This window comes from Hyaena hyaena, unplaced genomic scaffold (assembly GCF_003009895.1).
Source record: "Hyaena hyaena isolate Hyena2069 unplaced genomic scaffold, ASM300989v1 scaffold_589, whole genome shotgun sequence".
Classification (NCBI taxonomy): domain Eukaryota; kingdom Metazoa; phylum Chordata; class Mammalia; order Carnivora; family Hyaenidae; genus Hyaena; species Hyaena hyaena.
In genome coordinates this window covers 52,720-110,000 of record NW_024081220.1, presented here as the reverse complement: position 1 = coordinate 110,000, position 57,281 = coordinate 52,720, and the positions used below count along the sequence as shown (strand labels likewise).

Genomic DNA, 57,281 nt, shown 5'->3' with positions numbered 1-57,281 from the left:
CCATCTTAAAGGTACTAAATCTTCTAATCCACAAACTCAGGAGGTCTTCCCATTTATTTGTATCATCTTTAATTTCTTTTGGTAATGTTTTGTAGTTTTCAGCATACAAGTCTTTTGCCTGCTTTGTTACATTTATTCCTAAGTATTTTATTCTTGTTGATATTATTGTAATTAAAAAAATATGTCACTCCCAGTGAGAGTAAAACTTTGATTTTAGACCCATGTTAGACTTTTGACCTATTGAACTTTAAGATAATATATTTCTATTGGTTTAAACTACTAAATTTGTGGTGATTTGTGATGGTAGCAATAGGGAACTAATATGGCTCACATCTTTTGAATATCAGCTATGGGTTAGGCAAAATACTAGGAACTTATCTATCTTTATAAAATGCTTCAAATTAAACCCATTTTAACAGATGAGGAAACTGAACCTTAGAGATTTGCTCAAATCACAGGTGGTTATTAGCAGTTATGAGGTTTGAACCAGGTTCTATTTATAGGTGCACATGACACTACTATAGGATATGTAGAATGATTTAAAAATCATAACAGAATGAATACATCCAGGTCAATGACAGTCTTCAAAATTGTTCCCTACATAAAGATTCCAGCTTAATTTTGGCAAGTCTCTTTAAGAATTGGCTTTCGAGGATGCCTGGTGGCTCAGTCACTTGAGCCTCTGACTTGTTTTTGGCTTAAGTCATGATCCCAGGGTCATGGGATCAAGCCCCATGTTGGGCTCTACATTGAACATGGAGCCTGCTTGGGATTCTCTCTTTTCCTCTGCCCCTCCCTCACCTTGCACATTCTCTTAAAAAAAAAAAAAAAAAAAAAAAGAATTGGCGTTTGAATCAATTATAGGCCACATGTGGGGGTATTTTTTAAAAATCTTTATTCATTCATTTTTGAGAGAGAGATAGAGAGATAGAAAGCATAAGCAGGGGAAAGGCAGAAAGGGAGGGAGAGAGAGAATCCCAAGTAGGCTATGCACTGTCAGCACAGAGACCTACGCAGGGCTCTACCCCACGAACTGCAAGATCATGACCTGAGCTGAAATTAAGAGTTGGACACTTAATGCACTGGGTCACCTAGGTGCCCTGGTGTTGTTGTTTTAATTATCTAACTTGATTGTTTATCTTATTCACAAGGTTTCTTGTTGAATGGCTTCCAAAAAATCAAATCATCCTTAAAAGGCAAAGGTTTGCTATCAACAAACTGGATGTTAACAAGATATATACACTGCCAAAACGTAAAGCTCCAAACATGCTTTGAACAGAGAGGCTATCATTAGAACAAGGGAAGATTCTGGCCAAAGGCAAAGCTTTTTGGATCTTCAAATTCTGTCATGTTCTTTCAAAACAGAAATCTCAATCCTTATAGTTAAACCTTAATTTAAATATAAATGTGTTTCACATCACCTTAAACACTTCCATGTGGCTTTTAAATTATTGGCAGGTACTCTTTCATCATCATCACACATGAGGACAGTGGTTCTAAACCTTGGTGGTGCTTTGGAATCACCTGAGGAACTTAAAAAAAAAAAAAAGCCAAAGACCGAGTTTGCCTTTAGAGAGCCTGATTTAATTGGTCTGGGACATAGCTTGGCCACTGGGAGTTTTAGAATCTCTTCTGGGGGTTCTAATGAGCCAGGCCTAGACCCTAGTCTGGAAAGGGTATTGGTATTGGTTCTCACTTATCCTCTCATCTACTCTGTGTCCTTGGACAAGTCACATAACTTCTCTGAGCCTCAGTTTCCACAAAGTGGAAGTAATAATCTCTTCTCTACCTGCTTTACACACCTGCCAAGAGGATCATGGAAGATGGTGTTCATGGAAACACTTGCAAGCCAGATATTTTTATCAGGGTTATTATTCTGATTATTGATGACAACACGTAGCTAATTTTCTTAAGAATAGAGAAGCTAGTCATTTTTGTTGGTTGTTTCCTGTCCAACAGTAGAAATTGTATAGTATCCTGTTGTCTTTCACACCATTGATTCTTTCTTTAAGTCCCCCACCTAGCTCTGCACCTGGAGAACATGCTCAATTCAGCATTATTTGATACTCTTTGGCTCCAGGCCCATCTTCTGATGGGGCCCCAGGCCCTTCTCAGTTGGCATGCCCAGTGCTCTTTGGTGACCCGTTTTATTGGCTCTTGGCTATCCTGGTATGAACCCTTAGCCAACTGGGAATAGCATCCTCAAACACTTGATCCATCCCCAAACTTGTGTCCGAAATATTTTTGCTAAATCTTTTCCTGTTATCCTGAAATGTTTGTATGTACTATAGATACAGCTAAAGTACTTTTTTGAATCCTTATATCTGGGGTCAAAGTCGTTGTTTGAGTTCTTTGAGGTCTGACGCTACTGTCAGTGTCTACAGGAAGAGCAGGATGGTCCAGGAATGCGTAGCATTTTTCTCTGTAAAAGCCCATTTCATTACTTCCAGGAGGCATGCATCATCACAAGCTTGTGGGATTTGTCACTTTTGAACCTCTAGTTTACTAAGGAACAAAGCAACATGCAGGAAGCCTAGGTGTGTCTTCCTGTCCATACTCAGAGCTGGCCTTGGAATTCATGAGCTCACCTCTGTGTTTCTTCCAATTCTTGTGTTTTGTCACACCCTGGCCTATGCCAGTGTCTCATCTCTCTACCTCACAGTAAGGTAGAGATGGGCCCAGCAGACTTGAGTCTACTTAGTTGTGTCATTTTGGACAAGTTAACTTTCTTCTCAGATTGTTTATCTCTGATACATGGTGACAATAATGACATTGAAACATCCAGAGTTTGGGGTGAGGATGGAATATTATACGTGAAGGGTCCTCATAGACTACCTGATGAGGAAATGACATATTGATATTCATTTCTTTCCTGCTTCACCATCTGGACCTCAGTTTTCTTCTTCATAAATTCAAGTCTTTCTGGCTTTAGAATTCTTTGATTCTTAGCAAATAGATCTTACTTCTGAGAGGTGAACTTTTACAGGGCTAAATGTTCAGGGTGAGGCAAGTAGGCTGTCTCTCAGATTCTAAATCACCTTAGGCCATGCCATTTTGCATTTTGATTTCTTTAGATGCTAAGAAAAGGCAATCCAACTTCCAATCTGTACATATCAATCTGTCATGCAAAAGGACAGGCATTTCCCTGTGGAGAAAAGTAAATAAGTATAACTTGGTTTTGGCTGAAGAGGTACCATAAAGAGTAGTTGAGGGAGAGGGTTGCTTGGATAGAGAAGGCTTTGGAGGACTGATGGGGTTGGAAGGGGTTGGGAATGGGGCCCCAGAAAGAATCAGAAGCAAAAAGGGTAAAGAGGGGCAATGGGAAGAAAAGAATCTAAGATTTTCTTCCCCTTAAAAAATCAGAGAAATTTCTGTGTCAAATTTTTACATTGTATTTAGGTATTCAGGCTCAAGAGTTAGACAATGAATTGTTCAAATCCTAGCTCTGCCATTTACTATCTGTGTCTTTGGAAAATTCAGAGCCTTCTCCAAACTGTTAATTTATCTGTAAAATGGGAATAATTTTATAGGCCAATCTTACAGGGTTATTGAGAGGGTCAATAAGAAATGTGACATAGCACTTAGCATCTACCTTGTTTGGCACAGAGAAAGTATTCATGAAGTGGAAAGTAACATCACCAGCATCACCAAAACCATCATCATTATTATGGATGCTAGCACAGAAATGCAAGGCTGGAGGAATCTCAGAAAATCAGTAGAGCCCATTTCAATGCCAATACAAGAAAAGAGGTTTTGGTGGCAATACAACCCCACGTAGAGAACTTGTCTTCCTCAAGAACCACCCCAAAGAAGATAATCAAATTCACAAGATCAGTAACTTAGAAGAGAATGTAGGCACAGTGTGCCCTCTGCCAACTTTCTATTCTGGCTACCAAGTTAATGTTAAAATTTGTATTTTTGTTGATTAATTCATGAATATAGTTCTATGCCCCTACTGTTTGCAAGTAGGTGAATGAGTGTTATCACCATTGGATTTGCCTTGGCAATGTACCTACATGTCTGCTCAACAGAATTGAATTTTCAGAAAATTCTATTTCTGGGCCATCTGGCCAAAAATAGGAAGGAGGAAGATTAAAGAAACAATAATCAGTTCCACCCCCAACCATATTCACACACAATATATTACTTAAATTTATGACAGAACTATGAGGTGGGCAGCATAATTATTACTTAAATTTAAGTGATGAAGAAAACAAGAGTCAAAAAGGAGAACTCACTTCTCTGAGCTCATATCATCAGTAAAAATCTGAACTCAGGTAGTTTAGCTTCAAATGGATGTTTTTCTGTTACCTTGATGTTGCCTTTGAAATCTGGACACATCCTTCATAAATTACTTATATTATGTTCCACAAATAATTTTTTGGGACTTCTGTCTGAACCATGATTTTGTTTTTGTGTGGAATAAAGGACAGATAGAGTGACAAGAAGCAGAAAGTGGGATGAGGAAGACTACTTCATTAAGATTCTTTATTGGGTAATAGGGAGACTCTCAGGAATTTGGAAGGGTCCAAGGGTATCTGAACTCACAGGTGATAGAGAGGTACCCCCTCATCAGGGATGGTGTCCACTTCTTAGGGATGACAGAGTGAAGGTGCATTCTCATGGGTGTTGTGACTGGTTTTGGGAGCATCTCAGGCTGGCAGAGTCACAACTCTAAGGATGTATGATGCTCTTAGAAAGAGGATTAAGTCTAGGAACAAGGTGAGGGAAATTTACAGGACTCTGAGATAAGGTCACCATGGATACAAAGATAGCTCTGAGCTCCTCATTCTGGTTTTTCCATTCTTGTTGAGTCTGAAATATTATGCTTCATATTTATACTTCAACACTGCCACTTGAACTCTCTCCATGTTCAGGCACAATTTTCTTTCTAGATATTTCTTCTTCTCATATTTAGGGAGATTGTTGCTTCAGTACAGTTTGGTAAACTTTTTCTATTAAGGGCCAGAGACTAAATATTTTAGGCTTTGCAAACCATATGGTCTTTGTTACAACTATTTAGCTCTGCCATTGTAGAAAAAAAGCTAAATACCTAAATAATAGACATAGACAATACATAAATAAATGAATATGGCTATGTGCCAATAAAACTATATTTAGTAAAAAAGGCAGGAGGCTGAACTTGGCCTTTGGGCTCCGGTTCACTGATCTTTGCTTCAGGGCTATTCCCAACCATCCAGCCAGTTTTACTTCCTAGCCATGAACACTCCATTATCTTCAATCTCCATGTATTGGTAAATTCCCACAGCTCCAATTAATACTATCATAAGTAGGGCCCAGGTTTCTTGTAACTAGTATAGGACAAATTTCTACTATGAAGTCAAGTTACATCAAACACTGAAACATGGGAAGGACTGGGAAAAGAGAGCCAACTGGAAGACTGTTCACTCTAGAGTCTCTTTCCAGGGAATCTAGTGGCAGAACCTCATGGGTGAGAAGTCCCAAACGACTCCACCCTGTGTCCCTGGCTGTCCTCCCCTCTGAGTAATGGAGAGAGACATTTGGGGTTGTGATGATTCTGTCTCCTTTGAAGCCATCTGATGAAACTCTGATTTCACCAACCACTAGCACCCAAGGAGGAACCTAGTGTGACACAAGCTAAATGGAATAATTTTATGGGTTGAGGAGACTCTTTGCAGGCATCTAACTAGCATATTTTGGAAAAAAATTAGCTGAACCATTAGGAAAAGAAATTACGCTTTATGCCAACCCCCACCCACCATTAAGGGTATAAAAGGACTATGGAGGAATGAGAAACTCAAACCTCACCACATCCACCTAGATCAGCTTACCTGCTCTCCATCACCTCTCCCTGCACCATGCCTTACAACTGCTGCCTTCCCAACCTGAGCTGCCGCTCCACCTGCTGCTCCCGGCCCTGCGTGCCCCCCAGCTGCCACACCTGCACCCTGCCTGGGGCCTGCAACATCCCCGCCAATGTGGGCAACTGCGGTTGGTTCTGCGAGGGCTCCTTCAATGGCAGCGAGAAGGAGACCATGCAGTTCCTGAACGACCGCCTGGCCAGCTACCTGGAGAAGGTGCGCCAGCTGGAGCGGGAGAACGCGGAGCTGGAGAGCCGCATCCGGGAGTGGTGCCAGCAGCAGGTGCCCTTCGTGTGCCCCAGCTACCAGTCCTACTTCCGGACGATCGAGGAGCTCCAGCAGAAGGTGAGGGGGTGCCATGTGGGGGCACAGCAGCAGCTGACTGTCTTTGAACAATAAGATATTCCCAAGTTTAAGTGGCCCTCACAGTAGAATCTTGTTTTCAGATTCTGTGTGCCAAGTCTGAGAACTCCAGGCTGGTGGTGCAGATCGACAATGCCAAGTTGGCCTCTGATGACTTCAGAACCAAGTAGGTTGAGACTTTTAGGCTAGGTGACCCCGAAAGCCCCTATGACTCTCTCATGGCCCTGTGGGACTAACATTTCCTGGAAATGGAGAGGCAGCTCTTTCTCCCTTTTGAGTTCTCTTCTCAAGCCTGGCTTTATATAAAACCAGTTTCAAACAGAGATCCAGACTCATATGCTGTGTGCACTTCAGCCTATATTGGCATCTCTGGAAGACCTTCTTAAATCCCAAAATTCAGAGATTGACATAGACTGTTCTATGGGGAGTGGTGGTATATTAACCAACAAAATTAAGAGGAGAGTGAGAGACTCCATCTCATGAGTCCTTGTGGGTACCTTCTGGTGTTAGGGTGAATCAGGGACCTCTCCAATCTATTTCTGCAGAGCTTGGGGGAAACATGGAAGAAAAGAGGCAGAAAACTGTATTAGCTCAAAGAGATGGAGGCCAGTCCATCCACACAAGATATAGAACAGGGGAACCAGTTTCTTTCCTGCCTTATCTTCTCTCATCTGTGTGTGCAGGTATGAGACAGAGCTGGGCTTGAGGCAGCTGGTGGAATCAGACATCAACGGCCTGCGCAGGATCCTGGATGAGCTGACTCTGTGCAAGTCTGACCTGGAGGCCCAGGTGGAGTCCCTGAGGGAGGAGCTGCTGAGCCTCAAGAAGAACCACGAGGAGGTGAGAGGAAAAGGAAAAAAACATAGTAGGTTTCAGATCCAAGCCTTTAGCATCAGCAACAGGGAGGCAATTGCCATCAGACTTCTTGAGCTGGGACTCAGAAGAACCTTGAGTTCTTCAGAGAATGATGATAGTATATCCATAGCATGTAAGGAGGTGAGTTGCTTATTTTCCAGCAACTGGGTAAGGATTGGGCAGGTGTTGGAGATGCTGAGAAAAGGCATCCATTTATTGAGCCCTGCTCTCTACTGCTCACTGTTAGCTTCTAAATTTACTGGTAGAGATGGAGGGAAAAAAGGAAAGAAGATATTTCACCTCTCTTCAATGGGCTCCCAATAGTCTGGGAGATGGCTATGTAAAAAAAAAATGATATAATACAGGCAGAGGAAAGAAGTACTATATGAGAAATATGAGCAGCATGTGCAGGAAATAATCCAGTCTACTTGGAAGGAGATAGAGAATTTTCTCAGAGGCATGTCATGGGAAAGAGGAGGACACACTTGGATGTTCAATCTGGGAGAAGAGGCTGAACAAAGACACAGAAGTAGAAGAGCAGGTATATTTGAGTCTGGCCCATGGATTGATATAGCTGGATATGCATTACCTATAAGGATGTTATGGGAAATGAAGTAGGATTTGCATAGGCCAGGGAGTTTGGACTTAGTCTTATTGGAAATGTGAGCTTCTTTCAGTTTTTTTGGGGAAATAAATTGATGTGATCCCTATTTGGGTCTATTCCTACATTGCATCTGTGTCAGTCTTGGGGAATGATCAGGATATTCCCTTCAGTACATTTTTGGCAGGGTTGTGCTCACTTTCCTACAGTAGGAAGATATACAGCAGATCCATTTCTGTGGTTCATTCCTTCCTCTTTTTCCCTCAGGAAGTCAACACCCTGCGCTCCCAGCTTGGAGACCACCTCAACGTGGAGGTGGATGCGGCCCCCACCGTGGACCTGAACCGTGTGCTCAATGAGACCAGGAGTCAGTATGAGGCTCTGGTGGAGACCAACCGCAGGGACGTGGAGGAATGGTTCACCACCCAGGTGGGCATCTCAGCACGTGGCTTCCCAGGACCTTCAGCCCCTTGGGGTTCTTGAGGCAGGGTGTGACCCTGTCTTGTCCCCTGTGCTGTTTCAGACCGAGGAGCTGAACAAGCAGGTGGTGTCCAGCGCAGAGCAGCTGCAGTCCTGCCAGGCAGAGATCATCGAGCTGAGACGCACGGTCAACGCCCTGGAGATTGAGCTGCAGGCCCAGCACAACCTGGTGGGTGTTGTTCAGGGTATTGCCCACCCTCTCCTTACCTCGTGAAGCCTGTGACTTCTCTGGAACCCCATGGAGATGTCCCCTGAGAAGCAGCTCTGTGACATTCTGTATGTTCCCCACACAGAGGGACTCCCTGGAGAACACGCTGATGGAGACCGAGGCGCGCTACAGCTCCCAGCTGGCCCAGGTGCAGTGCATGATCACCAACGTGGAGTCCCAGCTGTCTGAGATCAGGAGTGACCTGGAGCGGCAGAACCAGGAGTACCAGGTGCTGCTGGACGTCAAGGCCCGGCTGGAGTGCGAGATCAACACGTACCGGGGCCTGCTGGAGGGCGAGGATTGCAAGTGAGTGCAAGGCAAAGAGCTCTGGAAGCCATGTGGTGGACTACAAGATATTGTGGGCATACACATGTGGGCCACATTCTCAACTCACAGAACAACACACATTTATAGAGAGTCCATGATGTGACAGTTAAGCACAAAAGGAAGTTCAGAAGTGAAGGGCATACATCCCCTGCCTCAGGGAGCTAATGATAGAGAAATGGTGGTGGACAGATTGTTGCAACACTAAGTGTTGGGTAAGGAAGTGTGTGTTGGTTCCAGGAGAGCTCAAGAGCATAGCATGTTTTTCAAAAGGACAATTTTCCACCCCAGCACATGGCACTCTGGGATGGGGAGAAGGATTCAATAATAATCAAATTTGATTCCAAAAGTCTCCAACCACTGAGAATTCATGGGTTGTCTCATTAAGCGCCTTTGGGCGCTCTCCACAGCCACCCCCAATCCATTCTAGACCTCTGTGTCCTCCCAGGCTTCCCTGCAACCCATGTGCTACCACCAACGCTTGCGGCAATTCCTGCGGGTCCCTTGGCACCTGTCAAACGCGTTGCTCTTAATTTAAGAACTTGCATCCTCTTTGAAGACAACATTGAAGCTACTCAGATGAAGCAAAGGAAAAGTCCTCAGGTCCTGCCGTCTTTGGAGCCTAGCCATGCCACATGTGTAATTTCTAGACAGGAAATGCTTTCCAGATTCAGCAGCAAAGACACACATGGTTAACTTCCCATGTCTGGAAAATCCATTTCTGTTGAAGTTTGCATTTCTTTGTTTCTGAAGATGTCCAGCTCCCTGCTATCTGAGCTCCAGGTATTACTTTTAGGGCATTTCCTGTATGTATTGTGTTTCCTGTTTTTCTTGCTTCTTTGGTATTCTCTGGAATGCAAGGAAGCTTCTTCATTTACTTCCCAATAAACTTTATTTCTCTGGCATAGTAAATGTGTTTCTCATTCATATTTATGCACTGTAAAGTACCTGTTGTGGCTATTTCATAAAAATGTTAGGACGAAATGGCTTAAATGACTAACCCCAGCCATTATGTTCCACTGGTAAATACTGCTGGAGGGGGGAGGGGCTGTTCTCTTGGGAGGCTCCGCCAAGGGGAGACCATGAAGGAAATCTGGCCTCCAAAACTCATGCCTATCTTTCCTTGCCTGAAGGGTCCTGGCAATACTGAGAATCCTCCCCAGACCTGACTGCTATTTCCCACTGTCATCCTCGTTACTCAGGGGTTGATTTCTGTTCCCCTTTTCCTAAATTGCCTACAGACCAGCTTCTGTAGAAACTGCTCAAAGAGCAGCTACCCTCTCCTTTCGACCTGTCAACTGTACCTGCATCACCAGTGTAGATACCTGCCTTTCTCTCGAGATGTGCCTTCAATGACTTCCATAAACCAGCACACTCTGGGTCCTCTTGTATCTCCTACTACCCATTTTTTCAGCTCCTGATTAGCCTGCCTTCCCTTTTCTGTCCCAACTGGAGGAAATGCCTAGATCCTCAGCTGTGTGTGCATGTTTTTTCCCTCCATCCTTGTTCAGGAACAGCTAGCACCTCTACGCTGACAAGTCCCAAATATTGCTCTCATTTTAGTTCAAGTCCCAGGTCTTCAGTTGCCCATAGGACAGTTTCACTTGGTACTAGGCTGTCACATCACATTTAATTGGACTGAAACTTACCTTAGTCAAACTGGTTCCTTGTTACCCACTTGTTATACCCAACACTTTGTGATCTAAAGACCCTTTAAATGCAGGTAAGCACATCTCCCTACCTCTCTCTTTTCAAGTTCCCTCTTTTCTCTAGGTCTTCACTCTTATCTACAATGTTTTTCTGTAACTTCGATATCATTTTATTTCCTATAATATCAAGAAGGACCAGTGTTCATTGTCTCCTCCAACAGACATGAATCCTATCCCCCACTTGACTCATCTCTGAATTATTAGAGCTCTCAATTCTATTGGTCACAGTGTCAAGGCTTCATTCAATTTGATCCTGTCTAACCTATACAACTGCAACCAACCATCTGTTGTGTATGCTCCATATGGAGCACTGTGAATACACAAATAAATGAGCCCTGGTTCTGGCCCACAGCATGTTCACAGTCTAGAATGGACAAGACAAACAGACAGCCCTTATACAGACAAACATAAATGTGGCTCGAGAAAGGTTTAAGTGAAAAATGATAAATTTCTGAACTGTGAGAGAAAAACTATGCTTTCAGAAATCATTTCTATAGTTTAAGTGTGAGAGAGTGGTAAAAACAGGCTCAAAGAGGTGGTAGCGCTCAATCAGGGCTTTGAAAACCCATATAGGGGTGCCTAGGTGGCTTAGTCGGTTAAACATCTGGCTTCGGCTCAGGTCATGATCTCACAGTTCGTGTGTTTGAGCCCCATGTCGGGCTCTGTGCTGACTGCCAGCTCAGAGCCTGGAGCCTGTTTCAGAGTCTGTGTCTCCCTTTCTCTCTGACCCTCCCCCGCTCACACTGTCTCTCTCTCTCTCAGAAATAAATAAAAAACATAAAAAAAAGAAAACCCAAATATTCTGTTCATATAAATACTGTCTGCCTATCCTTCAAAAGAGACAGTATCTTCGCCCAGTTAAAGCCCAGTGTAAACCGTAGAATACTGTAAGTGGAATAAAGGAACACTTAACACTAATGAGGATTCATGAGAAGGTTATTAAAACTTTATATACTTCCCTTGTTCCAACTTCAATCAATGATTACTGTATGATATTAGCATAATTCTGAAATGAAGTATGATGGGATATGTTTGGACAGATGGGTGTGTGCAGGTCTGACAAGAGGGAAAGTTTTTCCAAACATGAACTTTGCCAGGTAAGAAGAGGAAGCAGGAAGTCTGTCTAGAGCTTGGCAGACCAATTTCTAGCTGAAGCAAAGCATAAATATAGTGGCATGAAACTGCAAAGTAGTCATGGAGCACCATATCTGACAGTGCTTTTCATGGTTATCTGTGAGATTTATTTGTAATTTGGTATATGATCTATCGAGCAGCTATGTATGAGGTGGGTTGTGACGGGTCCTAGAAGTTGGTGGGATTGGGTGAGAAAGAAGGAAACATAATTGGGAGACTGGTGAGAGACAACAGGACTGAGATGGGGGGTGTTGGGGAGCCAAGGGTGGGGGGATTTCAGAGGCACGGTCTGGGATATGAAAGCTGATTGGAGGTAGACGAACAATGGAAAGGGATTGAATACCTGCTTTGGGTCAACATGAGGGACGTTTTTTGAGCCCAAGAAAATGAAACACCAGTGGGGTTCCAGCGGAGAAACCTGGAAGAAAATGACTGTATTTGGGAGAGACATTGGAGAGTTACCTAAACAGAGATGATCAGTTAATGCCATAGGAGTTGTTAAGACTGTCAAGGGGATGATGTTAAACTATGGATAACCTTGGGAACTACTGGTAGAAATGACAGAGTGGACTCAGGCTCTCCAAAATCCCTGACATGAGGTTCCTCCTTGATGTGGCCCAGTCCCCAAGGAGAGAGGTGATATCTGGTTAAAAGCAGTTGGAGTGGGAAGCAGTTGAAGCAATGCAGAAGTTAAAAGAGGGGCTCCTGGGTGGTTCAGTTGGTTAAGCATCTGACTTTGGCTCAGACCATGGTCTCACTGCTCATGAGTTTGAGTCCCACATCGGACTCTGTACTGACAGCTCAGAGCCTGGATCCTGACTGAGATTCTGTGTCTTCCTCCCTCTCTGCCTCCCCCCTACCCCCCGCTACCATTCATGTTCTGTTTCTCTCTTTTAAAAAATAAATAAACATTAAAAATTAAAAAAAAAAAAGAAGTCAAAAGAAATTGAGGTTTTGATGACCTGCCATTGGTGTCAATGGCATCCTTCTCATGAATCTTCATTAGTGTTATGTTCCTTATTTATTCCACTTAAAGTATTCTATGTTTTACACTAGGTTTTAATTAGGTGAAGATTCTGTCTCTCTGGAAGGTCCAGGAAGATGAGGATTCAGACAAGTCAGTGGACATAGCAATAGGAAGATCACTGGTGACCATAAAGAGAGCAGGGTCTATGGGATACTGGGAGAAGAAGTCATATTTCAGTGGCTTTTTCACATCTGTTTCAAATTACCAACTTAATAGTGAACTTAATGCAAATGTTCAACACAATGTATTCATACTAGACATGTAGCTTACTCTGCTTTATCCTCCTTTAAACTCTTTTAAGTGTTTATTTATTTTTGAGAGAGAGAGAGAGAGAGAGAGAGAGAGGGAGGGGGGAGAGACAGAGAACAAATGGGGGAGGAGCAGAAAGAGAGAGAGAGAGAATCTGATGCAGGTTCCAGGCTCTGAGCTATCAGTGTTGAGCCCAGCACAACATGGGTTCAAATCCATGAATAGTGAGATTATGACCTGAGCTGATGTTGGACACTTAACCGACTGAGCCACCCAGGTGCCCCTGCTCTGTGTAACTCTTAAAATGTTTTAGTACCTGCTCTTCCATCTGATATGCAGGACAGTCACATAAACTGGTGTTCATCCCTTCTCTGAGTGATTCCTGAATCCAGCTTTCACAGAAGATTAGGATTTTTCCTAATCTTGGATTTTTCCACATTCTTCTTGATTTCTCTATTCCAGACTGGATAGAGTTAAAAACATACTGATGAGCTTTGTATTTTTATGATTTGGCTTGGTCTTTTAAGACCTCCACACACCATTCCCACTGGGAGTTGAAGACTGAATGTAAGGGAAACAACAGCAGCTCTGGAGAGGATTTGAGTAATGGACCCTGAATCCTCTTTTGGGGTGCTGTACCTCTCTTTGCTCAGCCCATATTACTATTGACCTAGCTCATTCTCCATGTCCTCCTCTGCTTGTTCCTCATTGAAAACGTTGTTTGAACACCCTCCCAAAGTCAAACCTATTGGTTTAATTCCTGGATCACCATCACAATTGCTCCCCTCAGTGTGGTATAGCTGAGTGACTGATAAACTGGCAACAGACACTTTTACGGAATAGTCTGTGGAAGCCCTATATCTTGTTCTTATAAGCAGCTCTAATTGGGGCTGGCCCAGCAGGGCGGGCTGGTGTTGATATTGAACAGTGTTTCTGCTTTTCTAATTCTCCAATGAGTAACTCTTCATCTCTTTTAGGCAAACATCAGTATCTCAGTCTGTGTGTGCCCAGTGATAACACTCTTGGTCTCTTCTTGCCATTTGTCTACATTAAAATAGAATTAATCTGTAAGTGGCTCAGTATGTTACTTTGCATTTCTCAAATAATGCAATTTATATTTCTTGGGGTGAAAATTTCAAGTGCCAGTACCTGGCCATCAGAGAAGACAGTTTGGGGAAGGAGGAGGGAGACTTCCTAATGCCTTTAAAGTTCTGCCATGGGGAGGATGGTCTCAGCAGATTTGCCCTGAATCCACTCCGTGGTTAAGTGCCACTGGTGGGTTTGCATGTGATCTCTCCCACGGATATAGCCTTGGCTTCCATAATAAATAGTATCTTTTAACCTCAAGTGCAATTTTCTCACATCTGGAGACCAGAAGCCTTACCATGGCGTCTGCCACAATTATACAGGCAAGTATAAAACCAATTTGTTTGTTAGGATTTGATTTGCTCATCATGTTTATTGAAGGGTCATTAACTAGCATTGCTTATGTAAAGCTAATGTAAAGGAATTTATTCCACACAGTAAGTGGAATAAATAAAAAGCAACTGCCTTCCAGAAATCTTGGGAAATAAAACTTGGCTCTTTTCTCAATACATCCAAGTCCTCTCAGTTAGTATAATCTAATGACCATGTAGCTATGCGTCAATCATGGTTATTTTTACTCAAAAGGTGGAAGTAGTCATGTTTTCTAAACACTGCCCTCTGCTTTTGAAGATACAAGGATACTTATCTCTGGGTCATTTTGTTCTGAGGTAGAAGCTGCCATAATAGTTTAGGAATCCTTGTGGACATATTTATCAATCTACAACACAGCATTTCTCCTATTCTTTAAAAAGTGCCATTGTCTCAATTTTTCTCTTTTGAAGGTTGGGACATAGAAGAAAGAGGGGAAACAGAAAAGCTGATGAATCTGGCTGTTTGCTTTATGTTATTGGTTTTGATCCAGTAGGGCTTCAATCACTTTGGTACCGATTTTAAACTAGCACATCCATCCCATCTCTCTCTAAATGTAGAGATTCAGGCAGGAGGGGCAGAGAGTTGTGGATTGTCAACATGGGTAAGGATGTCAGTGTCTTCAAAGCATTACACTCTGGAAGACCACATATTTACTCCAAATTTGCTGTCCTTTATGGAAGCAGATCTGAAGCTCCATATTGGCAATGACTTTCAGAATCACCCAAGAAAAAGTACATTATTATTTTACAGTCTCACTGGGTTTCTGACCCGTTAAAGATGTTACCACATTTCATTGTTTATCCCACTTACTAAGCTTGGTTCCAAATGATATCTGGTTGGTCTCAAAAATAGACACACCCTCAGAAGATGAAGATTTGCCTTCAGTGAGGATAACCAGAAGAAAATGTCCTAGACTGTGAGGTCAGCTTTGTAGAAAAGGTGAGGTGAGCGTTGGCTATAACAGTAAGAATTAGCACATAGCTCCAAAAGGAACTGCTTCAAGGAGTATTTGTCCTACTTTGAGCACTGATAGATTAAACATAAAATCCTCATAGTTCATATTTCCATCTGGAATAGCATGAGGGCAGAAATGTAGTGATGGTCGACGATGCAATTAAGCATGTCATGGTGTGGTGGTTTTTCAGAATCACATCCTTTGGAGAACTGGATTCAGACATTTCTCCATCAAATCAACCAAGGGTTTCCTTTTTTTCAAGCTTTTAGCAGGTATTACACTTTCTCACTTAGTAGACTTGCTTCCATTAGAATAGAAAGGACCTTTGGTTCTTTGATAGAGAACAGGCTTTTGTTTCTTGGCCCACTCTAATTTAGGAAGGGATATTGTCTAGTTCAGCTTTGGTGAACTCAATCCACTTGTGCATTATTCCATCTCAGTAGTGAGGACATTGGACAAAACAGAGGTTTGGGTTTGAATGCTGGCTAACGATGTGGGAGCCCTGGGGCCATAGGCAATCTCTCAGAGGCCTGGGGTCCTTATCTGCAAACCTGCAGGGTTTTTTGAGGCCTGAAGGAAAAAATGCATTTGAGGGGTTTCTCGAATAGTGGTGTTCAGGAAGCAGGTGCCATTCAGATTAACACTCCTATTGTGTGTAAGCACGCAATACATTCTTCATGCAGGGCAGGTACTCCCAATTCTTTGTTTCCTTAGCGTTCTGTGAACAAGGAACAATACTAGAAATGAAGCCTGGGGGGCTTAATTCAGCCCCTCTAAGGAGAGCAGGAGAATTCCCTCCATCTGGCCTGGATGCAAGGGCAAAGGGCTGTTGAACAGGATGTCCCCATAGGTCTGTTCTGATCTCAGCTTCTAGGATTCTCTACCTAACACTCTAGTTTCTAGGCAGCCTTCCTTGAATGGCTCTTCTCACAGAGTCCTCACTGAATGGGAGCTGGATGAGGCACAGATGTTTCCTCCTTTAGGAGAAAGAGGCATAGAAGTGCCCCCATCTCTGGGGGACAGGGGACAGCTGTCACTCTTAACTCAATACACTGTAAATAAGCACTACTGTTGGCAAGGTCATGGGTTGGTCACTTTGAAGGTCTTACTTAACCAACCAAGCATAATTGGTGAGGAGTCCTGACTTAGCAGGAAGCCAAAGTAAAACATTTTATGAGGTGAAGGACTCGCATGAGGTGGCTAAATAACAAATGGAAAAATTGGTAAATAAGGTAAAAGGCAGGTAATGCTGCGTGTGGTCACCACACCCACTGCTGACAGAATATAAAGCTCTGGAAAGGACCAGGGCTTACAACAGAGAGAAGAATCAGCCTTTGGAACTGACCTTCAGAGCTCCACTGAAGAGACCTCCAGCACCATGCCTTACAACTGCTGCCTTCCCAACCTGAGCTGCCGCTCCACCTGCTGCTCCCGGCCCTGCGTGCCCCCCAGCTGCCACACCTGCACCCTGCCTGGGGCCTGCAACATCCCCGCCAATGTGGGCAGCTGTGGGTGGTTCTGCGAGGGCTCCTTCAATGGCAGTGAGAAGGAGACCATGCAGTTCCTGAACGACCGCCTGGCCAGCTACCTGGAGAAGGTGCGCCAGCTGGAGCGGGAGAACGCGGAGCTGGAGAGCCGCATCCGGGAGTGGTGCCAGCAGCAGGTGCCCTTCGTGTGCCCCAGCTACCAGTCCTACTTCCGGACGATTGAGGAGCTCCAGCAGAAGGTGAGGGGGTGGACGCCACACTGCCGATTTAGTTAACTATTTAATTTAAAAAAGATTTTTTTTTTTTAATTTGTGAGAGACAGGGAGAGAGAGTGCAAGTGGAGAGGAGCAGAGAGACAGAGAGGGAGATACAGAATTCGAAGCGGACTCCAGGCTCTGAGCTGTCAGCACAGAGCCTGACATGGGGCTGGAACTCACGAATCGTGAGATCATGACCTAAGCCGAAGTCAGATGCTCAACTGACTGAGCCACCCAGATGCCCCTCATTAAACTATTTATTTAAATTTAACACATCAACTTCTTAATGGATCCAACACTATTGAAAGCTACACTAATAAAGACACTGACTTCATTGGCTTAGGTAGGACGTCTTAAGAAATCTGTTTGGGAAATCCTATAGGGAAGGATGTGGACTGGGTAGAATAAGGCATGCTTCTTACCTAAAACCAGAGCATCTGATTTTTTAGTTCTATTATGATATCCTGGTATTGTTTTAAGCCTACAGGCCTTGTAGGCTTTAAAAAGCATGCTCCTAAATTATTTCTTGGAGCTAGGAATTCCCTGAGTAGATACTCAAATATCTAAAGACTTCCAAGCTGTAGCAAGAGACTGTTCATAGCAAAGCAAAAGAGCTGTTGACCCCATAAGCCTCACTAATATACACAGACACTGTACCATCCACTAGAGCAAGCATGCATGTGAGAATTCAGGGTCAGAAATGCAGAAGTAGAAGTGGGAATAAGTATAGAGTCAGCATAGAGATAGAGACTTAATACATGGTGTAGTCAGGGAGGGCTTCCCAGAAGAGGAATATGTGAGTAGGGTTTGATGGATGAACAGTTTATATCCAATGGCACGAGCCTTTGATTCTCTGAGGAGATTGACTGTTCACTGCTCTGTAGTGCTGGCAAAGTGAATGCCAGAAAGGGGCCATGCAATTTGAAGATCATTCATTCATTTGCCCATATTTACTGAATACAAGGCACATTACATGGAGGATGTGACTCCCTGCAGGAGCTGGAGGGGTGGAGGGGGAATGTGGGTCATCAAGGGGTCTTGCTAGGTGGGCAAGGACATATCAGGGCATTCTTAGATAGAGGGAGAAGCTTTGTACAAAAGCATGGACGAGGGTAATACGAGGGGAAGTGGAAAGAGGTTAGTAGGGCTAGAGGAGAGGGGTGTGAGGGTAGGAAAACCAACCTGTCCTGGTTTGGCTGGGATTCTTCTGGGTTTAGCATTCCAAGAGCCCTCTATTTCTAAGCAAACTGGGACACAGGTCACTCTAAGTGAGGCTTGTTAGCCAGTCTACTCAATTCCTTCAAGAAGCCAGAGGCAGACCAAGGAGAGAAGAATTCATGACTAAGGGCACACTTCCCCTTGACTGCTTTAGTTTTGAAATGAACAGTGCTATTAATTGATTCATCTTCCTTTTATTCTCAAACTGAAACTCTGAGAAGACTCAAAGCTATTTCAAAAGAATGTGTATTTCGGGAAAAAAAAAGCTTTTCACTTTAAGGCAAGGTGTTCCTTCTCAGTATAACTCATCTCATAATGAATCCTGTACCCAGATCCTGTGCAGCAAGTCCGAGAACGCCAGGCTGGTGGTGCAGATCGATAATGCCAAGCTGGCTGCAGACGACTTCAGAACCAAGTAAGATTTTTTCTGATGATCAGAGCACTCTAGTAACACACAGGCTGACCTGTGACATAATGAATTCTGTCCTGGGCTAGTGCAAGCAGATGTCTGGGGGGACACTGAGGGGATTCTTGCATTGGGTTAGTCACATTAAATGTCACTTCCTCACTAAATGCAAGAATGCTGCATTTTAAGGAGTGCAAGAAACCACCCATTCGTTCTCTTTTTCAACTTAATATATGAGTCAAGTTTAAAAGTGAATTTCACACCTGTTTCTTAGTATAGGTTCGTCAGTGTCAGCCCATCAGAATAAAAAGTTCTTAAATCACAAAAATAGGAAGCAAATCCATTGCAGTGAATCACTTTTTTCTAGGTATGACCATTACAATCATAAGAATGCTTTGCATGTGTAAGGGACCTTATAGTTTACAATGTATTTGTAATTACCATGCCATTTCTTTATCTTCGGACCAACCCCATGAAGTGTTAGTTTGGTTTCCATCCTATAGATGAAGAAGTCAAGGCCCAGAGACATTAAGGAATTTATCCAAGGTCCTAAATGATTTCTAATTCCATGCTTTCATCATATCAGGTTGCTTTCAAGCTGGTTGGAAAGGATGGTACAGATAATCTATGTAATAGGTTTGTAAAGTTCACCAACTCACTTAAAGAGGCAAGATGACAAGGCTTAGTCCATAGTAGCCCCTTCATGGCATTCTTAGAACAAATGCAGTTGATATCTGATTAAGACTGTACATAGGTCCCCCACCAATACCTTCTCTGTGGGTCTCAGGGAAGAAATAGGTCTTTTTTTTTATTCAGCATGGTGGTATTTTTTTTCCCCTTCCAAAAAAATTTTTAAAAATTCAGAAACTTTCAACATGTAATGAATTTGACTTGGCCAGCCAAGTAAAGCCCTGGGAAAAGTCTTTTTTTTTTTTTTTTAACTTCCTTTGACCTTCTGCTGTGTGTGCAGGTATGAGAAGGAGATGGGCTTGCGGCAGCTGGTGGAGTCAGACATCAACGGCCTGCGCAGGATCCTGGACGAGCTGACCCTGTGCAAGGCTGACCTGGAGGCCCAGGTGGAGTCCCTGAAGGAGGAGCTTCTGAGCCTCAAGCAGAACCATGAGCAGGTGAGGGAGTCCCAACTGCCATCATCCCAGATGGAATGCTCCATATCTCTCCTGAGCAGGATAAGGTTGGACTTTGCTAAGTGCCTTAGAGCTAACACAACATTTTGCTGCTTGCTCACAACCCACTTGGGGGATTTTCAGGGACTGGGTCATTGGCTTACCTCTTTTACCTAAAAGAATGTGGTTAGCTCACTTATTTTCCCTTGGGGCCAGATATATTGCCAAAATCCACACAAAATTCTTTAAAGTTCTTTCTACTGTTTGACAAGATTTATTAGCTTTTGAAGGTGACAAATGAAGGACTTAGACTGGAAAGAGACAGCAAACTTCCTCATATTATATGTTACCTAGATAGAACCCAATGGATGGATGGATGGATGGATGGGTGGATGGATAGGAGGATGGGTGGATGGATGGAGGGATGGATGAATGGGAAAAATGAGAGAGATGAAGGAACTGAATAATGGTTGATTCAGACCTCATGGTTGAATATAATAGTAGGATGTCACATGCATGTATCAAACATTAAATGTTTCTCTTAATATAATTTATTGTCAAGTTAGCTAACATAGAAGAGGAGACTATATATACAGCATATAATGGCAGAAGAGCATGAAATAAATGGGAGGAGTTATACCTGGATTCCCTGTATTGAAGTAGCAATAATTATAAACCAGTTACCATGCCAGGCTTATCACCGAGCAAAGGGAAAATCAGAAAGAAATGATAGAATTCTGGATTGGGAAGAAACATTAGCAATCACTTATTCAAGCAGCCTCATCATACAGATGAGAAGACACTCAGACAGGAGGCCTGAATCACACAGAGGTAACTCAGCTAGGTTCTACATCAACTGGGCTTCAACTCATATTTCCTAAATTCCATTGCAATCATCTTCCCATCATACTGAACTTACTCATAAAGAGTCCATTCCTGGATTTGTTCCTGTCCCTTCCTCCCTCAGGAAGTCAACACCCTGCGCTGCCAGCTTGGAGACCGCCTCAATGTGGAGGTGGATGCGGCCCCCACCGTGGACCTGAACCGTGTGCTCAATGAGACCAGGAGTCAGTATGAGGCTCTGGTGGAGACCAACCGCAGGGACGTGGAGGAATGGTTCACCACCCAGGTGGGCATCTCAGCACACAGCCGCCCGGGACCCTCGGCCTCTTGGGGCCCTTGAGGTAGGGTCTGACCCTGTCTTGTCCCCTGTGCTGTTTCAGACCGAGGAGCTGAACAAGCAGGTGGTGTCCAGCGCAGAGCAGCTGCAGTCCTGCCAGGCAGAGATCATCGAGCTGAGACGCACGGTCAACGCCCTGGAGATTGAGCTGCAGGCCCAGCACAACCTGGTGGGTGTTGTTCAGGGTTGCCCACCCTCTCCTTACCTCGTGAAGCCTGTGACTTCTCTGGAACTCCATGGAGATGTCCCTTGAGAAGCAGCTCTGTGACATTCTGTATGTTCCCCACACAGAGGGACTCCCTGGAGAACACGCTGATGGAGACCGAGGCGCGCTACAGCTCCCAGCTGGCCCAGTTGCAGTGCATGATCATCAACGTGGAGTCCCAGCTTGCTGAGATCTGTAGTGACCTGGAGCGGCAGAACCAGGAGTACCAGGTGCTGCTGGACTTCAAGGCCCGGCTGGAGTGTGAGATCAACACGTACCGGGGCCTGCTGGAGAGCGAGGATTGCAAGTGAGTGGCCAGCAGGCATCACTCCTGCAAGGCACATGTATGGTTCTACTCAAGGACAAAACAGAGACTTTTCAGGTTAAGTTTCAGAGGCCAATATGTCTGTAGAGACTAGAGGTTTCTGTTGCAACAGTGTACTGTAGAGGGAATTTTTTGCTGTCATTACCTGGCCAAAAGGTATTTTCTGTTCCAAAAGATACTCAGGAGACTTGACTGTTTTCTCCAAATGGTGAGCTTTTGGAGGCTGATAGGTAAAGAAAGCCTTGTACCTTCATGATTGGCCTGCCATAGCAAAAGGGAAAAAAAAAAACTCAACCACCTTCACATGTATTTGAACAGCACTTTCAGATTTAAACCACTTTCAAATCCACTATTTCATTGATTCTTATTGAAATCATTTGAGGCAGGCAGAGTGGGGACAGTATAACCAACTTACTGATGAGCATTTGGATACTGAATGAGATGACAATTCATTAGTTCTTGGGGTAGAGCACTTGTCACCTGACATAGTATTTTGATGAACACATTCTGTGTGGTAGGTATTACCAATCCCATCTTACAGGCAGGGAGGCTGAAGGTCAGAGGGGTGAAGGGACTTCCCCATGGCTCCAGGGTTATAGAATGAGGGCTGGAATTCCACCTCCAGTCCTCTTTGCTCTTCTCTGACACTGTCTGGGAGCTTTGTAGAAAGAGGAGTCTGAACAAGGCTTGGATTCCTAAGGTGTCAAAGAATGGTTTCTGCTTATTCTGTCTCCTTGGGTTGACCTCCCTCCTTTTTAAAAATGATCCCTCTCATGCTGATGAGCTATTAATTCTGTATCCCAGGCTGCCATGCAACCCCTGCGCCACGACCAACGCATGTGACAAGTCCATCGGGCCCTGCGTCACCAACCCCTGCACCCCGTGTGGCCCACGCTCCCGCTGCGGGCCCTGCAATACCTTTGGGTGCTAGATATCCTGGGGCCAGCAAGAGGATTGCATGAAGACAGAAGGGCCATCGATGGACCAGCCCTGTTTCTCTGATGAGCATCAGCCCCAGGAGTCAGCCCCAGGCATCCCTATAAATCATGATCTGGATGGCGAGAAAATGCCCAGGTGTGGCCTGGCTCTGAGCCCAGCCCACCTGACCTTCATCATTCAAGACTGCTCTCTTGTAGTTAGTTATTCTGTGACCTGATGGTCTGCCAGGTCTGGGCTGGGGAGGTATCATACGAGGTGTGTTGTGGTCCTCTCTGTTGCTTTGACCTTCCTTGCAGGTCCCCAAATCCCTTTGTAAAGCCAATAAACTTTCCTCTTGCAAAGCAGTGATAATTCTCATTTGTATTCATTCTTTCCAAAGTGTTCACTCTGTTTGTATGTGCTTCTTATAAAACCACTTGAAAGCACAGGGGAACTGTGTCATTAATCCTCTCCCTAAAGGCCTTCATCACCATTAATTAACATTCATTAGGTGCAGTGAGCCCAGCGTCCACTTGGGCCAGCTGGAAACCAGTAGGACCACTAAGGCAAGAAGATTCATCTGAATATGGTGAATATTCACTATGCGAGCTGATTCAGTAACGCACAATCGTTAACATTTCTAGAATGTTCCACTTTTTCTTTTCTTGTAAAAAAATTTTTTTTAATGTTTTATTTATTTCTGAGAGAGAGAGACAGAGAGACCATGTGAACAGGGGAGGGTCAGAGAGAGAGGGAGACACAGAATCTGAAACAGGCTCCAGGCTCTGAGCTGGCTGTCAGCACAGAGCCTGATGTGGGGCTTGAACCCACGGATGGTGAGATCATGACCTGAGTTGAAGTCGGATGCTTAGCAGACTGAGCCACCCAGGCACCCCCCACTTTTTCTTTTCTAAGTGCCTACAAGAAGAGAGGCAGGAGCTAACATTTATTGGACAGCAATCAAGGACCAGGAACTGCACAACTCATTTTCTTTCTTATTCACCCAGTAAGGAGCTTAGGGTTCATTTTCTGAATGTCAGTTACATGTGAGGTGTGACCGTAAGGGAATGACCCAGTCCCAATCAAGCACCCAAATCTTACACATTCTTCAATACTGTCATGAGGGGGAGAGATGACGCTCTTAATACCCCAAACAAACTCTCCTCTGGGAAATACTAAAGAAGTTGTAACCGTAAAAAAGGGCATCTCTTGTATCTGGGTAACACACAGATTTGTAGTGTTTCTCTTCTCATTTGAATTTTGTAACCTCTAGGACTAAACTTGGATTTTGGGACCAGCTCCCCTCCCCACCCCAAAAGAAGTTCTTGAGAGTCAAACTAGGATATTAAGTCTTTGGTCTTTGCCAGTATTAAAAGTGATAGTTATGCTGGTGCCCTGCCCCTGATGTCTGGCCACGGTTGATGACTCCCACAGCTGTGCATGCTGGGTCTGTACAAGGTGACTGTCCCATCTTGGGCTAAAGTGATAGTTACGTCTTTTCTCCTTGAGATGCAGCTGACACTATGTCCCGCTACTATGATGATGGCTTCTCTAATGTTGGTCATAAACTCTTGTCTCAACACACTTATGTCGAAGGCTGATTCCGGCAGGTCCAGGGGTCCCTGAAGGATGGACAGTGTTGGCGAGAGAGAGAGTGAGAGAGCCCCGAGATTCTTTCTGATCAGCAGGCAGGCATCTCTGACCTGTCGGTTTTGGTGTCTTTATATAAAGGTTTGGGGCACCTGGGTGGCTTAGTCGGTTAGGCGTCCGACTTTCGCTTAGGTCATGATCTCGCGGTTCGTGGGTTCGAGCCCCGCGTCGGGCTCTGTGCTGACTGCCAGCTCAGAGCCTGGAGCCTGTTTCAGTCTGTGAGTCCCTCTCTCTCTGACCCTCCCCTGCTCATGCTGTCTCTCTCTCTCTCTCTCCTAGAAATAAATAAAAACATTTAAAGAAATTAAAAAAAAATAAAGGTTCAACCACAATATGAGGTCAATGAAAGGAGTTTCTTTACAACAGAAGATCTTTTGAGATAACAATTGCTGAATTATTCCAATCATAGTGACCTTATAATAGAATGCTCTTAGTGGAAAATAGGATAACACATATGCTAAGTTGTATATAGATAGGCTAACAGGATGCCCTCATTGAGAAACAAGATATAGTTTAAGTTGCATATAGATAAGCCACGACCAAGAAAATAATAACACGGTGCTCTTACTGAAAAACAAGATAACATATAGGTTTAAGTTGTGTATAGATATTTCCAACATGAGCCAGCAGTGGCAGAAAGAGATATCAGTTGCCGCTCTTACTGAGAAACAGGATAACATGAGTGAGCAGTGCAGAAAGAGACATCAGCCTTCTTTCCCCATGGCAGGAGCTGCGCAAATATTGCCGCTCTTTGGTGTGACTGCCATCCAGAGAGGCTGGTGCGGCTCCCGGCATACTTAGTTTCCTTAGCATCTGCTTGAGTGTTGTCAATTTTGCTGGTGCTGCTGGAGCTCCCTTATCCGGACCTCAGGCATGGCCCTGGACAATGACAAAGTGACTCTCCGTGCTGTGCTCAGAATGTCCCAGATCCAGCTGGTGTACTTTAGCCTCTCAGCCTTCCTTCCCAGGAGCCACTTGTATGTGTCTTATGAATACACTTCTGCATTCTATGCAATCAGTTCTCCATTTGTGCTGCGGCCACCGTCCACCCACAGGTACCAGTAGCTGCCTTTATCAGGGACAGATGCCTCCCAAACACCCAGTCCTCTGCCTTGTGAGTGAGAGCTCCGATGTGTCAGCACAGTAAATACACTTTTTCTTATTGATCAGTGTGTAAAGCATCAAACAAAACATTGTCTCTATGTTAGACAAGGCTGTCAATGGGAGAACGAGGTCTGGGGGAGGCTGTCCTGAATCTCGATCTCTGCCACAGTGATTTCTTTGGTGAAGAAGAGAAAGGAGTTCAAGGAAATCACTCTGCCCCAGGACAAAGCCAGATAGATTTCTGAGATGTCTGGGTGGGTTTCAGTATTACTCACCTCACTTATGGGGCAAGACACATGTGCTGAAGTCTGCTGCCAGTGAGCTGTGATTCACCACCTGGTGGAACAAGGCACTGCTGCTATTTCTTTTTTTTAATTGCTAATTATGAAATATTTCACACATCTGAAAATACAAAAAAAACAATAAGATACCTATAAATCTACAACCAAGATTTAAGAGATGTAACCTTGTGCTAACACCATTGCTACATGTTTGTGTGTATGTTTGTTTGGTTTGGTTTTTGGAACTAAAAGATTACAAGTTGACCTCGAACTCATCCTTTCCCCATTCTTCTCTCCCTCTGTCCCCCTAGAGATAATTGCTATTCTAAATTTGGTGGTGTATCAACCTCCAATTAAAACATTTCTAAAAATTATACATGGTGTATCCATGTATAGCGTGTGTGTGTGTGTGTGTGTGTGTGTGTGTGTATGTGAATTAGCAGTTTAAGTTAGAAAATACAAGTGGTATAAAGTTTGCCATTAATTTTTTCCATTCAACATTATGTGTCTGAGATTTATCTGTGTTAATACACATTATTCTTACAAGTTATTTTGACTTCTCTGTAGTATTTCATAATGAAACAAGATCATATTTTTATTTACTTAATCCACTGCTAAGGGAGGGTTAGGGTGTTTCTTTCTTTCTTTAATCATTATAAACAGTGTTGCAAGAGCATCTTTGTCAACATCTCTCTTTGTGTATCTGTGTGAGTCGTTTTCTAGAGCCGTGGTTCTCAAAGTGTGGTTCTAGGAACCTGGGAAGCTATTAGAAATGCAAAATCTTCAGTCCTACCCGACTTACTAACTCCAAAACTCTGGGGCTAGGGCCCAGCAATCTATTTTGTTTTGTTTATTTATTTGTTTCTTTTTACAACTTCGTAACAAAGTTTTGGGTATATATCCAAAGTAAATGAAATCACGGTCTCAAGGAGATATCTGCATCTCCATGTTCAATACAACATTGCTCATAAGAGCCATAGCTGGAAACAAATGTCTGCAGACGCAGGTAACTATAATATAGTTACACAGATTATACACACAAATACACACACAATGGAAGGGGAGAAAAAAAACAGAAGGCAAGCTTGTCATTTGTGACAACGTTAAGAACTTGGAGGACATTATGCTAAGTGAAATTTCAAAGCCAGACACAGAAAGTCAAATACTGCATGGTCTATTTTTGTTAACATTTGAAATTAAAAATAAAAAAAAACCCCACCTTTGTCTAAGTAAGTATAGCTGACACACAGTGTTGCATTAATTTCTGCATTCTCTCTCTTACATGTGAAATCTAAAGAAGCTGAACTCATAAAAGTAGAGAATAGAAAGATGGTTGTCAGAGACTAGGGGTATGTGAGAAATGGGGAGCTATTGGTCAAAGGATACAAAGTTTCAGTTATAGGGGATGAGTACATTTTGGAGATCTAATGTACAGTGTGGTGATGATAGTTAATAATACTGTATTGTATTTTTGGGAAATTTTCTAAGAGGATAAATCTTAAATTAAATCTCCCCAGCATATGGAAACCAACTTGACAATAAACTATATTAAAAAAAATATTCCCAGCATGCATGCATGCACATGCATCACCCCTCACATCTCCAAAAACACATCTCAAAGGTAACTCAGTAGAGGTGATGAATATGTCATTTAGCTGGATTGTGGTGATCCTTCCACAATGTATGTGTATGTATATAAAAGCATCAGGTTGTATGCCCAGCAGTCTGTTTTCACGTTCAAATTTGTGCAGTGCCAACCAAATACTGCCAATAAATGTGTATGATGTGCAGATTGACCAAATACTGCCAATAAATGTGTATGATGACATCTTGCTATTGTAGCTTGCAGTTTTCTTATTCCTAGTGAAATTAAGCCTTTAAAGAACATTTTGATTGGTCATTTGGGTTTCTTATCTGTAAACTCAAGTCAATAATTATGGAATGCCCATGATGACTTAAAACTGTCCTTGGATGTCAGGAGAGGGGAGTGAAAGAAACTAAGATCTGCCCTTAGGGAGCTTACTTTGCGATGGGGAGACAAGCAGTAAAAAGAGTCAGACAAACATGACTATGTCAAGTGGTAAGTGCTAAGAAGCAAAATAAAGCTGGGTGCTGTAGCCCGTGTCCCCCAAATCCTATGTTGAAATCCTAGCTCACATTGTGATAGTATTGGGAAGTGGGGCCTTTGGGAACTGATTAGTCCTGAGGCTAGAGCCCTCGTGAATGGGGTTGGAGCTCTTATAAACAGAGACCTCAGAGGGCTCCCTCACCACTCCTGCCACGAGAATACAGCTGTCTGTGAAGCAAGGAGCAGGCCCTCATTAAACACTGAATGTGCAGGAGCCTTGATCTTGGGCTTCGCAGCCTCTCAACTGTGGCAGATAGATTTCTATTGTTTATAAGCTGCCCAGTCTTTGGCAACCTGCTATAGCGGCCTGGATGGACTAAGACACTGGACAAGGGGACAGAGAGGGATGGAGGATGAAGCCTGTCAGATAGGGTGGTCAGGGCACTGAATGTCGGAGGAAGAAAAACAGGGTTTAGTCTATTACATTGAAATTTACTACTGACTCACTTGGATTTATTTTTAAAATCTTATTTTGTGCTTGTTATTAATCATGATTTATTTCTTAGCTTATTGTTTTCCCCTTTCCTGAGATCTATCAGATTGATCTTGTTTTCTTTGTTGATGCTTATCAACTTTTAAATGTGCAGACATGGTGCTAATTTTAACTAATCTCTCTCTTCTTGAATATAAAACAAGGTGCAAAGAAGTTTTGAGTTATGTTTTTTATTTTTTAAGTTCTGCCTTGTTTTTTAAAAAAATTTTTTAGGGGCGCCTGGGTGGCTCAGTCAGTTAAGTGTCTGACTTCGGCTCAGGTCGTGATCTCGCGGTTTGTGGGTTTGAGCCCCGTGTGTTGGGCTCTGTGCTGACAGCTAGCTCAGAGCCTGGAGCCTGTTTCAGATTCTGTGTCTTCCTTTCTCTCTGACCCTCCCCTGCTCACACGGTCTCTCTCTCTCTCAGAAATAAATAAAACATTAAAAAAATAAAAATAAATACACAGATAAAATTTAACGTTTATTTATTTTTGAGAGAGAGAGACAGACAGACAGACAATGAGTGGGGAGGGGCAGAGAAGGAGACACAGAATCTGAAGCAGGATCCAGGCTCTGAGCTGTCAGCACAGAGCCTGATGCGGGGCCCAAACCCACGAACCATGAAATTATGACCTGAGCCAAAGTCAGATGCTTAACTGACTGAGCCACCCAGGCACTACTAATTTTGCCTTGTTTTTGCACTCTGAAATTTGGTCATTGTTACTATTATTTTTAGATTTTCCTGTATGTTTACTGGTTTCTTTGCTTCCAATACTCTTTGCACTTTCTTCCTTCTTTCTGGTTTTAATTTCTTGTTTTCTGAAATACATTCTTTAGTACTTCTTACGGAACTTGTAAATGATTAAGTTCTCTCAGTTTCTGTCTGAGAATGTCTCTTCTTAGTGGTCCCTCCTGAATGATGGTTTAGGTCAGTGTGGAGTTCCAGATGGGTGGCTATTTTCCTTTGGCGTTTTCAAGATGTTATACCACTGTCCTTTGGATTTTGTTGCTGACGCTGAAAAGCATATTGCCAATCTAAGTGTGGTTCATGTTGGTAATCCTCTTATTCCCTCCCCCTTCTTTGTTTCTAAGATTGCTTCTTGTCTTGAAGTGTTGTGTGGCTAAACTATATTATGTCTAGGATGGGTCTGGTTTTGTTTCCCTAATTAGGATTGATGTGCTTTTTGAATTGATTTGTGCTTTTCAATACCAGAGGATTATTCTCAGCCATTGGTATTGTTTGAGTATTTCTTCTGTCCTATTCAATTTTCCACTTCTGAATTCCTTTTTAAAAGATACCTTTACTGAGTATAATTCATATTATGTAAGACATAATTCATATGCCACAAAATTCCCCTATATGAAGTTTACAATTCAATGGTTTTCAGTGTAGTTATAGAGATGTATAACCATTATTACAATTTAAGAACATTTCATTACCTCAAACAGACATCATGTATCCATTACCCAGTGGTCATTCCCTAGGACCCCCCACCTCAAATTAGGCAACTACGATGGCATCTATAGTTGCCAAGCTTAGGTATTGCATATGAAAGGAATCATACAATCTGTGGTATTTTTGGACTGGCTTCTTTTACACAGCATAATGTTTTAAATTTAGAGACCAATAAAAGTTCAGCTTTTTAAAAAATCTTGCTGTGACAATGAGCATACTTTTTTTTTTTCTTTTTCTAGTTCATGTTTTCACTGAGGGTACAGTCTTTTTGAGGGATATGGTCTTTTCCTGTGGTCTGAGCTCCAACTCTCTCATATAGACTGAAGGTCTTGTCCTCTGTCCCTCATTTCTAATTTGCTGTTTTTCAACCTAGACTCTTTTCACAAACTCTCTGTGTGACCTTGAGGAGGTCAATTCCTCTTTCAGGTCAACGTTTTCACATTTGTAACCTAGTTGGGTGAGATGACCCCTTGAATCCTTGATGGCTCTAAGATTCTAGGCTTTATCTGAATCAGACATGATTTCCAGAAGAGAAATTTCACCATCCTTTACTTGTGTGGGAAGTCCATTCTTAAGGTGTGGCTCAGTGTGAGACGATCCTAATACATGATCTCAGACTATGGACTGGCAGTCAATTGGCAAAAGATTTTTCCAGGGGTTGTTCCTCTTTTTTTTTTTTTTTTTTTTTTTATTTCTAGGAGAGAGAGAGACAGCATGAGCAGGGGAGGGTCAGAGAGAGAGGGAGTCACAGACTGAAACAGNGCTCAGAATATTTTGGGAGGATTCCAGTTTGAGAATTGTATTCAGATTCAAAGGCTCCCTTTCTGAGTATTTTCTTTCTTTTTTTTTTTTTAAGATAATTGTTTTTTCTTTTTTTATATATATTTTTTTATTTATTTCTAGGAGAGAGAGAGAGAGACAGCGTGAGCAGGGGAGGGTCAGAGAGAGAGGGAGTCACAGACTGAAACAGGCTCCAGGCCCTGAGCTGGCTGTCAGCACAGAGCCCGACGCGGGGCCCGAACCCACGAACCGCGAGATCATGACCTAAGCGAAAGTCAGACGCTTAACCGACTAAGCCACCCAGGCACCCCCAGGGGTTGTTCCTCTTGGCATTCTCTTTGCCTGAAGCTCATACCCACACCTCAGTCACTTTATGAACTGCAGGTTGTTTGATACCATAGGAAGCTTGGTGTCCTTTCCTCACTTCCTAGTAGCTCCCCTTCAGAATTGGCAAGGTCAGCAGTTATCACAAGGGTGACAGTGCCAATCATGACAAAGCCTTTATTTCCAGAACAACAAGCTCAAGTGTAATTTAGTGATTATATTGGAATAGGAGACTTATTCGGGTCTTTTTACAACTCTTTACTTCTTTAGAGCACTTATAATAATTTCCTTTTGGATTTTTTAATGTAAATTTTATTCCTTTTGCTTGTGTAGGAGGAATAGAAATGTTTTCAAAAATTTTGGAGAGAATAAAAAGTACGGAGAAGGGCGGGGGAAGCATTCATAATCCTACCATTTAAAAGCATCTAGTGTCATCATTATAAGTGTGATTCTTTTTATCTCTCAATCGTCCTCATTGTTAAAATCATATAATTTTTAATTTTGTTATGACTATGTGTGTGTACTTTGCTTTGGGTAAATATATTGTTGTTGAGTAGGGTCACTATTTGTGGTTCAAAGTTGTTCCAACTGATGGGATATAATTATATCTAAGTTGTTCCAAACTATTGGAATAAAATCATCAATTTAGAAATAATGATTGAAATCAGAATGGCAATAAGGAACCTTAGTATCACTGAATTCTATCATTTCCATATTCACCTTTTATTCTTCTTCAATATGGCATATCTATGGGTAAAAAGTGGGTTTTTTCTGTTTTTTTTTTTCTTTTTGTCTTTGATATCTGCTCCTAAGTAGTTGACATATCATATTGGTTGTGAAATTATTCAACATTTCCGCAGTCTGCTGATGGGGGGTGGGAATGCAGTGGTAAATAGCAGATTTGGCTTCTAATTATATGATCCTAAGTAAGCCATTTCTCCATTCTGAGCTTCAGTTTCCTCATTTATAGAATGAGAGGCTTGGATAAGATGATGATGATGATCCCTGATATCACTCTTGTTCCAAGATTTTCTCCCTCTCTGGCAATTTTAGCATTTGGAATTTACATTAGGAAGTAGAAGGGAGGAACAGAAGAGCCAAAATCAAACCTGACTGTTTTTGGATCTGCAGCTGTATTTGAATCTTGGACTCTTGCTGTGAGCATCTGTCTCTGTCTTCTGTTAGAACAACAGTAAGGGGCCCTTCTCCTCCCCAGACAATGCATCTAGGCACACAACTGAATTCTTTCCTCATAGCTTCTCTTTAAGATACCAAATAAGTCTCATCTCATGCCTTGAAAAAAAGCAGAAATTGTGTTATATGCATGGGCATTTCTGATTGCTTGTGCTTCTTGGGTAGATGTTCCTAAATCACCAACTATTATGACTCATCAAATTCAAACAAGCTTGACATCTTTAAACTACTTAAAGCACACTCTAATTATTGTAGAAAGTCTATATTTGTAAGACCAAAGCTCACAAGCTTTATAATCAGGTGTACAAACTGACTGTGGCAGGACTTCTTTAAACAATGGACATCTCAACTCTTGGTATTTAAAATCTCAATTGCCCAAAGTTCAGTGTGGAGGTTACTTCAAGAACACAGGTACTGTATACAGTAAGCACACCTATGTGACCATGGAAAGGTCCTGGCAACTTGTTGGTCAATGTATCCAAGACCCTCTCCATGGTTCTGATCTTATAGGGTCCCTTTGCCACTCTTGATTTGACACTTTTGATCTTCACCACCACTTTGAAGCTCTCCTCCCTAGCCTTCTCTGATGCCATGAACTGGCTCTCTTCATTTTCTCTCACCATTTCTCCATTTCTTTCTGATTCTTTTTCCTTCTCCTGCTCTTTGGTTGGAGAATCCTCAAACTTTGGTCCTTAGACCCTTGTTGTTCTTCTCCTTGTTCTTCTCCCTTGGCTCATTTTTCCAGCTCTCATATCAGCACTAGGATCATAACAGCCATGAATTCTAGCTCTGCTACTCCAAGGACCTTATGAACATTTTCCTGTATAGATTCCACCATTCCTTCAAATGTAGCTGATCAAGAATGAAACTATTATCACTGTTCTCCTTAGGACCTTCAATGGCTTCCCATTGACCTCCTGATGAAGCATAAGCTCCTCGAGGAGGTATACAAGGTACTTCATATGAAAGTCTTTTCATGCCTTCAAGGAACTCAAATAGAGAGAGAGAGAAGCATGTAAGTCATGACAATGCCATGTGATCAAGGTGAGATGAGAGCTTACAGAGGAGGAAGAAATAATCTGTCAGAAGAAGTTAGGGAAAGAGCTAGGTCATTTATATTTAAGCAGCATGAGATAATGGGAAGAATTTACTTCTCCTCCACCCTCATCTATCACTCCCTGACTTACATGGTGCATATTGAGCTTCTCTTGGTTCCTCTGTTGCAGAACTTCCCAACCTTACTGAGGTGAGTGAGTTGGAAGGGTCCATGGTACTGATGCTCTGAATCCTTGGGGTGGTTGATCAAGGCAGCCCAGTTACTGCCCCAGTGAACCATAAAGTGTTATCATTTCCTATATAAGCTTTTGTGTGAAAAATGGGAAGCATGCCCAGATACAATGTACACTTCCTCCAGAAAGCCTTCTAGACCTCCACTCAGTCTGGTAAGGTCCCTTGGTGCACATTCCTATAGCCACTGGGGCTTGCGCTGTAGCAGATGTATCCTGCACCTGGCTGGTGTGCATTCTCCACCAGGTTGAAGGTTTGCCTCTCTTGCTCACTGTTGCATCTACAGTGCCTGGCTCTGTTCTTGGCACATGAAGGGCTCAGTTAAATGTCTGTTAAAGGAAGTGGGATAGCTCATCCTTGATGAGCAAAACAGTCTGTATTTCTCCCAAATACTTCACTTGCCAAATTTTGGTTTCATTCTTGATTCTCTCCCATATCTCACCTTTCTAAATGCTGGTTAAAAAAAATTTCTTCTTTGAAAATGATTCTTACATCATTTCTTCTTTTATACTTCCTCTGCAGACACCTAAACTCAGCCCCTCCTCACTGCTGGCCTGCACTACTGGGATCACCTCCTTGCTGGCCCCTCTGCCTCCAGCCTTACCTTCATTTTGCTAAAACAGATAAATGTTTGCTAAAAATTTCCTATAGCATCTCCCTTCAGGACAGTCTAAGCTCCTTAGCTTTGCCATAGAGAACTCTACCATATGGCCTTGGCCTCTCCATACAGCTTTGTTTTCTACAACCTCCCTACACACCTCTTCTATCCCAGCCACTAGTCTCACTGACCATGTCTTAGGCTCTCTTGCCTGTTGTGTGTGCACACCATTCTTCAACCTGCAAGGCCCATGTTTCTCCTCTGTGTCTAAGAAGCCTTACGCCCCAGTACATATATGGTCCTGTGAACTTCCCATCCTGGTGGTGCCCTCTTTCCCATTTCCTCAATCTCTCACTTATCACTTACCATCTCCTGCCTTACATTATTCTATGTTCATTCCTCATCCACTCAACACACATCCACTGAGTGTCTACTGAGTTCCATGCCCTTATTGCTGAGGATTCAGGGGATTAGACTCTGCTCCTGCCTTCAGGGAACTCAGATACTGAGATATATGAGAACAGAAGTTGTGCACTGCCATGCTTAAAGTGAGATGAGAGCTCACAGAGGAGGAATAAATTATCTGTCTGCAAAAGTTAGGGAAGGAGATAGTTCATCTGTATTTAAGCATCGTGGGGTGATGAACAGAGATCATTGTTCTCTGTGTTGGAATCCTGGCTTCACAACATATTACCTCCTACCCTCTATGCCTCCATTGACCCATCTGTAAAATAAGAATAATATCATGTACCTTGAACGGTCATGGTGAGGCATGAATGAGATCATGTTTGTGAAAAGGCTCTAGCACCAAGGTTAGCCTGCACAGGTGCTCAACAAGTTTGAGCTCCTTCTGACAACTTGGGTCTACCTTCTATTCCTAACAGTGCCCTGGACATACTGTCTTCCTGGTGACTGTTATTTGGTTGATTAACATTATCATAGAAATTTCTGCCATATCAGGAAACAGAGCCACTGGGAGCCAGGCTGTTGTAACTATTCCAGAAGGGATCCATTCGCCTTTCTGAGAACCATGAATCTGGCATTTGGCATTTGGAAATTTGACCCGGCAAAAGGTACACAGGCAAGAACTGTGATTTCCCATCTTAGCAAGAAGAGTCGGGGGCTCACCAAGGAGTCAGGGCCATCAAGCCAGGAGGCAAAGCAGCAATAGTGTCCCTGGACCTGCCACACCCCACTAATGAAGCCCAAGGCATTCATGAGTCCAGCTCTTTGAAGCCACTCTATGAAGCTCATACTTCATTGAAGCACAGCACGGCAGAGGAGTCCTGACTTAGCGAGAAGCCCAAGTAAAGTCTTTTATGAGGTGAGGGACTCTTCTGAGGAAACATAACAAACCAGGGGGAAGGGCTTTTGACAATGACCAAATGAGTAAGAAAAAAAGAGCTGCCTTCCATGTCCACACCCTCTGTGGAAGGGGTATAAATGCTCCGCAGGGGAAGGAGACCCACAGCGCTGTGGCTTGGAGAACTTGGACTCTGTGTTCAGCCAGGCGTCTTGCTCCCTCCAGCACCATGCCTTACAACTGCTGCCTTCCCAACCTGAGCTGCCGCTCCACCTGCTCCTCTCGGCCCTGCGTGCCCCCCAGCTGCCACACCTGCACCCTGCCCGGGGCCTGCAACATCCCCGCCAATGTGGGCATCTGCGGCTGGTTCTGCGAGGGCTCCTTCAATGGCAGCGAGAAGGAGACCATGCAGTTCCTGAACGACCGCCTGGCCAGCTACCTGGAGAAGGTGCGCCAGCTGGAGCGGGAGAACGCGGAGCTGGAGAGCCGCATCCGGGAGTGGTGCCAGCAGCAGGTGCCCTTCGTGTGCCCCAGCTACCAGTCCTACTTCCGGACCATTGAGGAGCTCCAACAGAAGGTGAGGGGGTGGGCACCACACGGCCTCCAGCCAGAAGTTGTAGAGAGAGAGAATCTGAGGTCTGATTAAGAAATGATACCAGTTCTCAGTTGATGTCCGGCTTTTCCATGTTGTTTTCTTTTCTTTCTTTCTTTCTTTTTTTTTTTTAAATGTTTTATTTCTAGGAGAGAGAGAGAGACAGCGTGAGCAGGGGAGGGTCAGAGAGAGAGGGAGTCACAGACCGAAAGAGGCTCCAGGCTTTGAGCTGGCAGTCAGCACAGAGCCCGACGAGGGGCTCGAACCCACGAACCGCGAGATCGTGACCTAAGCGAAAGTCGGACGCTTAACCGACTAAGCCACCCAGGGGCCCCCATTTTGTTTTCTTGAGGGCCTATTTAATAGGAGGCCCAAGACTGTTAGGTCCGGATATTTGCATAGTGCAAGTCTATATGAAGGTAGCTGCACTTTGCATAAATAAGCTGTAATTAAAAGCTGCCTCCAAATGCTTCCGTGCATTTGCCAAGCTCCAGATTTATTACCCTGAGGTAAGAGAAAAGCAGGAGCCCAAGAAAGAAGCTGAGGAAGCAGAAACTTTTGTAAGAATTGGACCATTTTCTCTCTCCCTCATTTGGACTTTTGACTACTCTGACTTCTTGCTGCTGTCTTCTTCTGGGTACTTAATTATCCTAATTATTTTCCTGACCTGGATGTTTCTGGACTTCTCCTAGCGTTCTGTGTCCAGTGAAGGCATAACATGGTTAGCTAAAATCAGAAAGAGTGGGAACCTCCCCTAGGAGGAAATAGTGCTAAGCCGTCCAGGATGTCTGGGAGGATATGGCTGCTTCCCTGACCCAGTCCCTCCAATGCCCAGTTACATATTCATTTTCCCCACTGGACTGGATGTTTCTTGAGGGTGGGATCCAGCGTTGACTCATTTTTGTATCTTTGGTTCCTAGAACAATGCCAGATTTATGGAGGGTTTTAAAAATAAATGTTAAGGGCACCTAGGTGGCTCAGTCAGTTGAGTGTCCGACTTTGGCTCAGGTCATGATCTCATGGCTTGTGAGTTTGAGCCCTGCGTCAGGGCTCTCTGCTGTCAGCACAGATCCTGCTTCAGATCCTCTGTCCCCTCCTCTCTGTTCCTCCCTGACTTGTGTTCTCTCTCTCTCTCCATCTAAAAAAAATGTTAGTTATTATTATTATCAGCCTCTCAGTATTGCTTATTAGAAAAGAAAAGGATTACTTAGCTACTAATACTTTTCTCACACATTTCAGTATTTTTTTAAATTTGATTTTTCAAATATTTACTTAGCACCTATTGGGCATGGACAGCATGTAATAATCTTATATAAGATCCAGTGTGATTTCTCATTCTGTTCCTTCCATGTAAGTGAATTAGCAGGAATTGCTGTTGGTTAAAAATAACCAAGCTCATCCTAGATTGTTTTGGGTCTTCTAGATCTTGTGCAGCAAGGCAGAGAATGCCAGGCTGGTGGTGCAGATTGACAATGCCAAGCTGGCCTCAGATGACTTCAGAACCAAGTGAGTGGACAAGTGGGGTGTCTTCTCTCTTCTCTTTCCCCTTAGCCTGTCTTCAATACTGACAAAGCTTTTCCCCTAGACATTTCCCCCAGGATCCACAGAGCCACTGCCCAGCAGAGCTCAGAGCTCTCATCTCCAGATTCAGACCCCTCCTCCTCTGCAAGGTGACATCCCTCCAATCTAGGATAGAAGTCCCCCCGCGCCATTGCTCTACTATGCACAGAATGTAATTGGGAGAATGTGAGAAGTGTATTAATTTTGGAAATCTCACCGTTTATGGACTTTTAGCCCCACTAAATCTATAGGCTCTTTATTAATGAAAAAAAAGGGAAAAAAATTTACCAGAGCATTTTCCTCTAGGAGCTACTGCTCAGTGTTAAAAACCTGAATGAGAGAGAAGCCAATAGAAACCATAAGCCCCAAATTTCCAGTTATCTGACAGACTGAACCAAATACAGTCAGGACCAGGCCTGTTCTCACCCAGGGGTTCCCTAATGCCCTGTACCACAGGTATGAGACAGAGCTGGGCTTGCGGCAGCTGGTGGAGTCGGACATCAACGGCCTGCGCAGGATCCTGGACGAGCTGACCCTGTGCAAGGCTGACCTGGAGGCCCAGGTGGAGTCCCTGAAGGAGGAGCTGCTGAGCCTCAAGCAGAACCATGAGCAGGTGAGGTTCCCCAAAGAGCAACAGGCTGAAACTCGCCAAGGCCTGTTTCTAACTGCTGTGGGGTATGGGAGAGGCTCGACTCGCTGAGGAATCTGTCCTCCAAACAAAAAGGGATTTGTAGAGAATGAGCAATTGAAAACCTGTGACATGAGAGTAGGCTGTTTCTGCCAGAGGTAGGAGTGAGAGTGAAGGAAGTTGGCAAGCCTAGTAATGAGGAAAGACCAGCAATCAGGCAGTGCACACAACCTCCTCCGATCCCAGGCTGGTGAACACGGGGCTGCAGAGATCTTGTGTCCCAGTTCCCCATTAAGCAACTGCAGAGGCCAGGATGGCCACCCAGCAGAGAGAGGCCTCAGCTGGAAACACAGCCTCCTTTCCTCCTTTGCCTCCAGAGCTTTCTCTGCTAGTCAGTGTTGTTTGGAGGAAACGATGAGCAAAATGTTCACTGTCACTTCTTGGTCAGTTGCATGATAAAAAAGACATTTTTGTGCAAACCTTAAATACCAGAACAATATAAATAGTGATGGTTAATATTAATCAAGAGCTTATTGTGTGCCAAACATTGTGCCAAGTGTTTTAGAACTCCAGAGGTCATTCTCATTTTATACATGGAGAGCTTGAGGCTCCTAGAAGCTCCTGAAAGTTACATAGTAAGTGGTAGAGATGGCCCTCAACTCAAGCCTGATATCCACCTAAGCCCAAGTACCAAGCTATGTTGGCTCTGTGAAGAGATAGCAGGGAAATGAATGGATACTTATTTCCTTCATCAGAATCTAGGTTGATAGAACTGACAAATCACCAGTTAGGTATATTCCACCCCTGATGGCAGATTTTGAAGTAAGCATTCTTTATTTCCTCTTTAGCAGGACTCTATCCTTTTTATTATCCATGGTTAAGAATCAAACCTAAGAGGCTGTGTGGTATATGAACAAAAACACTGACCTGGCAGCTTGGGGTCCTTAGTGTACATGGTGGTCTCTCACATCTCAGCTTGGAGGCTGAATCGCTGCTTTAAATGAGGAGGTGTACCCTGAATATAGGGGTGGAAAGAGGTCCTAGATGTGAAAGCACTTTGCAAAGTGGCATACACATATTATATACTGATTTCAGAACCCAGTTATGAGAGGATCTGATGGCACAGAGCTGCTGAAAGCTGAAGAATGATCACAAGCTGACCTGCTCTCTTAGAAGAGCACCAGAACCCTTTGTGATTCTTTCTACCTTCCCCTTTCTCCCTCAGGAAGTCAACACCTTGCGCTGCCAGCTTGGAGACCGCCTCAATGTGGAGGTGGACGCGGCCCCCACCGTGGACCTGAACCGTGTGCTCAATGAGACCAGGAGTCAGTATGAGGCTCTGGTGGAGACCAACCGCAGGGACGTGGAGGAATGGTTCACCACCCAGGTGGGCATCTCAGCACTCAGCCGCCCGGGACCCTCGGCCTCTTGGGGCCCTTGAGGTAGGGTCTGACCCTGTCTTGTCCCCTGTGCCGTTTCAGACCGAGGAGCTGAACAAGCAGGTGGTGTCCAGCGCAGAGCAGCTGCAGTCCTGCCAGGCAGAGATCATCGAGCTGAGACGCACGGTCAACGCCCTGGAGATTGAGCTGCAGGCCCAGCACAACCTGGTGGGTGTTGTTCAGGGTTGCCCACCCTCTCCTTACCTCGTGAAGCCTGTGACTTCTCTGGAACTCCATGGAGATGTCCCTTGAGAAGCAGCTCTGTGACATTCTGTATGTTCCCCACACAGAGGGACTCCCTGGAGAACACGCTGATGGAGACCGAGGCGCGCTACAGCTCCCAGCTGGCCCAGGTGCAGTGCATGATCACCAACGTGGAGTCCCAGCTGGCTGAGATCAGTAGTGACCTGGAGCGGCAGAACCAGGAGTACCAGGTGCTGCTGGACATCAAGGCCCGGCTGGAATGTGAGATCAACACGTACCGGGGCCTGCTGGAGAGCGAGGATTGCAAGTGAGTGGGAAGCTAGTACTATTTCCCTTGGGGGTGCATGAGGTTGTTGTGGGAATGAGAAATCATCTTGATGGAAACAAATTTACAGTTTCAAGCTTTTGGTTGGAGGCAGTCTGAGGAAGTGCTATATTCTTACACAAAGTGCATTTAATATCATCCTATCTCTTCAGCTCATTTCCCTCTAATTTGTCCCCATGGCTTTCCATCTCCAGGCTCCCCTGCAACCCATGTGCCACAACCAATGCATGTGACAAATCCATTGGGCCTTGCGTCACCAATCCTTGTGTCCAACGTGCTCGGTGCGGGCCTTGCAACACCTTTGTGTGCTAAAGGCCCTGGTGCCAGCAGGAGAAGGGCTCCAAAGTCACATCTCAACTCTACTTTATGCAAGCATCTCCTGGGGTGACCACAGTTTGGACAAAGTGTCCAACTCTACCTTCTACTGAATTGCCTGGCTTGATCTTTTAGAAAGCAAAGTCTGTACCAGCTCATTCCATCTTCTGAGCACATAGAGAAATCTACAACAAGATCGTGCAATGTCTATTATCCCAATGACATACTTGTGTAACAAGTTATGCTTGAACAAATACTTATCTAAATGGGATTTCAAGATAATTACATGAAAGGATGATATAGTTGATGGGCAGGCTACAAAACTGAACACAATTGGAAAAAAATCTTCCTTGTCACTCTTGGTCTTTGGAGATACTACAGTAAGAGTCCCTTATTCCTAATAAACTCTTATTCTGGCATAAACCTAATAATTGTCCTTTTATTCAATCATTCGCCAGTTGGGTGTCTTATATCAATAAAAAGTGACTGGTGTTCTCTCATCAGATAAAGGGGTCATGTGACTTTCTTCAAAGGAAAAGTCTCCAGACATCACCCACCTGTTGGTGTGAATTTTGGGTATGGGTAGGTGATGGGGAAAAAATGGTGAATCCACATGTCAGTAACTACAAACATTTTCTGTCTAACTCTTCAGAGGGAATACCACAAAAATGGGACATCAGGAGGAAGTAAATCTCAAGAGGAAGGCTATACCTCTTGGCAACATGAAAATACTATAACCTAGAAAAAAACTAGAGAAAATATAATCAGCCAACAATTATCTTCCTTGGTTTATATCTTTGCATATTGGAGAGGTTTTCTTGATAGCCATTCAAATCAAGTTATCATGATTTTTATGCCTACAGATTTTATAATAACCATTAAAATATGGAGAAATACATTGTACTTAGGTCCAGACTATCAACTCAGTGTATTATAAATTATCAAACCACAGTGTTATAAAAAGACTTATTTTCAGGGCTCTTGGGTGGCTCAGTTGGTTAAGTCCATTTTGGGCTCCATGCTGGGCATGAGGCCTATTTGGAAAAAAAAGACTTATTTTCAATCACATTCCTTTCATTATTGTTAATGTTAATATTACTTTTCATATTATTCAATTGTGGTATTTTTGGGAGGGTGAATGTTATACCCATTTAATAATAACAAAAATATAATGGCAAAAGTTTTATCACAGATTACATATTCTTTAAAAATGTTTATTAAGGGGGACCTGGGTAGCTCAATCTGACTCTTGATTTTGGCTCAGGTCATGATCTCACAGTTCATGAGCTTGAGCCCCGCACTGGGCTCTGCACTGACAGTGAGGAGACTGCTTGAGATTCTTTCTCTTCCTCTCTCTGCCTCTCACTTCCCCCCAGAATAAATAAATAAACTCGAAAAAAATTATTAGTAGCATACAGTGTAAGTTTTGTAACATGCATAATATTTTGTGGAATATTTGCATATAATAAAATACATGAAAATAGTACATAAGGAAAGCAAACACATTGTAGGTATGTGCTCAGCATTTTTCTGATAGCAGTGTAAGATGAAATATTGTGAAATCCAGCAAATTAGTGGACCCTGAAACTCCCAGACATCCTGTGCTCTGTACAGACAGAGATATGTCATTTCAATCCTACCTAAAGTTGTGGGTGGAAATTCTTTGGAATGTCTCATGTGTGATTAAAGAGTTGAAACTAAGACCATTTTGTTTCTATCAAAAAGACTTCCTTTTGGAAGTGAGGGAACAGCCTGAGATTTACACACGTATACTTTTTTGACATATAAATTCACCCAAGATATCTACCTTGTGTGAAATTGTGTGTCTGAAGCACTGGGTGGATGCCATGGTTCCCTCTTCCAAGGTTGTTCTAGATCAGGATGGAGCAAGTGCCTACAAGTCACCCCAATGGAGTCCCAGATTCACAGAGAGGCTCGGGGATTCATTCTTCCCCCTAACTGACTCTTTTTTCCTACAGAGGCTGCCTGGTTCCCAGGCAGATGCCCCCCAGTAAGACTGCGGTCAAGACCCCAGGCTTCCCCAAGGAGTCTGGAAGGCATGGAAAAGCTGAGACTTCACTTGAGCTTGACACCACTTGCTGCAGCTCCTGTGACTCTCCTGTCCCCAGGTTCTTCCTGTCCTTTGTTCCTAGTTCACACTATACTCAAATCTGACTCTGCTTCTTACCCTTGGGCAAGTCCCTCCGCTTCTCCAAGATTCATGTCTCCCCACAGGGCTCCCAGATGCAATTTAGAAAATGTGAACTCAGAGTAAGTGCAAAACCATCTGCAAAGTGCTGTCGAGGTAAATGGTTATTTCCTGACACATCCGACTCCATTGCTTTCAACTGTTGATCCAGTGGCCACAATATTCAGTTGAAGAAAGTGACTCTGGAACTATAGTTTGTGGATTAGATCCCTGCTCTGCTCTTTAATAGCAGTTTGACCTTGCAAATAACGTCAACACGATGCTCCTCAGTTTCCTCATCTTTAAGATGGTGGTGATAATAGTGTGTTTTCACAGGATGATTGTAAGGGTGGATGGAGTAAGTACACAGAAGCACAGGGGAGTGTGCCTAGAAGAAGTAATCTGGGCTGTTGTGAGTCACAGAGTGGCCTCCCTTGGGGTGCAGACAGGAAGAGGTGGTCTCAGGTAGTGCTCGAGGAATACTTTTGGGCCCCAGGCAGAAACTGCACAGTGCATAAAAAATAGCAGGTGAAGATTCATCATGCTGGATGTTAAGATACTTGTGGTTTTTGTTTGCATGTTATATTTTTAAAAAAATTTTAATGTTTATTTATTATTGAGACAGAGAAACAGAGCACGAGGGGGGGAAGAGCAGAGAGAGAGGGAGACACAGAATCTGAAACAGGCTCCAGGCTCTTAGCTGTCAACACAGAGCCTGATGCAGGGCTCCAACCACAAACTGCGAGATCATAACCCAAGCTGAAGTCAGACGCCCAACCGACTAAGTCACCCAGGTGGAGATTTAAAAAAAAAAAAAAAAGTGTGCCTTTTTAAAAAAAGTGTGCCTGAGTATTAGAAAAACTCTTGGGAGGTCTTCAGACTTTCAAAAGCTATGGAAGTGTTGGGGAAGTCAAAGCCTATATCTCTTAAAAGAAAAGGGAAGTCCAGCTAATAGCTAGGGTAAAATTGAAGAGAAAATTGCACTAAGGTATTATAAATCTATCTTATGTACATGTATACACATACCATATACATACATACACCTTGTATGTGTACCCACATATATAAACTGTATGCATATACGTATACATATGTATTATATAATTACATATTAATATACATTACATATAATACATTTAATATAAATACATAACTAATAATATATTCCTCTATTCTGTATATATTTATTTATTTAGTATTGCTTTTTTAAAGCTTTATTTATTTTGAGAGAGAGAGAGATAGCACTTATGCATGAGTTTGAAGGGAGAGAGAGAAAAGAGAGAGAGAGAGAGAGAGAGAGAGAGAGAGAGAGACTCCCAAGCAGGCTCCACACTGTCAGTGTGAAGCCCGATGGATGGCTCCAACTTACAAGTCATGAGATCATGACCTGAGCCAAAACCAAGAGTCAGATGCTTAGCCAACTGAGCCACCCAGGCATCCCTAACCTATTATATATTTAGACACACACACAAGATGTAGGTAGAAAACATGAGAGCACAGCAGAGGGTAGAGGATCCAGTGGCCATGAGAAGTGACCAGATCTACTAGGCTGGATGGGTGGGGAGTGCCTGGGATTCACCTTCCACTTTCTGTCCTTTCCTTCACACTCCAGAACCCTGGTACTGCTCCATCACCTTGTGAGGTGGGCAAGGGCTCTATCTACACTGGAGTGTGCCTTGCCTGCTGAGTCGCCAGAGGTGACAGTGCACTTCAGATGGTGGAGGGTTATAGCTGGTTTATTCTGTATTTCAGTGAGCCCTGGAGCTTCAGTTCCAACCGTTTTTATTTATATGCAGCTGGGATTGTCTTTCTGTAATATTATCGCATTCAGTGATGTCCCCACTTACCAATGTTAACAAAGAACACAAACAACAATCAAATGAAGAAATCCAAGGCCAAACCAGTATAAGAGTACTCTCTTGTTTTCCAACAAGATTCCTACTTAAAATTTTTTAAAAAAATTTGTTTTTGAGAGAGAGGCCACGAGTGGGAGAGGGGCAGAGACAGAAGGGGACAGGGAATTCCCAAGCAGGCTCCATGCTGTCAGTCAGCACAGAGCCCAACAGGGCTCAAACCCATCAACGATGAGATCATGACCTGAGCCGAAATCAAGAGTTGGACATCCAACTGACTGAGCCACCCAGGCTCCCCTGATTCCCAATTTTCTATTTTTTTTAATGTTTATTTTTGAGAGAGAGAGAGAGAGAGAGAGAGAGCCAGCAGGGGAGGGACAGGGAAAGAGAGAGTGAGAGACAGAGGATCCAAAGTGGGGTCTGTGCTGACAGCAGAGAGCTCAATGCAGGGCTTGAACTTATGATCCGTGAGATCATGACTTGAGCCAAAGTCAAATGCTTAACTGACTGAGCCACCCAGGTGCCCCTCCCACTTTTCTAAGTCAGTGGTTGGAATGAAGAGGTATCAGGAAGAAGAACTCTTATAGAGATCAGAACATCAGTCTATGAGAAACATGGGGTAAGGCAAAAGCCAGAGTGGGACTAGAGCTTTTATCCCAAACTCACAGACCACATACTTAGGTGTGGCAGCGAGTTCCAGGGGAAAATACCAAAAACCTTGATTCAGGGTGTGCATACCTGAGGACAGCTGGGGAGACAGGCCCTCAACACCTGCTCAGCTGCCTTCCCACCTGGGTGTCTCTGGGCCAGGCTCCCTGCTGTGTTGGGGCTGCTGTGAAGAGCAGTGCCTCTGAAAGACTCTGGTCACATGCTACTGCACTTGTCCTCAAGGAGCAGACTCCTCTGAGAGCCTACACCCCTTTCCACTAGAGGACCCCATTCTTTACTTGACTTCAGCAGATAAGAATCAGTAGATAATAGTTATATCAACTTTAAATATGATTAACATGGTTACAATACAGATCTCAATTAAAATAATGTAGAAAGTCACATTATCATTAACAATGGGTGTCTGCTGCTTGCTTAGAATAAGAAAAGAAATAAATGGGTCTGGAACTCCCCCTCTCTCTCTTTTAATTGTCTTTAGCAGCAACACAGAGGTGAGGAAAGAAAAAGGGCAAGAACTCTTACTAAGAGTTCCTTCTAGTCAATTCTGGGCTCTTCCAGGTTTAAGATCTATTTCTCCTCCCATGGGACCCCAGTCCACCTTTACTGAGGTCAACAGTTCCAGAGCCAGGCCTTCCCAGAAAGGAAGTGAAGAGCCAAAATTAAGGCCTCCATTAAGAGAAACCTCGAGCTGCACGTAGCCCCAGTCCCAGTCCCAGGAAAAGCCTCAGACTGTTCAAGGCTAAAGCTATCCTCGAACCGCCCTCAGTTCAGTGAATCAAAAAGAAAAAAAAAAAAAAGAAAAGAAAAGAAACATTCCTATGGTCTGAGTCAAGGCTGGAAACTGCAGATACAAACTAGCCAATTTCTCACTTCTTGTCTTAACCCCACGCGGGCCCTTTGAACTCACCTCATAATTGGTCATTTTCAAAGGATTCTCAATAGTCATGATTGGGTCCCACCAAAAGTAATGAACACCTCACAGATACTGAATGGTCAAAGCTGTAATTGTAATTGGTGCTTATGTGATGATGCTACATGTACTGTAAGACCCCCATCCCTTACTCCTTAAAACCCTGTTCGCTATTGTTCTTTGCTTCACCTTGCTGCCATGACACCGGCAGGCTGGTGACCCCCTGCTCGAGCTTATAATAAAGACCCTTTTGTACTTGCATCGGTGCCGGCTCCTTGGAGGTCTCTGGGACTCGCGATTCGTGCACGACAGAAGTAAGGGCATCAGAACCTGGGGACCACCACCTAACCCCGCTCTGCTCTCCGTAGGAAGTAAGCAACAATGGGGCTGGGCGATGGGTCTCGCCTGCTAATGACAGTGTGACCCGCTGGAAGACTAGACTCTTCCTTTGAAAGAATGCCTGGGCTGGCAGCCTCATGGGGATTGTGATGGTCTCTTTGTGTGGAAGCACTTTGTAAGTGGCACAGCAATGTTCACACGTACGCCTTAGAATTATTGCCATTGATCCTTTGACCTTGAACCTTGAAGACTGACTCCGAGGTTCTCAGAGTCTAATTTTGAGATTGTTTGTTCCCAGTGGAACATCCCACTCAGCCTCCTACGTGGTCCTTTTGTTCCTGCTGTTGACAGATGTAACTTGGGCTCCTATTTTCCCAGCTTGGGGAGCTCCACCAAAAAGCCCTGGGGTAGAGCGGGACCCACTTTCCATTCTGGAAAGGGCGTTAATCTCTTATGTTATTCTAGGTATTCATCTTCTTCATTGACTGATGGAGACCGGCTCTGGCCGGGGTCCAGGGGTCCCTGAAGGATGGACAGCGTCAGCAAAAGAGGGATGAGAGAGGCCCAAGATTCTTTCTGGCCACCAGGCAGGCATCTCCGCTCTGATTGGGGTTCAACTTTGTTTTGTAATTAAGTGTTTGGGGGATGGCACAGAAGTGGCATTTGCCTTAGACAATGATTTCTGATGACAAACTTCTTTGATATGTAAGAATTTCCTGGAACATAGATTTGTAGAAGATTCCTGCATAACCTTTATCAATAGTGATTGAGGTAGGTGATTTAGATAAAGTTTTTAGCATAAAAAGGGTGAAGCTACTTCTTTGTGAGCAGGGGTCAAACAGGTCTTTCAGGAAACACCTCTGCTCCCATAATCACAAAAGAAGAAGTTCCTCAATAGGTTCTTTTACAGAGAGCAATCAGCATATTCAAGGCCAGAATAAATCACTCCAAATACTTGGTAACAAATGCCTTGGGGAGTGGGCAGTGCTCCAAGCAGAAAGAATTGGGTGGGGGTGGATATCTGTCCTTAACTCTAAATTAGGCTCTTGTTCTCAGGGCCAGACTCAATTGTAACTCCTGTTCATAGCCCCCTTTATTATGTAAGTCTTGGATCTGCAAGGCCCATAGGAAGAGCCTTTTAACAATCATCCAAAATATTTTCATCTGAAATCTCTTTTGAAAGTCAGGAATATGCTTTTCCTTAAGAGCAATCTGTGTGGGGAATATCGATCTGATCTGGAATATGTGAGGCCTGGTCAATACCAGCAGCCTCATTTCCAACATGAGCCAGTAGTAGCATAAGGAGGTACCAGTTTTCATTTCTCATGGCAGGAGCTGTGCAAACGCTACCATTTCCTCGCTGTAACTCTCATCCAGCGAGACCAGTGCTGCTCCCAGAAACTGATCTATGGAATTCCAGGATCCAGGAGCTGACCTGAGAGGAGGAACCACAGGGAATGAAATGTCATAGGAGGCCTTGGAGGGAGGGTGTGGGGAGAAGGGATGTCCATGGCCCCTCTGTCCCCTTTCTCCTCCTGGATGCATATTGTAACCCCCATCTCTTCCAGCACCTGCACATGCTCCTTTTACAGGGTAGCTTTCTGTGGTTGGCTCTGCAGAGACAAGGGAGTTTTGAGTCACTCACAGGAGGAATTATCAAGAGGCCCAAAAAGCATCCTGAAAACACCCGGGAGCACTTTGGCAGCTGGGTGTGAAATAGCATTCAAAGCTGGGGGTGGTGGGTGACAGTGACAGTCAAATGCTTTGTTCTGTTTTGTTTTGCTTCAAAGAAGAGTTACTGATAACTAACCACTGTCACATTCCTCATCAAAATAGGAAAATCTGACAAGAAGTGCCAAAAGTTTCAAGAATTGCTAGAACTGTGAGAAGAAAGGATCATGATGTGGCCTGTCCCTTATTAATGCAAAACTCATGCTGATACCTTTATGTGAGCAGGTGCCAGCAGGTGGGCCCTGGCCTGGCCACGTTCTAATTGGAGGCATGCAGGCATTCAGGGTAGTATTCTCTTTCTTTCTCACTTTGTAACATAAAGGGACAGGCATGCATCAGAAATTTAAGGAAGACCAGGGAAAATGTATAGCTTCTGTAGCAAAGACAGATTTATAAATGAAAACATGTGCTCAGTGTGTCAGGGAGATGTTGGTGTCTATGTGATGTGGCTTCATGGGATAGCACAAATGACGTTGGTGGTAGCCCTAATGAGCTAAAGCTTGCAGAGTGACACACTGAAGTGCGTGTGCATGTGTGTGTGTGTGTGTGTGCGCGCGCGCATATGTGTGTTGACACCCAGGTTAGGTAGCTGGTTTCAAGATGCCTGAAGTCAAAGCTTATTGCAAACTGGCTGGATGTGAGCAAGACACCGAGGATTCTGAGCTTGAGGCCTGAGAATCAGAGTTAAATGAATTCAGATGTGTGTGTGTGTGCGCGCGCGCATATGTGTGTTGACACCCAGGTTAGGTAGCTGGTTTCAAGATGCCTGAAGTCAAAGCTTATTGCAAACTGGCTGGATGTGAGCAAGACACCGAGGATTCTGAGCTTGAGGCCTGAGAATCAGAGTTAAATGAATTCAGATGTGTGTGTGTGTGCGCGCGCGCACGCGCTCGTGCGTGCATGTGTGTGCATATGTGCACGTGTGTACATTTATGCATGTGTGTGCATTTGCATGTGCATTTGTGCATGTATGCATTGGTGCTCTAATCTTTATTATTTTCCATCTTCTCCTGGTTTGAGGTTTTATTTGCTGTTCTTTTTCCAGCTCTTTAAAGTTTAAGGTTAGGTTGTGTATCTGAGACCTTTCTTCCTTCTTTAGGAAGGCCTAGATTGCTATATACTTCCCTCTTGTGACCACCTTTGCTGCATCCCAGAGGTTTAGGCAATGGTGTTATTACTTTCATTGGATTCCATGTACTTTTTAACTTCCTCTTTAACCTCTTGTTTAACTCATTTATTCTTTAGTAGGCTGTTCTTTAATCTCCAAGTATTCGTTGTTTTTCCAAATTTTTTCTTGTGGTTGATTTCAAGTTTCATAGTGTTGTGGTCTGAAAATATGCACGGTATGATCTTGATCTTTTTGTACTTCTTGAAGGATGATTTGTTTCCCAGTATGTGATCTATTTTGGAGAATGTTCCATGTGCACTTGAGAAGAATGTGTATTACACTGCTTTAGGATGAATTGTTCTGAATATATCCGTTAAGTCAATCCAGTCCAGCATGTCATTCAAAGCCATCATTTCCTTGTTGTTTTTCTGTGTAGGCGATCTGTCCATTGCTGTAAGTGGGGGTGTTGAAGCTCCCTATTATTATGGTGTTATTATCAATGAGTTTCTTTATGTTTATGATTAATTGATTTGTATATTTGGGTTTTTACACGTTGGGGGCATAAATGTTTACAATTATTAATCTTTTTGGTGGATAGATCCCTTAATTATGATATAACGTTCTTCTTCATCTCTTGTTACATTCTTTATTTTAAAGTCTAGATTGTCTGATATAAGTATGGCTACTCCAGCTTTCTTTTGGTCACCATTAGTATGATAGATGGTTCTCCATCCCCTTACTTTCAATTGGAAGGTGTCCTTAAGTCTAAAGTGGGTCTCTTGTAAACAGCATATAGATGATCTTGTTTTCTTATTCATTCTGTTATCCTATGTCTTTTGATTAGAGTGTGTAGTCCATTGACATTTAGAGTGAGTAGTGGAAGATATGAATTTATTGCCATTGTGTTGCCTATAGTGTTGGAGTTTCTGGTGGTGTTCTCTGGTTCTTTCTAGTCTTTATTGTTTTTGGTCTTTTCTTGTTTGTTTGTTTCATCTTTTCTCCCCTCAGAGAGTCCCCCTTAAAATTTCTTGCAGGGCCGGTTTAGGGGTCACGAAGTCCTTTAGTTTTAGTTGCCTGGGAAATTCTTTATCTCTCCTTCTATTTTGAATGACAGCCTTGCTGGATAAAGAATTCTTGGCTGCATATTTTTTTGAGTCAGGACATTGAATATATCCTTCCCATCCTTTCTGGACTGCTATGTTTCTGTGGCTAGGTCTGCTGCAAACCTGATCTATCTTCCCTTATAGATTAAGGACTTTTTTTTCCCTTGCTGCTTTTATAATTCTTTCCTTGTCTGTGTTTTGTGAATTTGATTATTATATGCTTTGTTGACAGTCAGGTTTTGTTGCATCTAATGGGAGTTCTCTGTGCTTCTTGGATTTTGATGTCTGTGTCTTTCCCCAGGTTAGTTTTCCACAATGACTTTCTCACATAAACCTTCTACCCTTTTTTCTCTTTTCATCTTCCGGGACTCCTATAATTTGGTTGTTAGTCCTTTTTAATGAGTCACTGAGCTCCCTAATTCTTTTTTTTTTTTTTTAATGTTGATCTATTTCTGAGAGATAGAGAGAGGCCAGAACTTGAGAGGGGTAGGGGTAGAGAGAGAGGGGGACACAGAATCTGAAACAGGCTCCAGGCTCTGAGCCATTAGCACAGAGCCCAACATGGGGCTCAAAATCACAAATGGCAAAATTATGACCTAAACTGAAGTTGGACGCTTAACAAACTGAGCCACCTAGATGCCCCTCTAATTCTTATATCATGATTTTTGCCTTAGTTTCCCTCTTTTTTCTGCTTCATTATTCTCCATAATTTTGTCTTCTATATCACTGATTAACTGCTCTGCTTCACCCATCCTTGCCACAATGGCATCCATTTGAGATTGCATCTCAGTTATAGCATTTTTAATTTTGTCCTGACTACATTCTACATCTTTTATCTCTGCAGAAAGGGATTCAATGCTTTTTTCAACCCCAGCTAGTATTCTTACTATCGTGATTCTAAATTCTAGTTCAGACATCTTGTTTATATCTGTGTTGATTAAGTTCCTGGCTGTCATTCATTCCTGTTCTTTCTTTTGGGGTGAATTCCTTCATTTTGTCATTTTGGAAGAAGAAAGAGAACTAATAAAATAAAAAATCAAACTTAAAAAATTAAAAACAACACAAAAAAATCAAAGAAAGGAAGCTAGATCCTAGGTGTGTTTTGGTCTGTTTGATGAAAGAAGCTTGATAGAATCGAGAAAAAAGGGAAAGAAAAGAAAAGAAAAAAGTAAGAAAATGTTTAAAAATTAAAACAAATGTATACAATAAAATAGGATAAAATGAAATGAGGAAAGTAAAATAGAATTTAAAAATTTACCAAAAAAATAAAAAAAATATAGTAAAAAATAAATTTTTATTAAAATGGAAAATAAAAATAAATTTTTTCTTTCTGTATCCAAGAATAAGAAAAGAAAAAGAAGAAAACTGAATAGATAGATCAGGGAACAGAATGAAATCCAAATTAAATTACATCCAGTTTCCACTAGAAGTCAAACTATGAAGGACTTTATAGTCGGTATACTAAGCAGGTGGAGAGACCAATGGCAGTCTTCTAGGGTTTGGTTGTTGCAGTTGGATGGGGCTTCATGTAATGGCTCCATTCTCCCCAGCTCCCTACATGCATGTGCATGTGTATGTGCATACGCATCTAGGCACATGTGTGGGCGAGGTGAAAATGGTTTCACCCAGCTTCCCAGTTTCTGGCACAGGAACACTGCACTCTCACTGACTGGCAATCAAGTACTCCTACTTTGTCTCTGGCTTCTGTCCACTCCCTACTTTTACATTGTCAATGTTCAAGCTGTCAGCCTGCCAGGAAGCACCTCCCTCTTGAATTTTATCTTAGATGGAGCTGTGTTTCCAAACCCTTCACTTCTGAGGTCCCTGAAGCTTGGATCTGCTGTAACTCTCTGGAAGAGGGTCTCAGGGAGCAATGGTTGGGTGCTGGTTTGCCTCCTGAGAACTTTCTTATGACTGCACTGCTGCAAAGGCTCAGAGATTGTCCTGAGTGCCAGCTTGCTCCAGAAAATGTTCATGCAATCACGTGGCAGCAGAGCTTCAGGGATTATAGTAAATCACAACACACAACTGGTGCCTGGTTTCACTGCACTCTGGCGTCTTTGTTCCAATGCCAGAAAACATGGCTATTCTCTGGGGTCCACTGGGAACTTTGCCTATGGGGGTGGCCTTACAGCCTCTACCAAATACCTTCCTAGCAGGGGAACCACTTCTCCATGTGGCCTGCAGACCCCTTGGACCTCACTACCTGCTCCTGGCGATTCACCCTTCTCACCAGAGCACCGCCAGGCATTAAACTGTGAACTTATGGAGCACCTGGGTGGCCCAGTTGGTTAAGTGTCCAAATTTGGCTCAGGTCATGAACTCATGGTTTGTGTGTTTGAGCCCCACGTTGAACTCTGTGATGACAGCTCAGAGCCTGGAGTCTGTTTTGGATTCTGTGTTTCCCTCTCCCTTGGCCCCTCTCCCACCTGTGCTCTGTCTTTCTGTATCTAAAATAAATAAACATTAAAAATGTTTTTGACTGCAGAATTTCCTAGTTTTCTCTCCCCTGTTTATAGAGGCCTAATGGTATTGAAACCCTCTCCCTTCTCCTTTCTCTCTTTCTTGTTCAGTTACTTGTGGGTGTTTGCACTTGTTCTCTTTCTCTCCAGCAACTTTTGGGGGAAGAGATTTTCCTGTACTCTCCCCTCTTTCTCTGTCCTCTCTCCACATAAAACAGCCCCTTATTGTCCATGGCTTCTCTCTCACCCAGTTCACCTCTCCATGCTGTGTACCTGCTGAGTTCTGTGGCTCAAGTTATGCAGATCATTGTATTAATCCTCAGATCAATTTTCTAGGTGTGCAAAAATGGTTTGGTGCTGATCTAGCTGCATTTCAGGGATGAGAGAAACAGAGAACTTCCATGCTGCTCTGCCATCTTGGCCCCTTCTTGTCCATGATCCTCTTTTTTCTTCTTGCCTAGAGTTTTTTCTTAAAGGATTTTGTTGCTATCAAAGTATAAAACAAGACACACAGGAACTGGGTAGAAAAGCAAGCCAATCTCATGTCATTTCATATGACAGTGATGGCTGTCATAATTCTGGGTATTAGACCTTGGAATCTTACTTGGTGCTGTTTACTTGATGGAAATGTCTGGTGCTAAGGATAGGCTAGGTAACCAGGAGGATATTTATTCTTATTTGGTCCTGGCCACGCACAGCCACAAAATGGTGGAATGACATTTGTCCAGCTCCTTGCAATAAAGTAGTTGTGTAAAGGCATTTGTGATTTTCATACTTCCTATGATTAGGAGAAAGGCAGATAAGTGAGTCAAAGGTCTTTTATAAAGGATCTAACTGCGTTAGCTTTGCCTGCAATATCTGAGGTATTTAACTCAACACTTCAGAGTTGACTGAAGTCAGGGAAGTGTGAAGATCAGAAAAGATGATCCATGTTGAATGCATACTCATCTCCGTGGGGGTTCTCCTGGAAGAACTGCATGAGATTTATATATAATGAATGTTTCCCTCTCTAAGAGAACTGGGAAGAACCCTATCCAAACACAAATGTGGAAATGCTCTCAACAATAGAACTATCAATAAGATAAGTGTATGGTTACCAAGAAGGACCACATGTGGGTGTGCAGGTTTCTCTAAGACATCTGATCTTGAGGATTCATTGTATTAGGAAACTTTCCTGCTCAAAATGGAACTTTCTTTTTCAAATGCATATAATTGATTTAATTAAGAATGTCTTCCAGTGGCATCCTTTGTCATAAATTTTACAATAGAAGTAGAAAGAAAAATGGGGGTTGTGAAGTATGATGGTTAGTTTTATGTGTCAACTTGATGAGGCTATAGGATGCCCAGATAGCTGGTAAAAATTATTTTTGGGTGTGTCTGTGAGGATGTTTCTGGAAGAGGTTAGCATTTGAATCAGAAGAAGATTGCCCTTACCAATGGATGAGTAGGCATCGTCCAATCCTGATGAGAACAAAAAATCAGAAGGAGAGTTAATTTGCTATTTATGTTTGAGCTGGGACATCTATTCTCTCCTGCCTTTGGATACTAGTGCTCATGGTTTTCAGGCCTTTAGATCAGACTGGATCATACTACCAGCTTTCTTCATTCTCTGGCTTTCAGATGGTGGATGGTGGGACTTCCCATCTCCATAATCACGTGAGCCAATTTCTATAATGAATCTCTTCTTATAATCTATATCTATATTTATCTACATATATCCCATTGGTTCTGTTTCTCTGGGGAACGCTGATTATATATGGAGAGAGAGTTCCAAGATGGCAGGTAATGGAGTTGGTGGTGGCATGTATGCTCCAAACATAAAATACAGGCCTGGGAAGATTTTTCTGGAAACAGAAGACAAGTGTGCATTCGATGTGGATCATCTTTTCTGGTTCTCATACTTCCCTGACTTCAGTGAAACCAGAGTATTGAACTAAATTGGCCTTCATGGCCAACTGAGAGGGCTTGTCCTCCTTACTCCAACTTCCTTCAAATAATTCCCCTAGGTTCTTGCTAATGAACAATGAGAGAGAGAGAGAGAGAGAGAGAGAGAGAGAGAGAGAGAGAGAAGCAAGAAATACAGCAAGCATGCAGGGCATAGTTCAATTAAAGGATTATTAGCAAGTCTGAAGAAATGGCTGATGCCAGATACCTCTTGGTTTTGTTGTTGGGGAGAAAGGGGAGGAAAGAGGCAGAGGACAAAGACTGTAAGCTATATGCATCCCATAGGCTGGGAAAGGATTACCCAGGAGAAGAGAAAGACTGTATGAAAAGAGGATTGTGCAATAATATCTCTTATTCATGGGGCGCCTGGGTGGCTTAGTCGGTTAAGCGTCTGACTTTCGCTTAGGTCATGATCTCGCGGTTCGTGGGTTCGAGCCCCGTGTCGGGCTCTGTGCTGACTGCCAGCTCAGAGCCTGGAGCATGTTTCAGTCTGTGACTCCCTCTCTCTCTGACCCTCCCCTGCTCATGCTGTCTCTCTCTCTCCTAGAAATAAATAAAACATTAAAAAAAATATCTCTTATTCCTATGCTCTTTCTACATCATGATTGTGTTAGCTTTCCATTGATGTAGACCCTCTCCTCAAATCTGGGCACTTTTGTGACCATAGAGTGAGTGACACTATGTGACTAATGAGACTAGATCATAAAAGGCAATGCAACTTCCACCTCATTCTCCTGGGCTGCCTTGAGGAAGTCCAGGCAGGCGTTGAGTCTTTCCAGATGATGTTCCAGACATTACAGAGCAGGGACAAGCCATCCTACTTTGCTTTTTTTTAAGAATTTCTGGTCCACAGAATCCATAAGAATAATAATATGCTTTATATCACATATAAAATGATTTATTTCACTGTATTTGGGTTTATTGTTATGCAGCAGTAGCGACTGAAACAAAGACTTTCTCTGGGCCTCTGGTTTGTCTTCACTTGTGGGAATCAAAAGAAAGCACCAGATGGTTACATTTTGACTCTTCTGCATCCATGAAATTCTAAGGCAGGGGTGGGGTGGGGGAGTGGGGGGTGTTAAACAGGGCTGACTTTCTCTTGTCAGCTATATTTATCCACACTTGTAGATATTTTACAGCTTGCCTTTCATTCCACGAAAGACAGAAATATACTTTATCATAACCTGTGTTTGATAATTCCAGGATCTGAACTGTCATCTGTTTATGCTCTCTTGTTTCTGCTGATATTCACTGATGGTGCTTTACTTCCTTGTATGCTTAGTTACGCATGGCTGCAAATTGTTCACTGTACCAGTCAAGGTAGGCTAAGTTATGGTTACTGCAGTAACAACCAACTCCCCAATTTCCCAAATCTTATCACAATGGGATTTTATCTCTTGCACATGCTCTATGTCCCACATAGCCATTAGGAGGCTATAATCATCGGACTTACTTATGGATCCAGGCTGACAGATGCTCCAACTCTAGATAGACTTCCAAATCTACTTGGGAGGGTGAAGAAAAAGTGGCACATTGTATATCAGCTCATATATCCTTGGTGTGGAAATGATGTATGATACATGTCACTTCTATTCATATCTTATTAGCCAAAACAAGTTTCTTGGTCATGCCTCACTCCAGAGGGGATAGACAAGTGCATTCCTGCCATGTTTCTGAAAGGAAGAGAGACATAAATATTTGGTAAGAGCACTAATGATTGCCACACTTATTTTCCTCAGAATATCATCTGTGGGACTTTGTTGAGGTAGGATGGTGGTGTGTCCCTCCAGACAGGATTTGCATTTGTTCCTACTAGTGCACTGGGGCACTACCAGTCAGAAGCCTCTTTCGATTCATGGTCAGAAGTTTTCTTGAATAATTCAGTTGTGAATGGTAACTTTCCTTACAGCGCCCTCGTGATGGGAGGTGAGTGGGCTGAATTTATGTCTGGGTCACCAGGAGATATGGCCTTTGAGGGTCTCAGCTTTATGGAAGGGAGCCTCTACTTGGGTTGGGTCCTAGACTTTATTTTCTGTTTCTATCTCCCAGAAAGGTCATGAAAGCTACAATTCAGGTTTGCTAAATTCAGCAAATGCTCTTAAGGGAGAAGTAATGTCAGCTAAATGACGCTCTTAAGAAGAGCACCTGGGTGGCTCAGTCGGTTAAGCGTCTGACTTCGCTCAGGTCATGTTCTCTCAGTTTATGAGTTGGAGCCCCACATTGGCCTCTGTGCTGACAGCTCTGAGCCTGGAGCCTGCTTCTGATTCTGTGTCTCCCCCTCTCTGCCCCTCCCCTGCTTACACTCTGTCTCTCTCTCAAAAATAAATAAACATTAAAAAAAGAAGATTCACAATTAAAAAATAATACAACATATTTAGTTGTTTTCATAATGCAGGTTAGTCCAAATAACCTAGCTTGCCATACCATCTGAAACAGAACTTCTGGAGCTATCCTATCCAATACAGAAGCCACAATATGTAGCTGTTTCAACATAAAGATATTAACATGAAATAAAATTAAAAAATTAGTTTTCACCTTAGCCACATTTCAAGTGCTTAATGGTCATATATGTCTAGTGGATCCCACATTGGACAGAGCAGATATGGAACATTCTTGTTATCACAGAAACATGCAAACCTGAGATTGAGTGAAGCAATGATTGATAACAATGCAAGATGGGTAAGGAATGGCAGCAGAGATCCCACTGTCTTATAGTGGATGCCTTTCAATGTACTGCATTACAGGGAGTCATCTCACATTCATTTATAATTTTATTCATTCATTTATTTAACAAATATGTATTGAGTGCCCGCCTTATATCACCCACTGGATGTAAATCGGTAAATAAAACAGCTATGATCTCTGTGGTTATGAAACATACAATCATAGAAGATATTCTTACTATAAGGCTTACTTACCTTAGGACAAAGAAGTCATTTTCTGTGATTCCTTCCAGAAAGCCTGACATGGAGGAAGGGCAATAGTCTCCAGAAGCAGACAGATCTGGGGT

The 57,281-nt window shown here is 43.2% G+C and overlaps 3 protein-coding genes across 4 annotated transcripts; all 3 read left to right on the top strand.

Moving 5' to 3' along the window:
• The first annotated feature begins 5,825 nt into the window (after positions 1 to 5,825).
• Positions 5,826 to 11,087, top strand: LOC120248384 (keratin, type I cuticular Ha1-like). Of its 2 annotated transcripts, XM_039256721.1 has the most exons (8): positions 5,841 to 6,188; positions 6,290 to 6,372; positions 6,890 to 7,046; positions 7,930 to 8,091; positions 8,186 to 8,311; positions 8,436 to 8,656; positions 9,123 to 9,157; positions 11,086 to 11,087. In XM_039256721.1, coding segments are annotated over exons 1-8 (1,134 nt in total). The 2 variants fall into 2 exon arrangements, with proteins under 2 accessions (XP_039112653.1, XP_039112652.1); XM_039256722.1 differs by lacking the exon at positions 11,086 to 11,087 and having other exon boundaries at positions 5,826 to 6,188; positions 9,123 to 9,207.
• A 5,494-nt stretch (positions 11,088 to 16,581) lies between these two features.
• Positions 16,582 to 22,505, top strand: LOC120248387 (keratin, type I cuticular Ha3-II-like). The gene is made up of 7 exons (XM_039256724.1): positions 16,582 to 16,932; positions 18,501 to 18,583; positions 19,545 to 19,701; positions 20,666 to 20,827; positions 20,922 to 21,047; positions 21,170 to 21,390; positions 22,213 to 22,505. Exons 1-7 carry the CDS (start codon positions 16,585 to 16,587, stop codon positions 22,337 to 22,339), a joined length of 1,224 nt encoding a protein of 407 aa, XP_039112655.1. The 5' UTR covers positions 16,582 to 16,584; the 3' UTR covers positions 22,340 to 22,505.
• Positions 22,506 to 35,111: 12,606 nt separating this feature from the next.
• On the top strand, positions 35,112 to 39,961 carry LOC120248404 (keratin, type I cuticular Ha3-I). Its single transcript, XM_039256743.1, has 7 exons — positions 35,112 to 35,478; positions 36,917 to 36,999; positions 37,510 to 37,666; positions 38,907 to 39,068; positions 39,163 to 39,288; positions 39,411 to 39,631; positions 39,844 to 39,961. The coding sequence occupies exons 1-7, from the start codon at positions 35,131 to 35,133 to the stop codon at positions 39,959 to 39,961; spliced, it is 1,215 nt and encodes a 404-aa protein (XP_039112674.1). The 5' UTR covers positions 35,112 to 35,130.
• The last annotated feature ends 17,320 nt before the right edge of the window (positions 39,962 to 57,281 follow it).

Excerpts from the sequence above, each read along its gene's own strand:
- LOC120248387 (XM_039256724.1), top strand. The coding sequence starts at position 16,585 with ATGCCTTACAACTGCTGCCTTCCCAACCTGAGCTGCCGCTCCACCTGC. Across the intron at positions 16,933-18,500 it reads TTGAGGAGCTCCAGCAGAAG|ATCCTGTGCAGCAAGTCCGA; the intron begins GTGAGGGGGTGG and ends TCCTGTACCCAG. Across the intron at positions 18,584-19,544 it reads GCAGACGACTTCAGAACCAA|GTATGAGAAGGAGATGGGCT; the intron begins GTAAGATTTTTT and ends CTGTGTGTGCAG.
- LOC120248404 (XM_039256743.1), top strand. The coding sequence starts at position 35,131 with ATGCCTTACAACTGCTGCCTTCCCAACCTGAGCTGCCGCTCCACCTGC. Across the intron at positions 39,289-39,410 it reads TGCAGGCCCAGCACAACCTG|AGGGACTCCCTGGAGAACAC; the intron begins GTGGGTGTTGTT and ends TTCCCCACACAG. Across the intron at positions 39,632-39,843 it reads CTGGAGAGCGAGGATTGCAA|GCTCCCCTGCAACCCATGTG; the intron begins GTGAGTGGGAAG and ends TTCCATCTCCAG.
- LOC120248384 (XM_039256722.1), top strand. The coding sequence starts at position 5,841 with ATGCCTTACAACTGCTGCCTTCCCAACCTGAGCTGCCGCTCCACCTGC. Across the intron at positions 7,047-7,929 it reads TCAAGAAGAACCACGAGGAG|GAAGTCAACACCCTGCGCTC; the intron begins GTGAGAGGAAAA and ends TTTTTCCCTCAG. Across the intron at positions 8,092-8,185 it reads AGGAATGGTTCACCACCCAG|ACCGAGGAGCTGAACAAGCA; the intron begins GTGGGCATCTCA and ends GTGCTGTTTCAG.